The sequence below is a fragment of the Melanostigma gelatinosum genome (assembly GCF_949748355.1).
Source record: "Melanostigma gelatinosum genome assembly, chromosome: 20".
NCBI lineage: Eukaryota > Metazoa > Chordata > Actinopteri > Perciformes > Zoarcidae > Melanostigma > Melanostigma gelatinosum.
Window position 1 is genome coordinate 17,655,734 of NC_136653.1, and position 72,089 is coordinate 17,727,822.

Sequence of the window (72,089 nt, forward strand, 5' to 3'; positions counted from 1 at the left end):
TGTAGTGTATTTAAATAGATTGTTCCTTTTTTATGTATTTTATTTTGGACGTTTTGTCACCGCAGTCGGTGCATTTCCTGTTGCGCTTTTATTCTGAAGGTATAAAAACCGGAAGTAAGAGGCCGCGGGAAAGCCGTTAAAAAGCCGTTAGAAAAGTCACTGAAAGGACGGAAAAAGTAATTTAACAAGGAAGATGGATACGGTTTTATTGTTTTAGCACCCGGCCGATATAGGCACAAGTTCTTACGGTGTGTTCAAGGACTGATTCATTAAAGACCATCAGTTCAAGACTACAGACCATTATTCAGCCGGGATGCTACAGCTTTAGTTACTACTTCAGATTATTGCAAGTTAAGCGACCCACCAGTATATAAAGGCATTCAAATGAGCTCCACCGTAACCTGCTGCAACAATAAATGTCATCAATTATTACAATCAAGTACTAAAATAATGTGCTTTTACGGTACATTAAAGTAATAATCTCCAAGATTTTCATTTGAATAAAACGTCTATAGCAGAATGAGGTAACACAACGAGGAATGAGTCTGTGGCCCAGTGATCAAAGCACATTTCTTTTACAATGGTAGCAGTTGGCAGCAATTGCTCCAAAAGTCCCACACAATATTCTGAACAGTGGAAAAAACAAGCACTTTTCGTGGATTCATTTGCCCGATATGATTACATTCCAGCCTGCTGCAGTGTTCATCATTGATATTGGTCCCATTTCAAAACAATGTTGTCCCCATTATTCACTTTGACACAAAAACTTGGGAAAACAGGGTCCAGGTGGGAAAATACTGCCGTTTCCCTTCAAGTCAAATATCTGAACACATCTTCCACCTCTGATTGTTCGGAATAAATCCACAAAGTGATTGTCAGCGGGGTATAGCTTCTGCTTATTCGTTGGAGTGAAAACACAACAGTCTTGGTTTACATGTTTCTTCACTGACATTATTTCTTTCTCATTTGCACACCAACAAAACAATTTGTCTTTCAATTCCACTGCTGGGCAGGACACTCAAAAATGCTTCTGTTTCCATCAGTAAAGTGCACTCAATACCACATTCTGGAGGTAATTTCCCCAAGGATGTGATTCTCTTTCCCTCTCGCTCTCAAACACACACATCCAGAAGCACACACATGCATGCACACACACTCTACATGCATGCATGCATGCTTATGAGCTTTATTTATCTTCGTGCTGAGCAAACGCCCCGCTGGGTCTCACTTGTTTCTTGTGTCACGATGATGAAAGGCACCTGCTGTTCTCAGCAGAAAGCACTCTGCTGCTGGAATCCTGCCTGCATTATTCACCAGCCGAGTGGTAATTCAGTCACTCCTCGGAGAGTCTCAACTTCTGTGACATGGGCTGGAGGGAACTGCAGTACAGCCAAGTGGATCCATGTGCTTACGTAACCTTTGGGCAAAAACTGTGGATGGTTTTCTAGTCACTTTATGTTCACCTTATAGAACACAACAATTACTCTTCCTCTGCGGTCTAGAGATAAATCGTTTTCAGACTGTATGAAATGTTTTTCCAATCATTTTATTAGGTGCCCTTTAACTTAATTACTTTGTTGTGATGCAGCGCAGAACTCACCATTATAAGATTCACTGTAGGTTTGTTTTTGTCATTTGCGAAAAAAGCATTTTTATGAATGGGTTTTTATGAAGCCAGCAATGTCATTTTAGATTTTCTGGTCTTGTATGGTTGCTGATCTTGCTGGTTTGACCTCGTTACTGTATCTCTTGGCTCTGGAAACACATGTTTGCCAAAGCCACAATAGTTTTGGTTGTTTTTCACTGGTTTAAACTGCGTTAAGCTCTGTTGGAAAATCATGACGTCGAATATTTAGATAGACGGAGAGATACTTAATGAATCCCCGCGGAGAAATTAGCACCTCACAGCAGCAGAACGCGAACGAACCACACGTCCCAAAACAAATGTCAAAGACAATTCACATGAAAGTGATAAAAGTATGGTGCAAGATCAGAGTTTGACTATGTTATACCTACATCTTCAACCTTTCATTATTTCACTGATGAAATGCACTGTGCCGGCGAGCAGCTGACACAAATCAAATGAGCCACGTTTTTGGGGTAATCAACAGGTGCACACTGCGGTTAGCTCACAAGCTAACATGCTAAACATGTTGTGGTCTCCAACAGTGACTTCAGTGAGGTGCGTGAGGACTGATTGGACGAGTTATACTGAGACCAGGGAGACTATTAATGAGTGGTGTAATGGACCACATCTGATCCGTACTTACAGTAAAACAAAACAATCTGTCGTCGCTATCGTCGACAAAAAACGTGATCAGGGCATCTCTAGAAGTTATATTTGCTCCATTGTTTTAGCTGAATAGTTGACTCCAAACCATGATATGACCCGAGCCAAGGGTCTTGTGATGCACCCATACTACTAATAATGTATTAAGAAGTTTTTGAGACTCGATACAGTATTCCAGTATTAATCACGGTTATGTTAAGCTGCGCGTTTGTTTTAGTTCCTACCAGCTTAACTGTCGATGGAGGAAATGTGTGCAGTTGTTTTATTCAAACCGTTTTAATGTTGTGTTATTAACTCTGCATACTGTATTGAGTTTGTGCTTTATCCAACACAAGTATAATGAAGGACTTCTCAAATATCCAGCATTAAATGATTTATTACTTTTTTTATTTGTTTCTTCTGTGTTTTACTGATGTTAGTATGATTTGCTTGCAGTGTTTCTGTATGAACGCACCATACTCTCTCTACATACATACCAATATAAAGTGAGATTAGTATGTCATTGGGACACAGTTGGAGAGTCTACTCAGCCGGCCTTCCTGGTTAGTTTGACTGATAACAAATTGTAGATCGATCAAACAAAGTCAGTGGATGTTTTTTTTATACCTTTTTTGCACTTTACCATTCTACTACCTGCTCATAAGACAGAAATAAGAAAATCATCTTTGAAGTCAAGAGTCACATCTTTTTAAATTCACCCTCTACGAAGCCCTGCGGCCGTATTGTAAAGGACCGGGGATTGAAACAGACTCACACTGTGAATGTTGAGTGACAGACCGCTAGAGCATAGCAAAGAAATAGTGTAAAACTAATGTTCAGAGATGTGCCTCTTTGACATTTAAATAAGGTGTGAAGGACTGAAGAGAGGTTTATCTGTCCCTCTGTCATTGGAGTTTAGAGCTAATAGACATCTCTTTTCTGTTCTTTAACAGTCTAGTGGGATGTGTGCATTACTGACGTGTCCTTTTTAAAGCAAAGTCATACATGTCACATTACACAGTGGATTTTGTGTAAAAATATCCACCTTGTTTCCTGACGTAAAATTTAAAAAATGATATGACAATCGTGTCAAAATATACCCAAACAGCAGCTTCATTCTTCCTTAGTTGACATGCTGTACGTCCATATTGCCGCATCAGCGGTGATGCGTATAACCTGTGTTTTTCTGTTGTGTTTGATGAGATTCTCAGCAGGCTGCAAAAGTCTCTCCCGCCGCCTTCGCACCCACCTTCACTCACTGCTACACATTTTGGTCACAAAAAAAAGTACTTTGTCATTGAAATGTTTGCAAAGAGATGGCTTAAAGGCATGCGCCAGCAGACACCGTTTGCCATGCAGGTGTGGAGATGAGCTAATGTGTTATTCTCAGTCCTCTGAGGCTTGCCTGAGGGAAGAGACGAAATCTGACTTAACTGTCAAAAACAATTCCATGTTTTAAATATCTATCCATCCATCCAGATCAGCATATTTGATAGAAAATGTATTCAGCCAGTGTGAAGGAGACACGGTTTGTGCCCTCGATTGAAGTCGTACTCCGCCCTGGAACTACAACACGCCCTCTCTCGGGCTTTAAACGTGGCTGAGAACAGGTCATAGTTTCATCCTTCACACTGCATGGCCAGCTGTTGTCCTAAATATACATTGGTTTCAAAGGACTACAACATTTACTCGTCTTTACATTGGGAAAAGGGGCAAAACGTCAGTTTATTATTATATGTTTTGGATTAATTCTCTAATTGATCTCATCGACTGATCGATTTAATTGTTTCAGCATGATCTTAAAGCACAGACAGCCAATCGATGCCTGCCTTGATTGCCGATTGACTACCAGCAAGTTGATTCAACATGGATAACGGATTACAGGCGTTACTGATCTTGTTGTCTATGCTAGCGACTGTTGTGCAGTTAAATTGTGCATTTTTAATACTGCTACTGCCTTCATGCGGAGGAGGCAAGCTGTTATTGGAGCGATTAGCAAGCAGCGTGTCCAGCGGCGTTATCAACCCGACGGAGCGGACGTTTAAAGTCCCGGTTTGCAGCTTTGAGGAAGGACGATGGACACAAAATGGAGGACTGTCCTTTTCTCCTCTATGCTTATTTTGTTCTGCACGACTATTATAAAGTTCACAAAGAAACTGTGTGACGAACAAAAGCATGAATGTTCTCCAGTGTGACAGGGACTTCCAGCCCCCCGGCAGAGCTACGAGTGTTCATTTTTAAAGTACATTTGATGTGTAGAGAGGAAGATATTCTGAGCCATTTTAAAACCATTAAAAGCATCAAAACATAAGGCAAAAGAAAAGGAGATTTAAAAACAATTAAAGAAACAGTGTAAGAAATAAAATCCAGTCGTAAAAAGTAAAGGAGATTTAAAACATACATTGAAACAATAATCGATGTCTCCCTGAGACATTGCGCTGCACGCAATCAACCATACACTGCCGCAATTCTGCAATTACTCGCACACAAACCACGTCTGGAAAAGATCTCTGCCGATCTGCGTTTCATAGTGTACGCCTTGTACGAACTCGGTCCCGGAGGAAATGGCGACATATTGTGCACTTTCTAAATTTGAGAAATTACCGTGTGTTCAAAGCTTCAATCGCTCGGCACACGCGCTCTCATCATGACGAAAATAGGAAAAAAAGAAACAAAGTAACCAGAAGTATCCTTGAACACCGAAGAAGTAATGCGTAGGTGCAAAGTTTCTGAGCCGAGTCGATGATGGAAATCCTGAATATTTATGACAAGCAGCAGCAGCAGTTGCAGGGGGATGTGACATTTTTGTGACATTACCTTAAAGTTGAAATTTGTAATCATATCTTCTTCTGCAATGAATAGAAACCGGTAAAGTACAATGTTATGTTGACATTGTTAGACATTAATGTATAAGCACATGGATTACAACACAGCTAACAATAGGAATGCATACTTAGTGCTACTTCCATGCAACCAAGTGCATGATGATATAATATATTTTATAGTGTTTAACAAGTGTGTGTTGGGTCTTTCCGCATATCTTTCCCACAAATCAGTCAACACAGAGGAAGAGATTTCAGTTTATCCTGCCCCAACCTACTTTAATGCTGCTGTCAATATGTTTTTGGGGCCAAATCAGTACGTTGCAACACAAAAGTCTCTCAGCTGACTAGTTACCCAACAATTCTGTAAACTGGAAAGATTTCTCTCTCTGAGTTCCTCTCAGGGGTGGAGTTCAAAAGGGCAGAGATAGTTCAGTGCGATTGTGTTAAAAGTGGAACTTTTACAATAGCATCATCGGTATGTAGCGCTAAACTGAGTCTCCGTGGTGCCTTGTTGCAGTAGCACTCCCCCATCTTGCAGAGAATGAGCAACGTTTTTGCCTGGCCTAGTTCCTCCAGAGGCATGCTAATGGAACTATTTGGCAGCTTGCCTCCGGAGGCAGGAAGGATGGACTTGTTTCACTTGATGTCAGTGTGGGGATCTGGAGGAGAGAAGAGAATTACAGGTTGGCATTGCTTCAATTGGCAGGAAGGGAGCAAAAAGAAATGACACCATGCAATGTTTTCTCGGCCACTAGACAGAGAGCCGAGCGCAGATTATTTGGGGGGGATTGTTTCAGTTCAATTACTTTTGGTCGCTTAAAGTTACACTGCTGTGCAGGACCTGTTAAAAACATTCCCCTCCAGCAAGAAGACATAAATGCCTCAATTTAGATCCAACTCAACCATCTGTGAGCCCAGTCTGTATGTTTTTGCAATAGTACATTTTCAACATACAAACACTGCTGATTTGTACAGTAATGCAAACATTGGGCACTAATATCTCACACATATGGTGCTGGTTTGTTGTTAGTGCCACTTGGTGTCTTCTCTGGCCCAAACAGCTGTGGGTGCTGATTACCAGGGGCGGCCTTGAAATGCCTTGCCAGGACTTTTTGCAGTGTTTTTTTACCAGCTACATGTCAATCCTGCCTCAATTTCAAATGCACATAATTTGCACTTCCCTCCAGTATACTATATTTACTCCAGTGTATGAGGTCCTAAATGAGCCGCGACTAATGGCCGTTCATAAGACTATTGCTGGACACAAGGGTATTTTTTTTTGGCTCAGTAAAGACACCCGCATAACTATGACTGGCTGTGACAGCCATGATGTGAATGTTCATACGTTACCTTTCTGTCTTCCCCACAGCACTGGCATTGTCTGAATTTAGCTGCATATATTTTCATTGAAAGTGCAGCTTCTGGATGAGTGTTTCCAAGTACTATTCTCCACGGTACACGCTTGTAATGGCATTATAATCTCGGAGAATACTGGTAGTGCTCCAATTGCTCTCCTCTTTGGCGTGTCCCAGGGCTGCAAGCATGACAGCGGAGTGAGCTGTGCGCTGATGCTTGGCAGTCCTAGATGCCTGCAGCGCCGCCATCTATCAGGTCAGCTTAGGTGGTTGCCTCTGGTCAGCACTGTGGCGCATACTGACACAAACTGCCCTACCAGGGAACCCAGCGACTTATTACTCTTACAAATGTTAAGTTGTATTAGCCAACAGGGAGCGTTGTCCTGAAATGGCAAGATATATATATATCCTTTTAGAAAAGCGACACGGGGAACGCTGCAATATGTGTCGGTACTCTGGTGAATACGATTGCCACCTTTGTGAAATGAGAGTGCTGCAGAACTGCTTGTGACTCTGGTCCCCTTTTTTTGAAGAGGGTTAACACAATTTGCGTGAACTTCTGACTGACGTAGTATCATGTCATCGAAAAACAGACATCTCCTTTTGAATGTTTGACAATCAATTCCGAACTCTGACTGTCAATGCGCCGGAGTAAAAAAATGCCAAGGTCATTACTAACCGCTGCCACAGCCTGAAGAAAACTAAGCTTTGATATCAGAGGGAGTGGAGATAAGAGCGGAGGATTACTAGCCTGTCGACATGCTGGGGAGGAATCAGACGGCCCAGTGAAGCTGTCTGTGGCATCAAAGGTCGTCCTTATTAAAGATTATTATGAAAAGGCTCGAAGATACTGTCAGATGAGTGGATTACTGTGAAAATATAGTCTAAAATGGCAAGCGGGAAGGTGCGGGAAGGTCAGGTTGGCTGGCTGATCAACCAGGGGGGAGAGGGTTTCATCTCGGGTGCACACAATGCTTCTGTCAAAGGTGCCCAGAAGGTGCTCCTAAGTATATTTGTCACTGATGATTAAGAACCGCCGGGATATGGAGCAGGGGTTTATGAATGCCAATACTGACTGCTTAAGGTGCTTCATCACTGTTTACTTAGAATCCAATTCATTATCGACCTGAAACAGGAAAGTCAGCAAAATTGCCCCCTTCCACAGAAAGTGCTGCATCAGAGAAAGTTTACCAGCCGCACCGATGCCTGCATCCAGAAAATGGCTCTATCATCGAGTATGGATTTAAGATGGACTAAATATAGAGAACCGGCGTAAGTAACATTGCTCAAATCCAAGGCTATACTTCAGCCACATTCAAAGGGATACATTGGTCCTTCTGTGACTTCTAAAATGTTTGTAGAAATCTGGCAGCAAAAGCCCGTTTTATCCGATTTCTTTTTTCCCGGTGAGAATATTTCCTGCAGGTGAATGAAAAGGAGAACGGAGCAAAGTTAATCCGTTATGATGTTAGCCGTTTGAACAAACCATTGATTCAAATCAGAATCCTGACAGTATATTCCCCTCCACCTCCTTAGGATGCTTCCAAAATGCAAAAGAGGACTGGAGGAGTGTTGCATGGTGGCTTTGTAGAGATGATCTGGGCTGTAAAAGGTGATAGAGGATATTCCCCCCCCCCCCCCTCTTCTTCCTGTACGGTGCTGTGCTGCAGCTACAAATTGGAGCACCTGTAATGGGATGCAGAACAGTGACAAATGGCTTCTTTTACAGTACATCGACTCATCCCTCTGACTTTGCCTCTGCCCTTGACATTTACTGTGTGAGACCGAGGTTCACTACAGTTTGACTTATAATGGTAGAGTGTTAAAAATACTTAGCCTATTCCTTTTTCCCTCGACATCTGGCTAAACATCTTGATCAGGAGTGTGCTGACATTCTGCAGTCTCTCCCAATGTGTGTGTCCCTCTCACAGGTACATAACTTCCTGGTTCTTGTTTGGCATCACTGTCATGGCTGCGTGTCTCTGTCACAGTCTCTCCTCGACCTTTTCCTCGTTAGCTGTACTGAACATGTCTCTCAGTGTAATAATGTGATTATAATCAAGTGTGTGTGCATGCAGTGTATCTGGATTCATCTGGATCTGATCGCTGGCTTGTCTTTACATTTACATCTGCTGATAATAAGCTTTCTTGTTATCTTGATTCTGCATGCATTGTGATCATATCTCAATGTGGAAAGAAGGGAGGCGGACCTGTCAACGACAAACGCAACAACCATCTCACATGTCAAGAGATGCAATGCCAATGTGTATGAGATTTGCTTATTTATAACCTTTTGTTGGTGTTTTAATGAATGGAACCACTTCGTTTCATGCATGCGATCATATTGTCTTGGTTTTGGTAAAGTTTGTTTCCTGTTTTGTTTTGAAGTTCCCTGCCTCTTGTGTTCCGTGTTCACTTCACTTCCTGCCTTTGTATGTTTTCCCGCCTTTGTGACTGTCAGTCACCCAACTGATTGAATCCTCCTGTGTCCAATCACCTGCACCTCCCGGTGTATTTAAACCCTGTGTTCCCCTGCCTCTGCGTGGGTTCGTCTGCTCTGCTTCCTGCGATGTGTGTTTGCATTTGGGTCCATCTCGTTACCTTTTTGCCGAAGCGTTACACATGTTCAAAAGATCTATAGTGCATGGTCTAAATGCATGGTGTAAGTAAGTTTAGAGCATGTCCAACTCCACTTGTGCTATGTAAACAGCACATAATCATGCCACATAGTAAGGCGCAAAGGGGTCGTATTTAGTCTCTTAATTAATCATAAGAGTGTTTTGGGCATAACATGAATTATACCAATCACAGTGTCATCTCCCATTCCCTTTAAAAGCCAGATGTGTCTGCATCTGACACATTGCTATTTCACTAGCAAGGACTGCAACATCAAATAAAAGAGTTTTAAAAATGTATTAAAAGAAAACTTGATTGATATGCAAGTCTTGAACTGCGTGCAGCTCATCCTCTTTGCAGTATGCGTGGTGTGGAAGCTCCGATAGGGAATCCGCCCGAGTACCCGGGCACGTCGAACCCCCTCAGGACCCTACGGAGAGGAAGAGAGAGAAGAACGGGGAGGGAGGGAGGCAGGGGGAGCTGAACACGAGGAGTGGGTTGGGCGGGTATTTATGGAAATGCAGGGACGATTGAAGAGCGGTCCTGTTCCGGAAATTCTGCTAAGTAGCTTCATTTAAATGCCGGATTTGGCAAATTTGAGAAGCAAGTTTTTCTGCTGTGAAAATTACATTTTTGAAAGGCTTAACGCCAACAAATATGGATTAAAGCGGAACATTTTCTGAGACAAAAACGTGAATTGTTCACAGGCACCACTGAAATCTAACTCCACAACTAGTGCACCAATAATATAAGTGTAGCCATGTTCTTTATCTGCAATTCTGCAGAAATACAGGGTTCAAACAGAATTAATAGACGTGCAAAAAAACAACAACTAAGCAGCATTCAAATGTGGATTTAGAATTTGAATGTCAACGTTCTGAATGAAGCATCCAACGATTCAATGCTGCCCTAGACTTGTCTTATATTGATGAGTTTCATATTCTCTTTGCAGATTAGGAGGGCACTTTGTTCACTATTCGTCGTTGTCCATTGACGGGGTGGTGCTGAATTAATGTTGCCGTGTCGTGTTGAGAAGGGAGGTCGGGGACCGCTTTGCGGTCCTTTGCTGGTGGAACCTCTGCCAGTGTTGTCTCCCAATTTGACAAGCATTTGAGCGACAACCTGAGGAAGAAAGCGCTGCTGTGTGCAGAACAAGCATGTTAGTACCAGTCAAGTTGTACTCTCCGACTGGAATTGCCATGTAGAATATATACTTTAACCGGGTAATCTTGATTACATTAAGGTCTTAATTGGAGGAAGCTAAACATGATTAACGGAGCTAATTCACTGTTGACTTGTGCGCGCGTACACTTCAGTCTGTTTCTTTTGGTGGTTTGATTCTGTGCTGCAAGCCTCGATTCTGCTTTCGTATTGTAATTTCCTTTATCTTGTAAGCAACAGCCGTTCCTCCCTCAGACTACCTCGAATTGAACGCAGCTGATATGAGTTTATAACAGGCTTGTGGTTCCTGTGAACCACATAAATGCTCTAATCAAGCTATTACCTTAACTGGGGTAAAGTAACGCCAGCATTTACACTGTAATGAAGTCATTTTCTGCTAAAGGGACCGCTTGCTACACAATTGTAAGGAGGATAAGCACTTTTTGACCAACTCTCGGCAGCTCTCCACAGTATTTGCACATTATTCAGCTGTTGAATGATTTTTGTGATACCCTGAGGAGGCCTTGAGGTTGGGTGTCCATGTAGTCCGGACATAAAAGAGCAGCTTCTTCTAATTGTCTCTGTCCCCAGGCCAATTTGGACTTTGGCTGACCTGAAGGAAAACATGGGTTGTCCTTGTAGCAGTTGCTGGATATCGTTGGCTGGAGCACTTTTTTGCTTTGATGAAAAACGAAAAGATCATATTTATGGAGCTAATGGGTCCCTTGAAACTATGGATGTCACGATACTAGAACTTTAGGAGTCGAGACCAATACCAGTGAAATTCCACCATTCTTGGTACTCTATTTGATACCACAGTAAAAAACAAAACAATACATTGTGTACTTCAACATTCCCCGCGCGGTCACAACAACACGCCCTCGCTAGTAGACTTCAGCTTTATAGTTTCATGCTTTGGCTGTCAGGCCCAACAGTACAACAGTTGTAGTTGGATATGAATGTTAATTGTGAGGATTATTTTGTGTTTTCTGTTCTTCTATCTTCAGTAATCCTCAAGATTCACGCTCCCGAAGTGGACTCAAGTACCAGCAGGCCTTGAAAACTTTTTCTTTCTGTCATCTCTCTCTCTCCCCCCATCTCCACATCTCTGCCTCTTTCTCTATTCATACATCTTCCCTCGGTTTGGAGAAATGTATTCCCATGGGGGCTTCTGCTGCTTCAAATGCGCTGACTTCGGCATCTGATCTGAGAACAACTCTTGTGATCAGGATTCACACTTGTCTGGATCGCCTACTGCTTCAGTACCCCTTTCTTTCTACCCCCTCTTATTTATTTATTTCATCACATCTTCTTTCTTCTCTCCCTCAGCATAATTCCCTTTTATTCTCAAGCCGTTCGCCTGCAGTCTGTTCTATCTGCCATTTATTTATTTCTTATTATTACTTCTGAGCTTTATAACATCAGCTTTAAAACTTTTCATGACGGTCCGGTCTTATGAAAAATTATCCAGCTCGAACTTTTCTCTTAGGCTATACTGAATATATGTACAAGTCATCCTACAGCGTAGAAGCAATTTCTCATATTCTCAGTTTTTTTTTTATTGTATCCGTTTGTACAGACAAATAAATAATCATGTTTTGTTCTGTCAAGGGTTTGGGGCCAAACATATTTGAGCTAATCCATTTAGATAATATCCACATTTCCAATAACTTCTGAGCGACACAAGTTGTGTCGCTCCATGTGTCATAAACCAGAGTACAAATGTATCGCAGTCGAATGCCGATATTAAAAGAGTGTTAGATGAACCCACTGAGGATAAAGTGAAAGACATCAGGCCGTGGAACCCTGATCTATTTGGGCATCACGCTGGCTAAGTGGTTGGTCTGTCAGCTCGCATCCAGAAAGACTATTGTACCACGGAGCTTTCTGTGCGCTTATATCGCGTATTTTCCATGTCGCTCCCAGTCTCCAGACTCCGCAGACATACAATTCAGGGCCACTTGAGATCCTTACAGTTAAGAATGGTACTGCTTCTCTGCTCAAGTTGGTTCCCTCCTGTAATCCACTTGATCCCAGGATAGGAACATGGAGATTGAAGAAATACGTCAGCCTCAGTACACCTAAGACTAAACCGTGCATGATGAAACCATCTCCATATCGATGTGCTATCAACCCGAAAATGGTTTCTGTCTCAGGCGAAGATCATACAAACCGTCATACCAGCAAAGTTATCTTACCAACCAAAACCAGATCAATACTTCGTAACAAACGGCACTTCATAAATCTCAGTTCTCATGAATGGGTGTCTGATTAAGCTTCTCTTCTATGAATCTCAGCACATGAATATAATTATTGATGGAGTCAGGTTTTTGTCAGTGCTAAGCTGCTTGTGCTCCGATCCCCCAGATGGAGGGTGGTTCTTACAGTGTATGCTCTGAGAAATCAATAAGGTTTTTGAGTCATGTTACTCTACTCTGTACTGAACATCCAGCAGAGAGGAGTGGGATACTTTCTAAATAGCCTTGAGCTTCAAACAATTACCCGACGGCAGCTGCACAATTAATTCAGCCGACAGAACTTTGAAATTACTGCAAGTTATAATTCGGATAAAGTTTTTTGGAAAACTTTGACTCCTTCCATTCTACACACATCCAATAAGTACATGTTGCTCTGAATTTAGACAAGAGCATTGTCACCCTATTTTCTTTACCTTTTATTAAACACAGTGTATGGAAACGCATATTGGCACCCTTTCCTTTCTGGGCTTGCACATTTGATAAAAATCTCTGAAGTCCCCGCTACGATATTAAGTACAATTTTGCAAAGTCCCCGCGGACCAGGGGTGTCTAAAACAAAACATGAGGGTAAATTATCGAAACTGATGGTGTGTATAGAGAGAAACAGAGATATTGATCAGTTCTACAATTTCATTAACGCTAAAACATATCCTGTTACGGTCCTCGTCCATCTACCTCAAAGATCATCCTGCAGAGTACATTCACAGTAATCAAATGCATTTTTATGGCACAAGCCAATATAATGTCATCCTCCTCTGCCCACAACTGCCACACTCAGTATGTTTACAGTATTTAAACATCAACTCCCTCTTCGGTCTGGACGTGCTCCAGAACAGAACTGAGAATGGGAAGAGAGATGTTTCAGGTTTTATGCCTAAATGAGCTTGTTTTACATAAAAGCCTTTTAGTCCTGCACTTGTAACGCACAGTCATCGTTTGTAAATTGCTCAGTGAGCGCTCTCTCCCCGTCACCCTCACCATCATTTCCCTTTTTAATCTCTATGGTTTTATTAACACGGCCCAGACTGCAATGTTATCCCTTTTTTGTCGTCCGTCCCTTCCTGTTATACTTCGCTTTCAGAGAACACACACAAGCCACAACTCAATTATTTTCATGTACAATTAACTTTTCACAATTACATAGTTTGAAATCTTTACAAACATTAACGTGCTTGTGCTGCTGCTGGTTTTAATTAGGAAGCATTATGTGCCGTCAGACAACCATCCATTTTAAATAGAGACTGTAGTCTTACTCATTACAATAGTGGAGAAACTCAAGTGGTTTTGCTTTCAAACGCTGTCCCCTGCAGTGCTTTATTTTAAACATGGTACTCCGTTGCTACCCAACCAATTTACAGAACCGGTGATGCTCTAATTTTTATGGGTTAGAGACCCAGTGTGATGACACTTTGAGAGCATGTAGTTTCCTTAAACTGATTACACAGGGAGGGAATATTTATATGAGAGATGATGGCTTTTCAGAGAGAGAGAGAGAGAGAGAGAGAGAGAGGTTCGTGGTAGTCATCCATAATCAGGATGAAAAATGCCAACTCACAAGAGAAACTGTGCACGTAGTCCAGCATTGTTGTTTCACTGTTGCTGCTTCACATTAAAAGAGTTAAACTGACCAAAATACGGGCGTTAGTTTGGCTGTGCTGTAAACAGACACACCAGCTGCTCAAGAATTGTGGGAGCCGTTACCCGCTGCTTGCTGTTAATCACGGCAAACACAGTTGTTAACCAGGACTCAATTCTTAAGAATTAAAAGTTTAAATCAAACAATATGTAATGTCCCTTGAGGTGAGGTGTTTTTTCTCAGTTGCGATCATTGCAGCTACATAACGGCTCCGTGGTTGAAGGCCTGAAGGAGCATTTTAACCACACAGGCTGACGGTTGGGGTGTATTTGTTTGGGTGTTGAGTTCAAATATCAACAGTTTTTCTCCCGTATCGCACACTCCACCTCTAAAGACTACAGCTGCTGTTCACCTGCAGGCTCTTATCTTTGCAGCTTGTGTTTTCTTTCGCTGTTGCCTACAGCTGTCCTCTCATTTGTAACTTGAATAAGAGATTACAAGCTTCTGATTAATGAAACAAAGGAGAACATTTCTTACACAACGTGAGACAGGTCTGCATTGTGCTCTTTCCCCAATAAACCACAAAGACGTGTTCAAAGCACAAAGGGCCGTCAGAGGGGGGGGGGGGAAGAAATCGCGACTGTATTTCCTCCCCACAGGCTGTTCAACACAATGTGTAATGGAAGATCAGAGTCTCCGGCCTACCGGCGAATTACTGAAACCTCTGGCTGAACCACACACAAACAAATGCAATTGAAATCGTGTTGTTTCAGAAAAGACTAAATCCATGTTGCGCTGGTCCCAGCCACACTGTATATGACATGATTATAGTCTTTTTATTATTTCAATCCTAAATGTGAAAAAAGATAGAGATTTGAGAGCTTTGAGCAGTTTTGCAGCTTACACAACTGAAAGTCACTGAGGCGTATTCATTCTCAAACCAAGAATTTAGCGGCTTTAGAGCCAAAGATATAGTATTTCGGTATTTCTTTCAATTGAGGGCATTCTTGCAGTGGTGCCCACGTTTTCTTACACCAGTTAAAGTGAAAGAAAATTCTGTCTTTGATGGATTTTAATTCTTTTCAACATCCAAGCAGAGACGTATCTTCTCCTTCAATCTGCCTCAGGTTCTCTGGACGCCATTAATCTCCGACTGAAACACATCGAGAGACCGCAGGAGGATCTTAAAAAGATTGATTTCAAGTTTACTTTAATTTATCAAAAATGAATCTCACCGCTTCCTCAGCTTTGTCAACTCCTCTACCATGTAAACCACGAAAACAAGACTTCACAACATAAAGTACAGAGACATTAGGCTTTTCAAAAAGGGGCCAATCAGCCCTGAATTAGACCGACACAAACAAATACTCGGGGTGCAGATCCACAAAATGCGTGTAAAAGTTTGTTTACAGGGGAAATCATTAGGAGAATATTGTTCCGTCTCAACTTAGTTTGAAGGACTACATGATTTATGTAAAGCAGCAATCACCATGCATTGGAGAGTGCCAAATCCTCGACCGTGGTGGATGTGCCCTTTCATACTAATTCAGAGCCATTCATTACTGGAAAAAACAACAACAACTTGCATCTAAACAAGACAGTGTGTGATTTCCATATGCGACACTTAACCATTTATCATTTAATTGAGATCGGAGTGTTCCTCGTCAGTGGAAATTAATAAAAGGCTCTCAGGAAGCCGGGCAAAGTCAAGAGAATTCCTTTGCATAATCAAATATGCTAATTAGAAGAAAAGTGGAATTAATCCGCTGCCGTAGACCGAGCCCCAGATTAGTGCAGGAGAACAATAGGGTGTGAGATGCCAGAGTGTGCCATTGTACGATTGCTGCTTATTGACAGGAGGCATTTCTGTTCTTGATGCAAATGTTTGCCTCTGAAAAAGTCGTGAAACGCAGTATTTAGACCTGCATTTGAATTTGTTTTATTTATTTTTTTAACCATGTTCCTATAGAAGGTCAGTGTGATTTACATCAGAAGGAAAACAGGACCTTGTTTATCGGTCCTAACTGGCTTTCTGTTCCGACTTAAAGGTCTGGGGATGAAACATCTTTTTTATAACTGCTGTGTCTGCTGATGGTGGACGCAAATAGCGTCTGGGTACTCTTGTGGTATTTGCATATTTAAATGACGTAATATAAAACCTTTTTATGCAAAAGACCCTCATTGGGGAAACAGTCCAATTGTCAAAGAGCAGCGCTAAACGCCACATGAAGTTAAGGTTGTTAGTCTCTTCAGTAGGGCACAAGAAGGATCGATTGTATTCTTTGCCTGTAAAATCTTTCGTGCAATTATTTTGTGATGTGGCAGAGAACGATCACAAGTGATGCACAACTCGTGGATTTATCATTGGCTGTTATTGTGCTTGTTTGTTTGTTCATTAATTAATGGATTGCTTTAAGTCTTTATATTGTTATGGGGTATTCCCTATCATGATTATGTCGCAGGTTTGCTACATTATGTATGCAAGGCCCTTTTACAGGCAAATATACAATTATTGGATTGGATAGTGCTGACTGGGACAGGCTATGTCATGATCGTATTTAGGGACAAACATTGTTATGAGATTCAAGCTATTTATTTATTAATTGGCATCATTCTTTGTATAATAACATCTTAGTTACCAATGGCAGAACTGGTTTCAGGCGCGATACTCATTTTAGAAAATGGAACTTTAAACTGCCCTCAAACTAGATTATTTTATTCCACCTTGGGGATTTTGTAGCCTGAGCATCTGATAAAATAATTTCTGGTAATTGTTTTTATTAAGTGTATTTCTGATAGTTGGTTGCTGGTTGTGTGGTCGTCTGACTGTTAGTGTCTCTTGTGCTCAGGTCTCTCTCTCTAGACGACAGGTTTCAATATTATTACTGTCTATATAAAGAAAACATTTCGTTTTTTTCTGCGTTTTTAACTATACAATTGTTTTATACATGCAGGAAAAGTACAATGCTGCATGCTGAGACAGGAGTGTTTTTAGTGAATGAACTTTGAGCGTCATTCCTGATGCTAAGACACTTGATAAATAAGAGCCCATCCCCAAAGTATAGAAATTACAGTGTTTAAAAACGTATAAATCTGTAAAAACACATTTAATATGTGCAAAATGCTGTAAGACATCACCTCTGTTTATCTAAGAATAAAGGGAAATATCAGCAAACACTTATGAATCAGCTTACTCACACACACACTTATTCGGACAGACATTAATGCAGAGGTCAAATTGATAGTCGTCTAAATTACCAGCGGGTACTCGTTTTTTCTTCTCCAAAAGCTGTTTTCTATTCAGTGTTGGGAGTCATCTCTGTGACGATGTCTTATCAACACGCACAAGTTCCTCGACCTTTGAATGCAGAAAATAACCCAGATACCAGAAGAGAATAATTATGATTAACTGCAGGCATTTCTGTGATTAATGAAAATTACCAGAGAATCCATAATTAATGAGCGAGAAAAGTCATTGCCAAGTCTTGATGTGTGATTAGAAGTGAGAATGGGGCAGTTATCTGTGGATGAATTAACTTTCTGAGAAAACGCAGCTCAGTCATGTAATTCAGCACCTCCTTTTATTTGCATTTGGTGGCAGAGGTGAATATGAGAAAAGTATTTTTAGAGACAGATTTTATACGATTCCACATTAAAAAATGCTAAAAGTATGAGTCCAGTTTAATACATTTAAATAGTGCGTTCATACTGTGGCTGTAATTCACCTGAATAGTGATGAATTTGCAGTGCAACAGTGAGTCCATACGCTGGTCTAAAGACATACAAATCCTCTCACACATGGAGGCGACGGTCAATGGGATTTCTGAGAGCCCTTGACAAAATAAAAACAGACTGTTTCCACTTCTTTCAAGCGATGACCGGCATTGTAATGACTTGGTGATTGTGTGCGACTCCCCTCGTTGCATTTGATTCAACACTCGCCAGTTTTAAACCTTGTCTCCCTGTCAACGGGATCTGTCTTTCCACTCCACGGAGATCCCAGCCAATCAGAGGAACGACGACAGCTCGAACCACAGCGAGGTGAAGAGGCTGAGGCCAGCAGAACTTTGTGATTTGATATTGTTTCCTCTCAGAAGGAACGCTTGGTTGCAGAGACTAACTGTCAGGAATACAAGGTAAGGGGGGGGGGCGCACTGAAGAACTACTTCAGTGAATTAAATGGATTTACGGGGAGCAGGGAGGCCTCGAAGACTGATTTTCAACAAGAAGGAGATGCATGAATGTGGTTAATGGCAAACGGCTGTCGGATCCATTTGTTTTGGATCCTTTCTGTGAAATTAAATCCCCAACTGATTATGAGAGAATGGTATTACATGGGTGAGGAAGCAGGAATAGAATGAAACAATTCCAAATGTAGGGGAGCGCAAGTGTTTTCTCTTACCCATTGGAAATAATGCTCCATGCTGATGCTACTACCTTGTGCGGAATTGGCTCTCGCTGATATAAATCATCCAAGAAATGGTTTTCATGATCGAAGCTAATGTTTGCATTCAGCTGTTGGCTAGTTCGGATATAATCTCTGCTGCTCATTTATGCTTTTCTTGAGTCGAGATTACATTCCTGCGAGATATAATGCACCTGTATTCTGGAGACTTGAATTGAATGTATAAAAAGGCAGTGTAATTACTTTCTTACCACCAAAATCTGTTGTTATTTTGACAAAGCTGCCAATGGACTTGCAATTTTCAAAGAGTGTTCTTCTTGCTTCTTCTGCGGTGCGGCTGGCAGCATCTCAGAGCTCCAAATCCTGGCCAGGAGGCTGCTGTGTACATAGACGGTATTCTGTGCTAATCTGATTAGGATGAGGCGATGGGGATGCCTGGACTATATGTCATCTGAGTACAGCATCGCCGCGATTGATTAACCGAGCAAACATCAGATGGAGACACCAAACATTTACTCAGAAATGTACACACACAACCAGTTATTCTGGGCTATGGCAGATGGTGGTCAGATAGACTCCCGTACGTGTATATGGGTTCCTTTTTCGAAGGGCATTTCCCTGTGTATCGCCTGCCAAACCGGCACTGTCTGTCCACTCTACGAACCGGCTGCTGGTGATAATACATTGGAACAGAGACAGATGCCTCTCATCAAACAACCAGCTCATTCATAATGGGGTGAAAATTAGAACCCTAGACGACCATAACAAGCAATGATTGCAAGGGCGAGTGTTTCAAATCCAAACCAGACCATAAACCTATCAGCGGATTGGCAACGACCGATCAAATTTTGATCAATGACTCCCAGATTTTGGAAACATCCTGCCACCACACCTCATTGATCATGTCAACTTGTTTTCTGATTAAAACCGCGTCACTTTGCAGAGAAGCATCCATCTGTCGCGATGCAGACTGTAATGCTTATTTGTCCATGTGAGCGAGGACTGGGATTACAGAACAGAATAGACAAATAGGAAGTAATCTGTCAAGGGGGTGCAACTAATTCCTGACAGGGGGCCAAATGTCCTGACTGTGAACACGTATGCTCTATGTGTGTAAAAAATAAGGATTCACAAATTACATGGATTCAAAATGGGACAATTTCTGTTAGCTACGCTAGTGGCTTGGCTTTTCGGATGACGGTGGCAGCCGGTTCACCAGTTTGATCCAGACTGAGATATTTCTATTTCTATGTATTGCGATGCAACGTTGGACTGCCATGGCTCCCAGAGGATGGGTCCTACTGACTTTGATCAAATGAGGTCACCATGCAGTTGACATGGTTTTTAGTGAAATACCTTGACAACTACTGGATGCATTGAAATTCAAAGTGGTCCAGTTACTAAAATATCATTGCCGCAAAGTCCAAACCTCATGTCTGCCACTTATACCCTATCCCTACGCCTATTAAATAACATCAACATTCATTTCTATATCATATCAACATGTGTTGTACATTTTCACACATAGCATACATGAGCGTGGAACAGTACTTGGTTTAACTTGCAGCTGTAAGTCGATCCAAACATGGCAGTGCTACTTTGATTAGATCAGGGAAAACAGGCTCAGACACAGTCTGTAGACTGGAAGCAGCAAGGTCAGTTGCACAATGGTCCATGCTGTCATCCCTCACACATCTCTCTTATGCTGTTGTTTTTCTCAGCAGACTGTCTATGCATGGTCAACAATCTTATTTAATTGGCTCAATTCAGTGAAGCAGATTCAGTGGATTAGCTGAAATTCTCCATGAAGTTTTTTATCTATTGTCATAAATGTATGAACCGGGTAGACATTGTTTCTGCTAAACGTTAGCATGTTTTCTTTGTCATTTTGAACATGTTGATGTTTGCATCTAATTCAAAGCACCACTGTGCTGAAATACACAGATCTGCTAGCATGGCTGTAGACTCTTAGTCCTGTTGAATTCATTCTTCAATCATCATTTTAATTGGAGTTAAGCGTTGGAATTCAATCTTCAACCTCTTATCTCGTATATTCCCATTCCATTTGTTACTTCATGTGTTCAAGGTTTGTTTGTGCTGTACATGCTGTTATTTTTAAGTAGCTGTGGTATTTCAGTAAGGCTAGAGGTGTTGGAAGCTGCTCGTGGGAATATGGCTAGGGTCGTGGCGTGGTAAAGAGAAACTGGAGAATGAAGAATAAAGGTTAGGGTGCAAGGAGATCGAGACTCTGCAGGGAATACTGATCTCATGTGAGCATTTAAAACCATTATGGGAAGGCAATATAACACAATTTCAACACCAAGTCTTCAGCTGTATAGGTAACGTGGAGAGTTACTCCTGTACATCTTCCAAGAGCACAGGTACACGGACAGTTTCTATTTGTTTCCCATATTTTGCTGAAAAACGAGGCTATCAAATAAAGTTTGAATGATTGCTGCTGAGGTGGCTGCACTGTAGATAAAGAAGTGGTGGAAAGCGCCACGGTTGAATGGAAGAGTGACTATCAGATAGAGATTCACTTTCTCCTCTAAGGGAGGGGAAGTAGCCATTAGTCAGGGAAGTAATCGAATCAACGTTGTTGTGCACAACAGTGCAGACAGCTGCAACGCATCACTGAGCGCTATTATTCTTAGTCATGTTCTCGTTGAGGCAGAAAACACCGGCTCCCGACCGCCCCAAATCTCCTTTCTCAATGTGTGCAGGTCCTGCAGCGGGAGGCTGGTTACATGCCGTGCCACAGATAGGAGGAGAGGAGGAGGAAGGAGACTCCTCAGGACCAGGGAAGCTGTCCTGACTGTCAATATCATTTCCCGTTAATGCATTTGCAACGGTAATATAAATGTATCAGGGAGCAGTAGATTATCAGCATCCACTCCTGTACTCAAACTTCATTTCCCTGCTGTGCTGGTTTATGTTGCGGTGCTCCTTGCATGTGGTGATAATCTCTGACTGGGCTGCAGGAGAGATAGGCGAGAGATGAAAGAGGAGAAGAGTATGGCGCGACGCTTTGATGGCCGAGTTCACCGAGGTCAGACTGCATCGCACCGCACTTCATACACTTTTGGGGCTACAAAGCTGCAGGGAGGATGAGGATTAGGCAATCAAGTTTAGTGGCATACGGTGCAAATAGTTAATCTGTATTCCTATATTTAGTGGCATACATCATTAGTTATTACAACATTGATTTTTTGTTGCTGTCACGGTTATACGTATGCGAGAGAGAGAAAAATATATCAATGGTAGCATATTGTTTGAAACAAAACCCAAACAATTAATGATGGAGACATTGTTTCAGTCCGTAAAGTATGCATTATTTAACACATTTTCTCTCTCTAGCAGAGCTTTATGGATGCTTTGATGGATGCCCCTCATCACCTACTCGCACCGCCCCGTCTTTATCACAGTTCAAACCCTCACAGGGTCAAGTGATTTATTTTGATAGACAATTCATTTGGAATACATGCTGCTCTTAATCTCCTATGAGCTCCGCAACATCACCGAAAGCACATTTATGGCAACAGTAAATCATCTGGGGCTCTATCATAAAATCATATCCTGTCCATTGATATGGATCCCGGGCCGTGTTAATGGCACGCCAATTTCTCGTCCTTCATCGTGCGACCCTGTCCTGATGAGAAGGTCCTCTGCATCCTGAGCAGCGATGTGACATGTGAATGACAGCAGCTTGCACACATGCAGGGAATTCATGGTCTCTGTGCTACACTACAGGGGAAACCGGGTTCATTTTCTGACACGATAGACATGACTTCTCATTGCTTTCCTTTTCTTACGGAAGCTTTTAAAAGCTATGGATGTGATAGAAAATAATTAGTTTTCACTTCCTTTCCTGAGTTACATACGGTATGTCTGATGAATATGAAGCTACAGCCAGAAGGCAGTTAGCTTAGCATTAAGACTGGAAGCACGGAGAAAGAGCTAGCTGTTTTTTTCTTAGTTTTGTAAAGATTCTACAAACTCAACATTCAACAAATTCAACAAACAATCCATTCATCCACAACTTCTTTGACCAACAACGATGCATTTCTTAAAATGACACTGACTTTTCAAACCATCCGCCTCTGAAAGCTGTGAGGGCTCTGAATTTTTCAACACCTCACTCTGTGCTGCGGTCTGAGTTTTCATTTCCAGACAGGCTTTAGAAACCAGAATGAAGCTTCCAACCTGGAAAAATAAAAACACACAGGGTACCAGAACAACAACAAACCAAACAGAGGACAGACCTGAGGTTTCTCAATCCACCATTTCTTTAGAATGCTGACTGAATTACACTGAAAATCTTACAAGGTTGCGTTTATGGTGATGGCTTAATTGGAAAGTAAGCCTGTGCTCATGTCCTGCAGGGCCTTTTCAGTCAGTTTTCATACAACATTACACTGAGATGCAAAGACAGAAAGTAACAGACGAAAAACATCGGGCGACAAGGCATCGCTTCAAGAGCAGCTATTATTGGGCTACAAAGTAAACTTGAAAGCTCCCTAGAAAGGGAATGTGATCGTGGATAATGCCCCCCTCAGTGATGCAATGGGCTGATTCACAGCATTGTCATTGACAGAAGTGATCAAATCACATTCTTGATGAATGGCCACTTTGCTTCCCCAAGGAGAAAGCAAATCTGTGGCTGATGCATGTGCTGCTCCCGTCGCCAGGGATGAAACGTTGATCTAATTAATGTATTCAAACAGGACAACTGTCTGGGACAATCACCACAAAGACTGCCTTGAAACTAATATCCATCCTGCTAATCAGTGTGATTCAAATGTTCTGTTGTTGGAACCAAGCCTCTGGAAGACAAAGCAAAAAAAAACAATCTTAAATGTATGGCTCTTATATACAGGGTTAGGGTTATGTTTAGTCTTCATGTCATAAAGTACTTGTTACCATGACAGGTATCTGATTTAATGAAACATATTATTTTAAGGGTTGATTGATTTCTCCGCTGTAAAAAAAGAATTAAATTTCAGTTCCAAAGTGACTTTCATAAGTGGATCATGAAAATCAATTGCTGCCTTATCACATTTAAAGCTGGAGCATGTTGGCTCTCAGCACTGGCGGGCCACTTGAGGATTCCTGAACAACCTCGTTACCGTTCACCCGGGAATAGAAGTGGTAATTATTCTTCTACTGTCACTGGAGAATGTCTCCGAGTCACTGGTTCATGGTAAAATTGTTCCCATGAAGTTGCATTTATAGTGAGGGCAAACAGGTAACAGAACACCCGTTGCAGTTATTTTGTGCACCTTTTTTGATGTCAGGTTTTATTTTTTTCGACGAATATGTCACAATGATTCATTTTACATGTTTTATGCTGTGACGATTAGAAGAAGGTGATTGATCCAGCAGAATTAAGAGTCGTTTTTCTGGCTCTGATTTGATCTCCACCAGCTTCTGGGGGAAATATGCAGTTCTTTAGCTGCTAAATGTAGCACAATGTTCACCAGCTACTCGCTTCATTGTTTTTTTGCTGGACGACTGCATGTTATGGCCAAAAACAAAGCTGATGAGAGCGGTGAGAATGAACCAAAACATTAAAGTTGGGGGCTGAAAAACCATCTCCAAATCAAGTATTATCATATTGTATGACCTTCTTGCGGGACCTGAATATAATTCATAAAATTAGATTTTCTGCCATAAAAACACCTCAGATGTTCAACATTCTTCAGGCTCATCCATGGAAAACCAACAGTTGTGCTTTGTTCCGCTGCAGCCTGCTGGAGTTAACACCGGCATAGTAAAAGCCTGAAGACACAGTAATAATGTTGGCGTTTTGAGAAATAACAGCCTCACTATGGATTTTTGTCAGCGCATTCATTGCTCATAAGGGTAAAGCCTTCTTTTGACTCCCAATTCCTTGAATTCTTCCCACATTCCTATGGCAGAGTCTACTAATTAGAGATCACAGCAGCTGAAAGTATCTACAGTGCTGGTCTCTACTCTTGCAACTCTTACGCTGCCATGTATGCTACCCTGAGAATCCCCTCGCTTTAGAGTTTTAAAGAGTGATGGATTATTTTAATATAGTTCGGGCTGCAACTGAAGCTACTTGTAGTCTGGACTAGGTTTTATTACGTGCTTTGCACAGAAGTTGGACTTTCTGAACATGAACTTAAACACATTTTGTTTAATATCTAATTTTCCAGTACCATGTGCTTTAATCCACAAGTCACTCGCCCTTCTTTTTTTTCCAATTCATCCTCAGCAGGTACATTTTGCCGAGCCCTGGCCTCTTCTGACCTCCAGCTCTGCTCCTAATTGAACACCTTGGCTATTTTAAATTATTTTCAGACAATATTGTTCTTTTCAGGCTTAAAAAGCCAAAGATGCCGACTCAGCCCAGGCTTCATGAGAGACTGCAAAACTCTCAGTTCATCTTCAAAGAATCTCATGAGAGATTTTAACTTGGGAGTTCATTCATTTGCGGGTCTTATAGCTAAACATAAACATGACTGCATTTGCCTCTTCTATATGATCATCCACACTACAAACCCTCCCCTTCTTTCTATTGAGCCTTCAGTTCATACATTTATGTTTGCTGCATTTTTCGCTGATAAAATTGCAAGCTGTTAGAAATGCAATCATCCCTCCTTCTCAAACTCTCCCTGACCTTTGCTTTTAAACAGCCTGCACCCTGCTAGCATTCAATTCAGTACTGAGCACCGAACTCAATTCAATCCAAAACAAGTTAATTGTCTGTCACATGGTGATAGGAAATTGTCTTAGGTTAGGGACTCAAACTACATAAAAACAAAAACCCATAAAAGACTCGCATAAAATGACATGCCCATATGTATGAAAAAACAAACCATTCCATAAATATACAGGAGCACGTGTGCAAAGCTGTGTTAAAAAGGAGCGGCAGTGTATGTGGTCTTGTTTTATTAAAATGCATATTGCAGTGGGAATGAAAGAGGTTTTTTTTAGTTCTCTTTTTGACCAGGAGTGCTCTGAAGCGGCTTCCTGATGGGAGTAGCTGAAAGGAGTGGTGGACGGGGTGTGAAAAGGGTCCTTTGTGATGAAGTCTGCCTTTCTTCATACGGCATGACTGTCAAGGTCTGAGCGCTAGGTTTTAGGGGTTACAGTTATTTTAGTTGCATGCTTGATGATTCTAGTTTTTTTTTCTCTGTGAGGAAGTTGTACCAGGATGTAATTGTGTATGTGAGGACTGATGCGATGTGTGAACAGTTTACTGCTGTTCAAATGTCCTGTCTGGTATTAAAACCCTTTCTTACTGATGATCAGTTCCAGAGAGCTCTACTGGAACCAAGGGACCATGGTGTCCAAATGCTGCCCGAATGTGAAAAGGAAGTGACCATCGGTCCAGTGGGCCACCAAGGCCATGCCACCAGCATATTTAACTCCCTGTAATGTCCTCAGACAACCACTGTTCAGTGAAATAAAACATGCTTGTGTTCCGGTAGTCAAGTTTGATCAGCGCAGAGAGTTCATGCATTTGAATTGGTAGAGAGCGCACATTTGAGTGAAAACAGGCAATGGGAGCTTTAACCGAACACAATGGATTTAGCGTTCTTTGTCTTCTACCAATCATCTCTCTGCCACTTTTTCCGACAACTATTGGAAAGTTAGAGTTTGTGTAAGACACATGCTCTTTGATCTGTTTTAGTAGACCTCGGAGTGAATGCTGAGCTTATATACTTTGGGTTGATAGGAAAGAAGGGAGGACCAGATTAAATGGCCTCAGGGTTCAGCCTGAGGGTGCAATGGTGCTCATTGGTCACTGTCATCCACCAAGTCTTCTTTTTCTGCACTGCCTTTTGGTTAGTGCAGCCGGCCTCTGTAAAAGAGCGTAATACTGAAGCTGTGTGATTAATGTGATGCCCCATTATCTTCTGAGATGTTTTTTCCATCAAATCCTTTTTATTTCGCCGTGATTAGCAGACTGCAGTCGATTACAGACAAGAAAATAACCGCTTAACCAAAACAAGGACGGTTTGGTCCTTGGGTGACATTCTACTTAATCATATAGAATAAAAGAGGACGTAACATTGGCAACAACTGTAAGGCTCTTCAGATGGAAAAAAGAGACATAATGTAAAAAAGTGAGCGTGACCATTATCAGCAACAACTTAAAGAGAATGTCAATCTAGAGATTTAAGATGAACAGAAGGCAACACATTTTGGCTCCTTTGTGGTGAAGAGAATCAATTCCCTGTAAGATCCAATTAAAAAAAAGTAAATTCGAGTCAATCCATCACACATTAAATCACCTGCAGGAATTTACTTTGTTCTTTGGAATCGAGAGACATGAACAGGCTTTCATACAAACATCCAATCGGGGATACAGCTGGTTAGAGGAGAAAGGTGTTTTCAATGAACTCGTCGGCAAACTAGTTGTGTGTTGTGAAAGGTCTGAGGGCATCCGAATAGGTATTTAGACTATACACATATGTGGAGCCAGCCACCTTCTCCCCACATTACAGTAATCTGTTTTTAATTAATAGGTACGAAGAAAAATGAACAGAGGGAGCAGTAGAGAGAGACTTACCCATAAGAATGTGTCTGTTTATCTCTGTTAGCCCTCTTCACAACCTGTCTAGGGCATTTCCCTGACTTCTGCCCAGTACTGGGACAGACTCCAGCCCCACAAAACCATGAAAAGGATTAGAGGAACTGAATGTGCTCTCATGTGTGTTTTATAAGTGTGTGTGTGTCACCATTCCACACAGGTCATAACACAGAAGAAATATGATTTCCCTGTAGAGAAAATTAAAATGCACTGTTGTAATCAATCTGAATTAAATTAAACGATAAATTATAATCAAAAAGACGAAAGTAAATATAAATATTATTTCTGGTAAACAAACATTCATCAGGTGAGAGAATGGCTACAGCAGGTTCCACTGCAGGATATGGAAGTCCCCTCTTTGATACGTGGACATCACTCAAGGCAATTTCTTTAAAAAATGAATATATTTTCTATTCTATTCTTTGTTTTTTCAAAATGACCAGAAACAGACGTCCACATATGGTTGGAGTAGAGTGATAGTCCTCTGTTGGTAATGTGGGAATATATGAGTGTGTGTGTGCATAAGCATCTGAGCAAGGTTCAAAAGATCAAAAAGTGACATCAAATACATCGAGTTGCTTTTCTGTCAGGCTCTAAACAGTCCTCTCTCTTAGCATCCCACTGTTATTAAAATCATCCGGAAAGACAGAGAGGAAGGAAATAGGAAAGCCCTATAACTCAAATTGCCACTCAGAGAATGCATCTCAGACTGAACGTGATCAGATAGAGGGAGGACATTACCATTTCTATTACAGCTATTTTGCCTCCAGCAATGCAGTCTGTCTCCGTGGAAATTATCTTTTTTTTTCTTCCACCAGTAAAATATGGGCGCTTTCTCATAGATTTGAAAAGAAAAAAATACCTGGAGTGCATTTCTAATTCATAGAAAATGTGTGCCTTTCCAGAACTTGTTTGCATGCATGTTTGTGTCTTTCCCTCTGTGTAGCCAAGAATAGCATTTGGTGGAGGCAGTGGTCGAGCCAACAGTGACTGGGAGGTCCACCTCCAGTCTTATGCTCCATTAGCAGTCAGTGTGTAATAGCACGGGTGGACATGTGTTCAGTACAGATAACAGAGAAGTGTCTGGGACTGTGACGGAGAGAGACAGCCCTAACAGACTGGCCCTGATGTTCCACCACCAATGACATGTCTGCCTCATTCTCACGCTCTCTCCCTTTAAGAGTCAGCCCTTTCAAATACCTGTAGGTATGACGGAGCAAAAGAGAAATATGGAGAAAGGGCTGAGAGAGCTCTTTGGTATGGAAATGATCTGGTTGTATTGCAATTATTTGACCAGGCTCTGACTAATTGATTCAACAACTCTATGCTGATTTTTTTACCTCATTCAACCCTGAGCAGCTTCTGGGACTGCTGGATTATGCAGTCTGCTCTGAGGCCTTGCTGTTGTTTTATTCACATTGAATCTTATTCATATTATATTTCTGTTGTACCAGTGCTTTCAACAACATGCCCACGTTGATCCACTTAAACAAATACATTTTGAGCTTGATCGTGAAATTAAAATGAAGGTTCGTTGAAGGGACCGACACAAGCAGTTTGCAATTAAGATGGCTTTCCCTTTTCTTTTGCAGCATAAAGTCTTGATAAATCCATGAAGATGCTTTCAATGCAGTATTCAATTTGACATTTCTACCAACAAACATGGAACCACCTACACTGACATGTTCAGTGAATTTACTGAGCGATCAGTGCATCAAAGCTTCAGGTCATCCGGGTGAAAACATGAAATGGCACAGCAGGTATTTTAAAAACGTGTCTTTTACTGGAAATTCAAGCTCCATGGTATGTTAACAATCAAATGACTGCCTGTAATGTCAAATGGATGCTAGAACCATCGATCCAACTGAGAATGAACACCCTGGTCTGCACAGCTTTGCAGCTTTCATCTCATTGTTTGATGGCTCCATGTGGTTGAGTCTCGGTGGCTCTTAATGTGGGCAGCTCCGAGCTCATGAGCTCCCATAACCCTCCTTGCCAAGACACTGCAAAGAGCCAAAGTCAATGTGTAGCTGGTACGATTTGAATATTTCGCAAGCCAAAGATGCAGATATTGTTCTCAGGAGTTGGTGGACCAAACCAGAGATATAAAGTGAGGGAATATTGGACAAAACTAAATAATTGGAATTTCCATGTAATTACTCGTTAATATTTAGCCCACGTGATACACATAAGTGCTCTTAAGCCTTTAACATGCAAGCCTCTAGTGCTACAAGTTATTTGGGGATTTTCAGCAGTGTTGAGGTAAAAAATGGCTTGATGCAGCTTTTATTCCTAATAATTATTTTAATAATTAACTTTTCGAGTAGCGAAGGAATTCATATTATTTCTGCTGTATTAGTTTTAGAAGAGGAAAAACGTGCGGGAGAGAATGCAAGCACCACACAGACTCGCAGAAATCTAGAAGACCGAGCCCCCAACATTTTTGGATTTACTTTGTAAAACATTCTCACTGTGAGGTCCATTCATTAAGTTGAGTGCACAATAAGCTTGTTGGTCAGCAGCATGTTGGCCAACGGCCATCGTCAGCCAGTAACATTTCTGAGCTCCTGTCTTCTCCATCAGTATGACTTTTGTGAACTGAAATACATGTCGTCATAAATCTAAGGTGCAAAGGTATACTGTACAGCAACTAGAAATATACCCTTACATTACAGTAATAATAGGTCTTTATCGGGTCTAATGGCGCTCTCTAAACTCTGCAGGAAGATTAGCCTGCAAAAATGCACTCATTAATGGTACAGTAAATGAGGTTTTGGCCTTTTTGTCTGTATATTAGTACATCTAAAAGCTACAATAGATAACCATTGTTATTTTGGCTGCTGAGTAAAGCAAATCTAATAGGCACTTGCATATTTAACCAGCATTTGGCTGATGGTAGGTGCTAATTTCCAACCCTGAATAGCAGTGGTGTATAAAGTACTCAAAAGCTATACTTGAGTAAAAGTAAAGATACCTTACTGGAAAACTACTCAAGTAAAAGTAAAAAGTCACCTATTAGAATACTACTTGAGTAAAAGTCTTAAAGTATCTGATATTTATTGTACTTAAGTACAAAAGTATCAAAAGTAATTTTCTGATGTTAAATGTACCTCATAACCTGAACATTAAATGAACATCATAACCTGTTCATTGAAAGTAAAAGTACAAGTAAATGCTGTTAATAAAAAAACAAAAGGTCAGAATTTTGAGAATTATGAAGTTTATTCTTTTAAGTGCTGTGGCACCATGGCCAAGGACATGGAGCTGTGTTGAACATAATTGGGTTGGCTGTGATCCATCCAGGAGCAACAATGTTCAACATAACATATTGTACATAAGTATACTTTTGCATCTGCTATACATAATGAAATAATCAAAGGATGTTGAACTCTTTTCTGTGGATCAGGACTTTACATTTAATTAGCTATCTCAAAGGAAACAGGATATTTCTGTACAGGAGTCTTAGCTTCCCCATGTAAGATTTGCACAACCGTTGGGTTTTCCTTTTCTATGGGTACATTTCCAGCAGGCTAGACATTACATACAACATATTTTATGTTTAATGTTACTGTACGTTTCTTTAAACGACATAATACTCATTGCCATGTCCGATTGACTTGAAATTCAACACACATGTCCAGTTCTATCTGCTCGACAAAAAAGTAAATTCGACCCTTTAAACCGCCTCTCGCTCATTCAGTAAATGGACCAAAACATGTTTATTATTCAAATGTTTTGTTGATAATAAATGCAACTTTTATAATTTTGTTCAAAATGATTATTTAAATTCCACACCAGCCTGAGCTTAAATTTGTATTTTTTATTTGCAATTCAAATCATGAAATTATATACATGGTCATATTACAGTCTCAGCTACTAAGCTTCTGCTTTGTTGGAGTCGTGTCTCCTAAAAAATGAAGTTCCCATAAAACCTTTCTCGTTTCGAGGGAAAGGTATTTTCTCCAGGATTACGTTAGTTTTTGATGCATCACAAAGCATTTAAAATCAAATTCCACAGAATTACCTCAACATGTTTTGTTTGAAACGTAATTGAGAATGCAATCAAGTTGTATGGGAGCCTAATTTTGTAAGAGACCGGGTTGACATAAGAAAGGATACAATGTTGAGATGACTTACACTTTCCTTGTTTTACTGGTCCATAGGGAGAAAATGAATCAATTAAAATGCATTGGACAACAAAGTGTAAATACATGATGATGAAATACAGATGTGTTGGTCTCTTACGTAATTCTTCTTGCCAGTGCAACAGGACTTGATGAGGCCTTAGCTAGTGGCTCTGCCAAACAGACTGCAGGCAGTTCTTGTGGGCTTTGATTGTACACTCTGTAATTGTAGATGCTTCAAAAATTAGCCAGCTCCATCCGCTTTGCTTGAAAATCAGAGGTTCAATCTAATTTGTTTTTATATCATTTTCAATCTTAGGCAATTGTTGCTCCCACAGCTGACAAAAACAGCTTTTCACTTTCTAATTCAAAGTATTGGCCACCATGTGTGTACCGCACATCTCTTCTGCTAACTCGGATCTCCAATCTGATGTGTCAGAAAAGACAAAACAGAGAACAGAGTGGGCGTATGGGGGAGCAGAGAAACACAGTAATGGGCTTTTAACTGGCTGAGAAATAAGACCTCAAACTTTAGTTTCTGTCCTCAGACAACTTGGTGGGATCTTTCATCAAATCCTTTTACTTTTTCATTTTTATATATCACAGAATACATTTTTTTGGCAACATTATAACTGTTACCATAAAATTATTAACTGTTTTTACCGTGTTGTACAAGTTGCTCAGTGTTGGGCAAATCTCTAACTCACATAATCCATCTCATCAAAAGTATTAACATACAATAAGAGTTATCTGAATTCAATGTTGGCCAGGTCCCATGGCACTTAATGAAATCCTAATCTGGTATTACATTTGCATATCACATTTTAAACCCTCTGTTTTGAATGACTGAAGTTATAATTAACAGTTGCTGATTTCTACCACTGAAAAAAGGCAGTTGGCGTCGACTTAAAAACGACACGTATGCAAACATTACATGAATGTTTTCTATTGCAATGTCAACGTACTGATGTGAGATAAATGGTTAGATAAAAGATTCATCAGCATGGGAGCTAACATTGAAATGGAGCCAATAATCAGAACACAACTCCAGCCATTCCTCTCGAGCATATCATGAACCCGTCACCGGATACAAATGGTGACATTGTACGTTTCTGCAAACTACGGTATTCCTTCAATGTCCACATTTCTGAACCAAAAACACGTTTCATAATTGAGTTTCATTTGAGTCTTGTATCGTGCTTGCAGAAACGCACAATGCCACGTGGTTAACATCGTGAAACCATTTGTTAGGTGATGGCAACAAAACGACTTGCTTATGGTTGGAAGAAAGATCATGGTTTGTGGTTAAAATAACAACTTGACGGAATAACCGTAACAACGCAAGGACACAAACAACGTCTACTAAGTTAAAGTCCTGTGTTTGTTTGACTCACCACACCCCCTTCTGCTATATTTTCCATTTTTGCCGTTGTCTCGCTGTCATGGTTCCATAAAATGTTCCTGTATTGGTTACAAACAAAACAATATCCCTATTCAGTTATTTTCAAAATCACATGATACACATGAGAACTTCTAAAGGGCTTGCGAGATGATAATTCTCAGTCAAATGGCGCACCAGTTTATCCACTTCTGAACACAAACCAGCTCGCCGAGTGTGAAGATGCTGGATGCCTGTCCTCACAACTGGCATGCATCACCGTGCACATGCCTCGTCCAGATGGAAGGATTTAGACTTATTGGAAAGGAATGAAACTAAATACGGTGAGGATGGTCTTGTCAGTCTTGGTGGAGGGTGATTTCGGAACAGAGAGCGCGATAGCACAGATGGGAGTGATGAGCAGGCGTATGGGATGGGACTCAGACATGTAATAGGTCATTTTCATCCAGATGTGCGCTGTCAGAGGGTTTTTCTTTTCTTGCACATGGAGGGACTGAATGATACCTTCTCGATGTCCAATTAAACCCTGCTCATCAAAAACTCTTCTCACACAATGTTCTTTCTGTCCAACTGTCAACGCATTAGGTGGTAAAATTGCTTCTAGGCGGTCAGGACTACAGTGTGCATGACTCATATTAGCATGCAGTGTTGCACACGGCGCAGCCTCGTCTGATTGTCAAACTAAATTACAGGTGCCGACTACACAGTGAATCATTCATCGCCTCACAATGTCCTCCCCGGTCTCCGACTGCTTCCTCTTTGTTTAGCCGCGGTGCTCCATCGGAGATTCATCCAATCAATGTAATTGCGGGTGATTGTTTGATTCAATCCAGTGCCTCCTCACAATCGTTGCCACGATCAATGGCCATTGCTCCCATCTTCCTGCTGTCACGCTAAAGGATTATCCCGGCATGCTGCAAGAAGAGAAATTATTTTATGTGAAGATGAACTGATTATTTCTGAAACGATTCAGCACTTTTATACCTCTTATGTTCGGCATTATGAATTGACTACATCCCTTAACAATCCCTACATGAAACATTCTGATTAATATTGGAAATCAAGACTTCTTCCTCTTTAATTTCCTCCTTTGTCTTTTCACAGTCTGTGTATCGGCCATGGAATTCACTCTTTGTCTTGTGGAGAAAATTGCATGAAATACCACATTTGTCTCCTTGGTTTTACTGCTTTTTAATGATTCTCCTCCTTATGTATTTCACATTAGGTGACATTAGAGTGCAGGAACAAAGGATTCAACAGCGTTACACTCACATCTGTGTGAGATACGTGTGGCTTTTTCATGATGAGTTTTGTAATAACTCAGGGAAATGAATCACCAGTGGTTGCGCTATTTATGGGCCAGCAATTATGATCAATGAAACTGTGAACTTGTCTGAAATCATGAGACTAGATTTAAGAAAGTGGCGATCAAGCTACATATTTCTAATCCTGAGCTGTGACTCTGAGTCAGATATTTCTACTCTGAAAGAAAAAAACAACTTTGTGTCCGCTACATTGATCATGTGTGATTTATTTGATGCTGTATTTTGAAATCCTCTCGTTCGATTCTTTAATAAAGATGAACGTTGATGCCACAGACAGCTACGCGGGACTCCGTCTGAATTCTCCTCCAGCGCGCTGACAGGCTGCTAATCCCCCCCCCCCCCTTTCATATCAGCTTCTTCTGAAATCACGGCTTAGTCTTCACCAAGCCGGGCCGGTTGATGGTAATGAGCTTGGCATTTCCGGAGCCGCACCGATACGGGTTGTAGTACAACCGAGGAACTTCTTTCCCCAAATATCCATCAGGGATATATTATATTTAAATCACTGGAATCAAACCTCTTCTCTGACACTTTAAAACGACTGAGCAACCAGCAATAAAAACATGAATTATTCTGAGGGGGGGGGGATATGTAATCTCAGAATATAATAGGACTGGCTTTGCCTTCTTTCTCGCCCTCTGAATGCTGCTCTCAGATAATAAAACTCAACATGGACTGTATACGTGCGATTTGTCTCTACATTTTCCCGGGCATGGCAGTGTGTGTCAGCCTGCGCCTCTGCCACGGTGCTGAGCAGTAGCGATGGCCTAAGCTGTGCTGATAGATGGCTTGGCTGCAGGCTGCCAGGCACTGGCGCTCGCCTTGGCTCCCACCAATGCAGGACAACCCTTTCGCCCAGGGGTATGGCTTAGAATGCAGCTATTAGAGCAGTCCGGAAGATTCGGCGAGCTCATTATAGTCAAGTGTCGAGTGCACACACACTGAGGCAGCTCCTTGTATGTGCTCACAAAAACATAGCAGCTACTTAGGATGCAGGTCCATGAGCACGGAGGGCAGGATTCACTGGGGCATCACGAAGAACAAGAGGTGAAAACCAGGAGATTGGGCATTGTGTTGGGAAGAATTTACAGAAAGTTGCTTGTATTTTACACAGGGACCGAGACAAAGCGACACTTACACAGCTTCAGAGCGGCGGCATCGTTACAGAAGAAGCAGATTTACTCCTCAGGCAGGAGGTGCGTTTAGGACTGCAACAGGTGCGCTGTCAGATTCTGTGCCGTTAATTATATTTGCTTGCGTAAGTCGAGCTTTCAATTTTGTTTGCTTATTCTGCATTTACTTAAATTATGTAAAGAAATAGGTTTAGTCAGTGCTGGAATGCGAGGCATTGCTTGAATGGGTTGGTAATGATAGACGCTGCTTACACTCCACTTTTTATTCTTACAATTATTTCTTATACCGCCTTCCAAAATTTGATCTTTTCATATCCAATTAATTAGCACCAATTAAATACATTTCATATGGAATATGATGCCACACGCCTTATGTTACGTAGTTTTTACTTTTAACTTTTTTTTTTATTCTAACAATATCTCCTGGAAACAAAAGCACGATCAACATTTTGTATATATAGGAAATATGGACCTGTTGTGGACAGTGCACTCGAAACATGTTTCACTCTCGACAAATCAAAGGGTAGTGTTGATGCATTGTGGGAAAACGGGTGAAGTCAGGAATCCGCAGTTGAAGTTGATGTGCGTAGATCATTTTCCTGGCTACTCTCCAAACTGTCACTCGGCTCTTTGTTGACCTACCCAGCTGTAATAAGAAACACTCAGCCATGGCCACCCCGTGAGTCCAGTTAGCTTTTTGATTTATTGAAATCCACTGCCGGCCTGTGCTGAGTCACCAGTTCGCTGGTGAAAGCCAGACTGATACTTCACAGTTCCTGTCCCTGCTTTAACTCCACTTCGTATCATCGTACTGTCAGACATCATTCTTTGTCTCTATACTGTGGAAAAGGGTGCAGCCATTAATCCAGCAAAGCCACAATCGACAAGTTGGGCAGCTGATGCACAAGCAGACAATATTTCTCTTATAAATCCACTGCTTTGTCTGGGTTTAAAGAACACAAACCATATATTGATGTATTCCCAATCCAATTAGTTCTGAAGTCGATTTTATTTCCCACCAATATGCTTAATGTACCACCGTTTAGTCATTTCTCATCATCGAGCTTTGGATGACATTAGTCCAGCTGGCTCTGGTCATTCCACAAAGCAAATCACACATTATTAATTCAGGCTTTGGTTAAAATCATCATGAGCCTTTATATCTAAATATATTTGCAAATGTCATTGGAATACAACTAAAAATACACACCGAGCGCAGATGAAAGAAGACCTGCAGCGTAACCCTCTCTCCTATGATTTTCATTTATTTGCAAATTTTCAACAGGGGTTTAAGTTTGAACTCAGTGTTGACTTTCATACGTGAAACCATCACCGTAATGTTCCCCTGACCTGAAACCAAGTCGTCTAGTTATCCACACACAACCATGAACAGCTTGTACAGGCTGTAGTTGCCATGCAGGTGTAATTTGGAAAACAAATGGAACACAATGACTTGAACATTTGGCAATTACAGTACGATCACTGTAAACCTATCAGGGGTGGAATGGTGTGTGTGCCATTCCGTCCTTAACTGTTCATACAGGATGTTCGGTATTCAACGTTGTTGTTTTGTTATTATTTTAGCACAAACCATGATCTCTTTTCTAACCATAACCAGGTAGTTTTGTTGGCTAAACCTAACCAATCATGTCACAACATTAAATAAAAATCAGTTTCATATCAGCAACAGGCCACAGATGTCAAATTAAAACCTAAAAGAAATTTGTTTAGAAAGTGTTTGACTCAATAATAACAACCGACTTTTCAAATATCTGTTAGTTGTGAACATAACAGCTAAATCTAAGAAGAGCTTGATATCACCACAGTCACTCATTTCTGCTCAGTTCCATTTATTTTCTACATTTCCTAAATGTTCCTAAACATTTCCAGATTCATTTGTCCCGTGTTAAATCGTAATAGCTGCAACGGTGAGATTGATGCTTCTATTATGTTATGGCTGGAAGAATAAAAGCATGATTATTTTCATAGCTTATCTTTTCTTTTACGATTCCATTTTCGCCAGAGTGCAAGTCCTGGCAAAGATGAATACGCTTAGAAGCCTTATCAGAGCTTCCTTTCAGCGCTACGAGGCCTTTGTAGAGAAATCTCTCCCTGCACTTCTTCCACTCTCTCCATCTTCCTTCAGCCTGCGTCTCTGGAACATTGATGATAATCGCTGAAACCTTCGACATGTGCCAGCGCCGTCGCAATCTCCGGACATCCTGTTTCTCCATGTTGACCGCATAAAACATCTCTCCGCTGTCCTGTTGCTTACACACGTCGTCAAATAGTTATTAATCGCTCTCAGACGAGACACTTCAAAAGTGCTCATTTGTTAACCTTCATTTGTCACCGACTCCCCGAGCTGATCCGAGGCAATTACTCATTGTTGAAGATGGGGAGATGAGCGGTCCACAAACAAGCAGCTCGGCGTTAAGAAGCTCTTTGTGATTGATAGTGAGTTGTCATTAATGGCAAAATAATAAAGGCGCAGCGCGCCACAGGGATGCCTCAGCCAATGCAATTGAGAAAAGATGAATTAATTACACATCTTCTCATTGAAACAGTCCGTGGACTGCATTGCCTCGACTCACTCATTTTAAGTGCTTCCCCCTTTTTGTCCTTGAGAAAGTTTCAAGCTTTGCCGCCTGCGGTGAATCAGGCCTCGGAGATGATTCTGTTTGACGTTCATTCAGACGTTGTCTTTGGGATCTTCTTCAACCTACGTCAATAGATTCTGTATGCATGGAAACAAAGAAAGGTCAAGGGGGATGCAGAATGAATAAAACTATTATTGGGAAGATGAATCCTTATGTTAAAGTTTAATCATGATGGATTTCTCCTATGAGACAATCGTGATATCCAGTATTCTAAGACAAACAGCCCTCCTGTGTAAGTGGATACTGTCTTTAAACTCTCTCTTTCAATATGACGATGGAAGAAATGAATTTGAGAACAATATGAGGACATCTTCCCCAAAGCCACACATAACAGTGGGACGACCGCTGCCTCAAAGAAAGCCACAAGAATGATCTTTTTCTTTTCTTATTTCACATAATAACTGCGCAAAAGTGTTCCATCATCCACATGTCAGTATGTCTGCCCCATGCTGCATTAGGTGTTGTGATTTTCTCAGGCGGAGAAGCAGTTCATTAAAATCTGAGCTCACACTTCAACATAAAAGAGATATCACCTCGTGTGTTTCACAATGACAATCAGTGAGCCCCAAACGGGTCCCCTGTAGGGCTGCGATGCACGAATGTCAAAACATGTAAAGTGGGTCTTTGAATTTTTGCCAAAGTATCCGACAATACTTCAAAATGCTGGGCAGCAAATTCTCTCTTTTCTTACGAATCTTTTTTACTTGGAAATACAAATATCAGCTTAAAAATGCAAGCAGTCTGTTGGCCAACCTGAATATATTTGTTTTCTCCTAAAATCACTGCTTTAGTGATTTTAAATCATGAGACAAATAATAAAAACATACAACATATAAGGTACATATGTCCAAAACTCCACCTGGACACCACATATATACAATCTTTTATCACGGGGGTCTTTAGGGATTAACTCTGTTTGAAACCAGCCAAGTGGCCATTTGATGAACTGCAGTTTTGGGCATTTCCGTGTTATAATCACACAAAACTGATGCTAGGTGGGTACATATGGTTTGAAGCATTGGACCACTTAGCAAGCTGCATTATTTGACACATTGGTGCGAGAATGTGTTGCACAGACACACAAATGTAGCTGCATTAAATCAAGTTAACAAAACAAGTGAACGAAAACAAAAATACCATCAATAGTTTCGGCATTAATAATGACAATGGTTGTAATAACAACTGGATCTCCTACCCCCCCCCCCCCTCCTCAGTTTCTCTTTCCGCTCCCATCCATTTACCTTAATGGAGGTTAGTTTGTTGCTTACATCCCTTTAGGACTTTCAAGGTTTGCCATTTTATTTTAGATGTTAATCTTTACATCATCCAGTGTGTTTGAAAATGTTTAATTTTAAATATTAAGCTGTGTGCATATTTTACGCTTTGCCAAATAAGATTACAATGTAACTATGTCTGATTTGCTGAAGATTACAGTTCGTACGTTTTTTGTTGTATTCCATGATCCACTTTTGGACTTGATCCCAAAATGAAGCGCTGCAGTTGCTGCTCTTTGCTGAGGGCAGGATTTGTAAATGTGACTTGATGCTGTCAGAAAAAGTCTGTCACGGTCATTCTAGGGTCGCATTTTCATTCTCATCACAGTTCATCGCTGACTCTTCTCATCATTTTCCAAGTGAAAACAAACAAACAATAAGTGGAGAAGCACAACAAAGCATGAAGACATTGCGGAAGCATGTTTCCTTCGCTGATAGACGTAGTGAATCCAGCATCCTGCCAGAGACCCACTAATGAGCTGCCGAGGTTTTAGAAAGCCGAGAATTTCCCGCACGAAATAAAGTCAACGGAAACGACAGCGGGTTTGCACAGAGTTCTAGCGCGTGCCTTTCATTGTTGCATGACAAACAACTGAGGCACAGCAGGGGGTAAAGAAACGGTAATGTGTGTGCCAGGAAGAAGAGCGGCGAGGAATACCAACGAGGAAGATAGCAGCTGGAAGGAAAGGGGTCGAAGGAAATCTGCTTCAATTGTTCTGAGAAAGGTCAGCTGTTGTGATGACAGATTGTTTGACATGCAATGAGAGTGCACGTTATTAATAATCCATACATCTACTGTAGCCTATATAATGAAGAGTCATGAATAGTAATTGTTGACACAAACCACGCTGTGTATGGCTTCATTGGGAACGCATCCGCTCAACCTCAAGCTCTGAATGTTTCCTCCTTTTGATGACTTCTATACCACGATACCGTAAAGGCCTTTGATTCCAACGGTCCCAAAGAGGAACGCCAATTATTTTGACTTCACTTGACATGTAGGTCACACATCTAGTCTCAGAAAAAACACAGCACTTGTTGTGGAGCCACGATGGAAGACGTGAATGATGTGTAGAGTTTGGAAATGGAGTGTTTTAAGATTTAATGTGACATTTGTATTTTAGGTTACATACAGTATACATGAGATGAAGGTTTATTAATGTATTATGATGCTGTCTTTTCTCCCTTTGCTCACCTTTATTTTCATTATTTAATCTTATGTTAAAAAATGTATGTGGGCAGACAGGTGGGTCAAACAAAAGCAGGCGTTTCACTCGAGGGGCAGACGTTGGTATCCCGTGTGAAAACAAGTTTATTTACACTGTACGGCACCGAGTCACATGATGTTACGTCCGTAGCTCGCAATACCTTAGAAGCGTACTTATTTTAAGCCATACGCAATGTTTTTTTGACTTTGCCCGTATTCCAACGTTAAACATGCGTAAACCTACTGTGTTAAGATTCTATGCAAAAGGCTGCCCAAGGAGGAACATATGACAAGAATAGATGAGTTGCTTCTCTTTCAACTGGCTTAGATGATATTTATTTGAGACATAAAAATGTTTTTACTCCCAACAGTTGAAGAAGTTGAGGATGACATCACTACAACTTAAAATCTATTCTCTTCGTGGTGTTCCACAAGGCTCAATTCTCACTCCACTCCTGTTGTCTCCGTGCATGCTCCTCCTCTAACTCAGTGCTTTTCAACCTTTTCTGAGCCGCGGTACATTTTTTACATTAAAAAGATCCCGCGGCACACCGACAACCAAAGAAAGTTACAAAATGACACATTGGATTTACTGTCATTATGCTACAGACGAAAGATAACTTGCCTCTCCCACGCATCATTTAATTTTACCGTCAACAAGGTCATTATTGAGCTACCTACTGCCACCCACTGGCATGGAAGAGTATTTAATTACTTAGCCAGCCACTACATTGCAGCTCAGACGCTCAACAATGCGTACTTATTCAGAAATACGAAAAGAGTGTTTATATGTCATGACCAAAGGAAGTGCATTCGAGTATTTACAAAGACGTTTTGTTGCTTTCTGTTTTCCCATGAATAAAGGAAATGCAATTGTTCATGAATATGTGACGGTCGTTCTTGCTATTGGTGCTCATCCTGGATAGACGCTAATGTTGGTCGAAAGTAATAAACATCTGCCGCATGCTGTGGATGCAGAACGTAGTCTCTTTGGGAAATTGCTGTCTCTAAATGTCATGTTTATTCAGCAAGCATTGCAGTGACACATGAAGGTTCACCATCGGGTCTTCAAGGCAAAGGGATCCTACCTGTGTGTATAAATAACTCATCAGCACCTGTATAATGTTGCACAGGAGCAGTGAGTTTTTCCCTCACGTTTCCTTTACTTCCCCGTCATCTGCTTTTGCAATCAGATTTCATTTTAAAACACACGTGAATGAAATCTGACTCCTTCCGAGTGGCTTGAGAATGAAGCTGAAAGCGATAAATAGATGCAGGCTACATCTCTCGTGTGAGGCATATAGTTTGGAAGCAGAATTAATATTCATGGTGTTCGCGTGTAAGCTACAAATCCCTGTTGAGTAAGTGCAGCGTTCTTGTCACAACCGGCTGTTAATGCGGAGAAAAGAGCCGCAGACAGCCACTGCCTCTGCAAGCGCTAACAATACAAAACTCAAATTATGAGCTGCTATTTATCTATAAACAGTGAGAGTACAGGTCTCCTCAAAGATGTCAGATAATTGTTTTCTAATGCAGACAGTGGGCACAAAGACAAACGACAGGAACACAGACTCGTTGGAAACATTTGTTTCCTCAAATCGACATCATGATTCGTGTGAAAATGACAGCTTACACACACAAAAGTGGAAGAATAGTGGCTGAAATACAACAATATAGGCTTTGAATGTATTAAACTGTATCATGGCTGGTAAAAAACAACATTTCTTTCTGTTAAGCACCGTCATTAATTAAAAGTTACACGCTCGAATGAAAGTTGGTCAAAAAGGTTTTTTTTGTTTAATTGAATTTGCTCTTTTCGGTTTCCTGAGTTAATGGCAGAGCCTGAGGTAACCTTGGCGTAATAATTACATTTATGATGAATAATTGCATGAGTAATTCATTATTGTGTGTTTTTTAAATTGGTTTTCGAGAAATTGCTCCAACAAAATAAAAGTTAAATGAAGAAATGCATCCACGGAAGTTGTTTAACACTGTTCAGGTGGGCGACGTGAACTTTTAACTAATACTGTGTTTGCAAAATGTGGAAAAGGCGAGGTCAAGCCCTTTACTCTGAGGTCGTCTGCTCCTCCATTATGTATGTTTTATATTGTATAATTATTGACCGTGGTCCATTTGAATACTCGATTCTGATTGGTTGGAGGGTGTCCATCAAGCTGCTTCCAAGATTCAAAGTCAAAAACATTGTGTACGGTTGACAACAGTAAATATAATTTATAATTTGATTTATAGCGACAATTAAAGACAAATAAAATGTCCCTTGCTTTGTACAACAGCAGTTTCTTAAAATCAATTCAGCAAGTTCTCATAATTACACCCCATACTTTCTGTAATTGAGCTACTTTATGATCTACTGCTATCCTTACTCCCCCCCCCCTCCCCTCAACAGAGCCTATGATATTGCAATATCTTGAAAGTCTACAGGTTGTGAAATTGAAATCATGTCAGAACAAGCTGATCCGACAGGTCTAAGTTTTCTTGCAGCAGCACGATGAGCAGAGTGCATTTTTAGAGCCAAGAGGCTCGTGGCACACAGCTGGAGCTGGAAGCTCGTCAGCTACAGCTGCAAGCCTCACGAGCCAACGGCACCAGGAAAAAAGCCATTCACTACCACTGCAAGGTTCAATGGGAAGGAACAATAGCAGGCAAGCTCCCGTAGACTCTTTTCTTGCCCTCTGCTTCCAGGAAAATGTGCATAAGAAAGACCTGCATGGCTGCCAAAGTGCTTCTGGCCTCTTTTCACTATCAGCTTCTGCAGAATCTGATTAAGATTGATGTCCACACGGCATCTGCCGCCAACTTCCAAAAGCACCTGTGCTCCAAACTGAAACCAAAAACTCTGTAGTTCGTCTAAATCAAGAGAACATGTAGCCGACACACAATTACCCCCTTATGTTTTGGTCCACCATTTAAATGCCTAACAATATATTCTGTTCCTATAGCCGTACCATAAAATGATCACATTTACTCAGCATCAAGTCTTTTAAGTTAGAAAAATAAGCCAAGCAGTACCAACAGTACCGTAGCTCAGCCCTGTAACAACTGTTACATCACATCCAGTGAAATCCTAACAGTCTGAGATAGGCTTGTTCAGCGTCATGTATGACGGGTTTGCATAATTGATTAGCTGACCCTTACATTTCACCGTGGCTTCGTGAGTACAAAGAACAATCTCATTATGACTCCCTACCTGAGGGCTTGTTTTGCTCATAGATGTCAACCGTGATCTATTGGGCTCCATCGGTGCATCGCCTCGGCAACAACACAGTCACAATATCAATAGAGTGAATTTTGTATAACATTAAAAGAATCAATTTTTTCAGTACCTGCATTTTTATTATCGGTATTACATTAAAAGTAGGGAGTATGATGAGAAGAACTGTAGGCATGTAGTCTGTACTAACTGCCACGTAAACTGATATGCATACCACCAGAGCAAGTGATGCAGTATAACAAGAGATTAATGTGGGAATGCATGCAAGTTCATGGGTCAAACAAACACAGGACTTGCAACCAGGAGGCCAGTGTTCGTGTCCCATTATTTTGACGTTACGTTGGTGATGTTTGTGAGTTTGTCACGTGTTTACCATACTTATGTTATGTTACATTGTTTGTGTTTAACTTAGTTTACAGAATAGTTTAAGCCCAACGATGTGGTTTTGATGCCGGAACCTAACCGCGGCTGTTCTACGGTTAGATGTGGTGTAAAATGACGATGTCAAAAGCCTAAAATGTCTCGTGATGACACGGGGAATGTCCCTAAAATGTCGTGCTATTTATACGTCTTCCCATGAGATCAGGTTGGCGAATAAGATGACACGCCATATTAGATTTGTTGTTAGTAATAGAACCCACAATAACTTGTACAGTGTACGTTTTAAAAAGTGTGACAGGAGCCCTGTGGCTAAAGCAGCCAGTGTACTTTCACACTGAAATGGTGGACAGGCAATTATATTTGCTTTTAACTCTGACGACTGGGGGACAATTCCTGACTCCTGTTTTTTCAGCCGAGTTCATTTGTCATTTTCAACAACACAGAGGCATCAGAGGTGACGAACACTTATGCAGAGGTCTTTAATATATCAAAATCAAACAGTTACAGGCAGACATAGAAATAAGAAACATACAGGTCTTGAATATCAAATCATTCTGCGTACAAGTTGACAATTTCAGGTCATTTTCTTTTTTTCTCCCACTGCTGACAAATAATGTCACTACAGCCATTACATAATCTCACTTTGTGCAGCGTGTTCAGTCATAGCGAGCAGCTTCTTTACTGTTATGGCCACTCAGAAAAGAACAAAGAAGGAGAGGAGGCAGCGATCATGTCCATCATATACATATAGATACAGTTTCTTACCGTATTTTCTCTGAAGTGAATTATTTACATTTTTCATCAAAGTACTGTGTGTTTTTGTCATATTTATGTCGGTGCAGATATCTCTAAATGTGGTTTGAAATCTGTATGTCTCTATCATTAAATATGCATGACTAAATTAGTTCTCTTGTGAAATAAAAAACGTATATAACTTTGGCTGAAAATGTTATATTCATGCAGGACCCCGCTTCTCATAATGTGAAGCTGGCCTTTGAGAACGTTAGCATTCTGAGTATCAAGTCTGGGGGAAATTTGAGAAGCAACCATGCACGAAGACATTTTTGAGGAACACATTAAAAAACAGTGAACTGATATAGTCTTTGGCCACACGCAATTTAGTCCCAACAGTCACAGATGGACCAATTTCATGCTCCCGTGATCGAACAAAGTACTTAAATGGCTCAGCATCTGTGGGAAAAGTCCAGTGATATGTCCAACATCAGGCATCGGGAGCAATCCTGTGTCTCCTTCCACACATATGCTCCTAATGTGCAATGCAGTAGAGAGAGAGAATGGGGCGCATGCAAACAGATTAACTGCCATGTTCTTATGTTAGTTAATTAATCCAGAGGGGCTCAGTGCAGCACAATCAGCCACTCTCAGTCCCACAATGCTGCTGGTCGTGCAGCGGCCAGGAGAGTCCCGCTACTTTGTGGTGTAAAGGTCACCGTGCCTCAGCCTGTGTGGGGGGCCGGTGGCAGTCACACGGACATGAGAATGTCCCCGTGTGCTGTGACAATTACTCTGACGACTGTTAACAAGGTAAGTCCATCAGATGTTTGTGCGTCTGTTGAGAGGGGACCTCTCTCCTCCTTCTGCTTCCTCCCTTTTTGTGTTTCAGTTGAATTGGAGCTGTTTACCTCCCTCTTCCAAAGCCAATTATTGTGTTCATCAGAATGTAACGATGTGAGCTCCTTGTCACCGACCGAGCGCAATTAATTCAATGCGGAGGCGAACATTTTGTTCAAGACTCCTCTTTCTCTGAACTTTAATTGGAAGCGTAACTGCGGCGCGCTGTGAGGAACAAGTTTAGCGCGCGGCGGTGTGTGCGTCCGCACACGTCTGGCTGGACGGCTGTTTGACTGTCTGAACCTTTTGACCTGTCAATTCATACTTTTGTTTACCTCCTGACAAGACATCAAAATGAGCATACTCTGACGGCAGGGAAAACAGTGTGAGTGAACACAGAACGCCTGGTAAGTGGGTCTTATTTCACAGCCAGACGACTCAGCGGAGAGCGCCTCGGTTTGCATGAGAATTACAACAACTGTTGGCTGTTGTATTGATGGGAACGACTTTGACTATTCAACGCCCGTACATAAATAGCAAGCAAGCAAATGAGCAAACAAACAAACAATCTAATGCAGTCCACAGGGGCATAGGTAGAAAAAAGATCTGGGCCTCTCAAAAGGAATATTAATTCCGCACGTTGTTCTTCCTCGTCAAAACATGGCGCCTACATTTCCCGTCTCGACTGGCGACAGTCCGGAAGGAGATGCAGGTGTGTTATGCTAGTAGCGGTTAATGTAGCCTCAAGCCTCGAGCAGAAATGAGGAAGTCTGGTGAACTCCACACCTCTAGATTTCTTTTCATTTTAGAAATTCTCCTCTTGAGCCTCAAATGACATCACTTGAGGCAAGTTATCAGAATTCATGCAGCTCCCTCTGGAGCCACAAAGGGCTCCTTTTTAAACCTTTTTTTCAGATATGCAATCATACTTACAAAGACAGTAAACAGACTTTGATGTGTAAAATTGATGAGAAACACTTAAAACCGGTGCAGTTTGAAGCTGACATACAGAATGTTTACAAAATAAAATGTCCACTTTCCCTCTCACAAATATCAAGCCAGAGATTCCTCAACTAAGCAAAGTCAAAGTCATTCATCCACAGTAAGAATATTAAACGTAAGATGAAATCAGACTCTCTGAGTCTCAGGTTCGTTTTCACATAAAAATGATCTTTGACTTACAGTACAAATCTTGACCTGAAAATATATCCCCTGAGATTTTACTAATCAGCATGATATAACATTACCACCGCCAAGTTACACATAACAGGCTTAACTCTATGCACCTGACTTGAGGAAAAGATTGTGGATTAATGGAGTTCAGAGCTTATGCTTCGTATATCTCCGAATGCTGATGCATCTATCTCAGTTTGTGACTTTGGTGACACTCTTCCACTTTCATTTCTGCACCAGAAAGGCAGTTTGTCTCATTTAAATCGTGTCCTCTGACATCTACTTTATAACTCCGTAGATCCCTTTTTGATAAATGTACAAATGTACATACAGAGCTGCAGCACAACCACAGTATATTGTTATAATGAGAAGCTTTTTTCACAAGTCAGTAAGTCTGGATCTCACTTAAGGTTCGACAGCGGATCAGAGATAGTGGAACACGCTGTCACGTAAAGGATAATTTAGCTCTCAAGTTTCGCTTTGCTTCTCTCTCTGATGGAGTACGCAAAGCCCTTCGTAGTATCCGCACACTGATGACAATCCCAGACAACAATCCAAATTGTGTGTTCTGCTCTGAAAAGGGAGAAAAAGTCGACCGGTAGTTCATTAGCTGAGGAATTGCAATCGACGTACTCCGTCACAATAAAAGCCACCCGTTGTTTCACCAGCCGAACGCTTTAATTGTGAAGCAAGGAAATGTTAGGTTTGCATTAACAGTGATTAAATGCAGCTCTGAAAGAGTTTAAAGAGAGTGAACAGTAACTAGCGAGGCTGATGACAATGAGATGAATTAAAAACGTTTAAAATGTTTGATTTTGGTATGATTTTGTCTATGGCTTCAAACCCAAAGTGTTAGATGCAACCAGAGGCTGATGTTTTCTTAGACCTCTACGGGTCAACCATGAATATTTTCTGCAGGATGATGACTGGTGTTCATGTCAGTAAATCTGCCTTCTGTCCCAACAGGCTGCTGTGGGTCAGTCCGCTCGGACACTGACCCGTTGACAAAGGGACAAAGAGAAGAAGGAAAATGAAGGTGCCGCACAAAGACCTGGGACATTCATTCAATTGAGCCTGGTACCTACAATGCATTGGTTGACATTTCCATAACTGACCCAGCCCACACGAGCACTTGTCCAACCTTTAAAACATGCACGATGTAATAAAGAACTTCCCCGCAATGATTTTACTAAACCTGTATTTTCAGTCATGATATTAGCAAACACAGGCTTTGCAAAAAAAAAGGCTTTCAAGAATATATTTTCATTTTGAACTATTTGATATAATCCTTCCACCTCAAGCTTTAGATTTGTAAATGTAACCCATTTATTGTAATGAGCATTAAATCCCATTACAGTTATGTGTGCAGTGCACACTCCATTTATTTTTGATTAAAATATCCCACACCATTTCTGCAGGCTCCTTGACAAAATGGTAATTAAAGAATACAAATCCTCTCATCGCTTTAATAAAGGAAAAATAATTCAGTCCATAGTTTTTTCTTTGTACTGTCACCGGATCCTGTGCACTACTGCCACACACTGAAGTGGGCTTTAAATCCTAGGACTAGAAAGCTCATCCAATTGAACACGAAATAGCACACAAAAAGGGGGATATGATGTATTCTTCTTTAAATGATGATATCCCCTTCACAGTGGGATATAATTTATCACTGAGAGGGATCATTGGTCCTTCATACAACACCTTAGCATCACAAGAAATATAGAACTCTGCCTCTGATTGGCTCTTTATGGCCAAAGGCAATGGCCGTGCAGGGGCTGCTGATGTATACGAAGAGCCCCACCATGTCAGAAGGTTGATATGATTGATATTTCTTATTTCATATATTCATAACGGCAATGCCTTTTAACCTTGCGAGTCTCTTTCTGATGCCTCGGGATGGCTGATAAAAAGCACGGAGCTGAAACCTGAGTGTGTATACTGCAGCCAAGCTGACAGCATCTCCCGTGTTTACGGTCACACAAATCATGTGGGCTGAGACATAAATTCTTTATTCACCTGTATACCTCCCACGGCATCCGTTAAAGAAAGGTTGATTTTTTGGACTGTTTGTCAATAACGATGTCATGCATTAGTCATAGTTTATTATAGAGTGTGGAATTGGATTAAAAGGAATTAAGCTGGCTGTGGTCTAATTGCATTTTTCGTTTAACCTCTGCTCTGCCAATGTGTTGGCGCCTATCTCTATCTATTTCGCTACTATCCGAGCCTTGTTAAGTTAGACCTCTGCAGCTTTATGAATCACCTCACTGACAGTGAGCTAGGTCATAAACACCCCTAGGCTTCGATAATTATGGCCTGACGTGTCCTGCACGGCAACACGCTGACCGTCAAATTCACGGAGACCAATGTGCTATATGACACTGTTGACTTATAACCCGAAATGAGATTTTTTAATAACAGTGCTGTACAGCATGTTGCCAAAGCGACTCAACAGGCTCCGATGGCTAAATGAAAGAGGAAAACGCAAAAGTTCTTGGACACCCAATGCATTCTTCAGAGCCTGAAGTGTTTCACAATGTGCCTCCCAAAGGCTTGCGTGTGATCTGAAAAGTAAATTAAATTAGACAGTGCTTAAGGTGGAAACAGTGCACCAACCACAGTTATGATGAATGAATGGTGACAGTTGTCTCCAGCGCTGTGTGTTACATGAACTTAGACTGAATTCCGTCTGACAACTGCAGTCAGACGCTAATGCATCAGTAACACATTGTTACTCTCCTGTCTGGCACAATCAGCAATAACCTACATTTTCCAGGTATATTTATCTGACGAATGAGAAAAAGAGAGTTGTTTTTTTTGTTGCAGGAAGTCATGTTGGCGCTAAGAATCAAAACGCCATTAAAACCGACCATGAGTCACCTCGTTGGGTTCTGGGCCATAAATAAATACATACATGCTCTGTCTCTCTGTGTTTCATGCTTGAAGGTTTATTGAGTTCTGGTTAAAGCCATTCAGTTTCAGCACCATGGACAGAGCCGGACCACATTGAGGGTATTACGCTGTCGTTCTTTAGATCTATATAATGCTACGCATGCTTTCCCTTTCAGCACCATGGACAGGTCTAATACTGCTGTTAGTCCTAAATGCAGTAACTTCTCCCAGTTTAAGCACCATGGACATGGCAGGGTGATTTTAAACCCTTGTGATACTGATAAATGTACTACACTCCCTCAGTTTCAGAGCGGGTTGATGTTAAGAATACGATTCTATTGTTTGTTTGTTCTAGATCCCTATAACCCCTATGTTTGAACCATGGACGGCATGTCCAAAATTGTTCACCATTTGATATACAGTTTACTATATAGTGTGTTTTTAATTTCCGAATGTCTAATACAACGTGTGGTTTATACCCTATATAGCACACTTAAAGTATATTATAATGCAGCGTCAGTAATGTACAACCAGTGTTCACAGACCATGAGACAGCTAGCGTTATGCATAATGCAGACATAAAAGAAGCTACATTTAATCAACTCCCAGATGATACAAATGACCTGAGTAGCTTCCAAACTCATTTATTTTATTGTGCCATTCAACACATTATAAAGTCCTCTACATGAAATTATCTATGCCTTGAATAGTGACTACATTTCAGGCACTGCTGACTGTTTGTTGGTGCGAATGGACCGGGCTAGGTGTTGTCAGGAATATGTGTCAGAAATCAGTCACTATTCACTAATTAATCTCGATTTATAGTAGACTCACCACTTTGCAGAAGTGAGGATTAATGGTGGTTAGAGCATGGGTTGACTTCAATGCTCTGCACCATGAACAGGACTGTGGGACATTTCAGTAAAGCTGGTATTCCATTTATTATTTAAACTTTACTAAGAGAGAGCAAAGTGATTGTCCAAAGATTTGATATTTATTGAGGTGATTTCTGGATTGTTTTACAAAACAGTTTCACTGAAGCAATCCCTTTTTAAAAAGAAATGTCCAGCCACGAGCATCTCCTCCATTTTCTTTACGCGATGCATCAAGGGAAGATAGTGTCCACCAACAGCCCATTTTATAAATCAAACGTTTTTAAATTTGCTTTCTGACTTTTTGAGTACACTTGATCTGGATTACTACAATCTGAGAACCTGATTGGAATATGTTAGGAGTATGTAATTGGGACACGTGATTCTAATGTTTCTTTCTAAATGTAACTACACCCCCGACGCTTTGGCACCATGGACAGAGTCAATGATAGTACTAGTTGAATACTTTTGTACTTAATGTGTGGATTCTGTTTCAATATCCAAGGACAGCGATCATTGACGTTATTAGTATGATACTTGTGTTTGCGTGAATTCATTCAGTTTCAGCACCATGGACGGGGCTGGGCTGATTAAAATGACGTTGCTTCTTCGTCATATTTTCCCTGTACTATGAGCTGCGCTGTTATATTGATACGATACTGATGTGTGTTTGTCCTGAATGTGCTGCACACGTTGACCAGCCCCGCTGTAATAACGCGCAACGCCCGTCCCTCCATTCCCCGTCAGAGAGCAGAAACATGCGGCGCGTAACAGCCCGTGCTTCTACACCGGATGGAGTGAAAGCATGTCTGGATCTCGCCGCGGCGCTGACACCGAGTGAGCTCTGCATCTTTAAAACAGAAAAAAAACAAGAAGAAGAAGAAAAAGCCAAAGAAAAACACACAACCAGCTCAGTCATAACTGTGGGATGATAAGGACTACCTCTTTTTACTTTTGGAGAGAGCCAAGCCGTTAGGAGAGCATTCAGCATCAGCTGTTCAACACTGGTCTCTCATTGCTGGAAGTCGGGGCTGAATGAGTCACATGACAGAACTGGAGGCAGAGATCTAGAGAAAAGGCACGGCATTACGGCTTGCACCGCCATACTGTATTTTGAGCCATATCACATTTTTATTGCAACATTTTACTCCCGCTCGGTGAGTACATTTTCAATGGCTTTTTTGTAAGCATTTTTTGTCTTTTTAATTGCCCCCTTTTTTTGTTTTTCCTCCTTTTGCTGGTGTTTGAATTGAGCGTTGACATGGTGGTTTTGAGCGTTTTTCACGTCCAGGCTTCAAGTTTTTAGCATGCAGTTATTCTGATCGCGAGTGCCAAGAGGGTAATCGGTGCGGTGTCGGTCTTGCGAACGCCTTTACTTGCTTGCAGTTTTAACGTGATACTTTTCTTGCAGCTGAGCTCTCAGGTTTGTTGTTTTTGTGTTTCTTTCTTTTTTTCGATTTCATTATACTTTTGCTGGTGGCAGTGGCAAGTATTTTTTTTGGATGTTATCGTTTTTTGACTAGATGATGCTGGGTGGACGAGGGGAGTTTTGATTCTTGGGGGAGATCAATGCGTTTTTGTTTTCTGTACCAACGAGGATGAACAGACATTTCCCCTCTGCAGGTATATATCATATGAGTGGATAAGTGACACGTTTCTGTATTTACAATAAAGAATAAGGTGACAGACACATGCACCTGTGGCTGACGTGTTATTTTGTAAGGCTGGCCAAATAGCTCATTAGAGAAGCATTCTTTAGCAATGTTATCTGAAGGTTACCTGATCTGTCCGTAATGCTTCTTTAAAAAAAAACAAAAAAAACGTGATGCGATCAACAATTCAAGAACGAGGATTGGAAATGACACACAGGTCGTTTGATCACAATGTGCTCTTTGTGTTGAGTTCAACAATCTTCAAGCCGTCTCAGCTGAGGAGTAAATGTAAGTAGCTACATGCAGGTCCCTGGGAAGGATGCACTGCAACCACTGTAACAATCGAACATAAAGTATCTCAACTCCATCCATATGTCCACTTGGAGGGGCAGAAATAACAATTTCCTTTTTTGCTGCAGCGGGCTTCAAACTGCTGTCGGCTATGCGACCAAGATGGGACGAATAATTAGGATAGCCACAGTTTACATGACAGTATGTCAAGTACAACGCTACACTTAAGTGCCCTCCTTATTGCTGGACAAACTCAAATCGGCTTTTGTAGGCCTTGATTCATAAATACTTCTGGATTTGTCAAATCAGATTTTGCAGGGAATGAATAGGGCCACTGACAGGACTAGAAGAGGATTTAAGGTGAATTAATCCTCCAAGAGGCCGGTTTAACTTCAGAGTATTGCTGCGCTGCAGGAAACACAAACATGAGTAAACAGTTGTGCCATGGGTTGCATTGTGTTTTGTGTTCTGAGGGCTGCTGTGTGTATTTTATTTTACCGGAGTAATTTGAACCTTCTATCAGTTTGGTCTTTGAGGAGATCACAGTCAGAAAGTACTGCTCCACAAACCTCATCTGACTTCTTCTGCACTATTCCAGGACTTCTCTACATCTCTGTTATTTTAAGTGCTGGCGTCAGTGATGGCTTCCTAACATCTCATGCATTCGCTTCATTCTGCTCCACATGTTTTCTCTTTAACAGACCACAGGTTTCGTCAGTGCAATATTGTAGGTCTATAAAATATATGAGCGTGGGCCATTAAGTCTGGGTAAAGACCGTTAAGTCCCAGAGTCATTAAACAAGCTGACATTTTAGATCAGAATCAGTAGAGTTTAATGTGGTGAAATGATGAATATTGAATGCAGAACTAGGTGGGTAAACTTTTAATAAGGCAAAGTGATCGGAGCAATTAAGAGAAAACATTTCATCATGTATTGAAAAGCTGTTATCACGTATTGATTTTCCTGTCACCTGTCCAATCTGTGCAGCTCATAAAGCGGAGGAAGATAAAGAGCCAGTGGGAGGTTTTAATGGTTTTTTTAGGTTGCGAGACAATTTAGAAACAGTATGCATAGTCCGGGTCACTGCAGCCAGTGTTTGCTTGCATCACAGAGCTGTCATCAAACAGACTCAAGGTGTGAATTCATCAGCGTTAGTTCCTGAGAGGAAGGGGGGAAACAAATCAATCCAACAGTTTGATTCTGCTGCAGTGATTCAATACAGTCATAATTTTGCCCAACACAAAAAAAGCTCTGCAAATCGTAGAACTGATTCAGTCGTCAGTAATTAAACACATTCAAGTCTTACTCGACAGTAAGTCACTAAGTGAAAGAATGACTTCCACTATCCTCCAAAATACAGCCTCTCATTGCGTCCAAATAATATTGTCAACACACTTTCCTCTTGTTTATCTCTGCAGAAGGAAGCACAGACACCTGCTAAATTCTGCTTAAGGCTTTGACAACACATTTTCTCATCTGTCTAAATAGTAGCATGTTATTCACATCGATTCAAACATTTCAGATGTTGCCTTTGTAAAAGCTTCATCTGTTGCATCACGACACATCGACATTTCTTCACGCCCCTATTTGAGAGGTGTTTCTGCCACTCCGCCACAGTGTGAGCTCCCGGACGTGTCTCCTGCAAAGCATTATGATAGCTTCTATTACGTCCTGCGGTGTTGTGTCTCCCCTCCGGGCAGGTTTCCTGTTATCTAGGCCAAGCCAGACCTGCACAGGAGACTTACAGAGGAATAAGATGGCTCATGAATGGATATATTTCTGCCTCCATGAATAAAACATCACGCAAAGAGCAAATTGTAAACACTAAGCATGTCCTCAACTATCGGCTCGTATGAGCGTCTGCATGTTTGTTGGTCTGGATGTCACAGTGAAACAACAGCGTAAGTTTCAGCGTGACAGAATTGTACAAATGGATGCATCATTTATACGCTGTGCAATGCATCATTCGTGTGGTGTAACTATTGTGGGATGTTGTGTTCAGAAGCACGTGGTATGAACATTATAATCCATAGAGTTAAATGTTGTGAGCCTAGATGCATCTTCTGTTATATTTGTAACACGCTTTGCCTCAGCCAGTACTTAACAATCAACATGTGGACTATTAGGGCTGAAGAATACGTAGACAAGTATTCAACTTTAAAGGGTACATTTTCACCAATGCACAATCAGTGCTGATGGTGAATCTAGTCCACTTGAGAAATAAATTCCCCAGCGCGTTCTGGATTGAGAAAGCGACTGTTTCCTGTTGCGGAGCTGTGACGGCTGTGCCTAAGTGTGCCAGTGTGCAGTTTTTGGGATAAATCCTTAATTCAATCTCCTAAGTCTACACTGTAAAAATCCTCGTCCATAACATCCTCTGCACTCATATTTTGCCATTTTTCGCTGTTGGAAACGTAACACAAGCGAAGAGAACGAGGATGTTTTTGAGCGGCGTGGCGCAGCACTCTGTAGTTCTTCCTTCTCTCCAACGACGTCAGATTACCTCACTGGAGGCACTTTTCATACTCTATTCCTGACAGATACATAGAAAGGAGGTTACAAATCTGTGAATTTTCCCTATTTTTATAGATAATCTCTTGAGATGTTGGAAGAGAGTCTGAAAGAAGTTATGTAGCAGCAGTGAGGCTTTAGTGGGTTTATTGGCCTTCTTGTTTCATATGTACACAAAGTTCAAAGTTTCATTAGAAATGCTCTTTTATGACCGAACATCAATCGAATGGCTGGTAGCTGCAAACTCAATCATACTTTTTTTTTCTGACTTGACAGAGAAGGTCTCATTCAGTTTCAGTGAACACAGATTCCTCAATCCATTTCTCATTTATAACTCGTAAGTAGGAGAGTTGTTTTGGCATCAGAAGGGAGGAGGAAGAGGCTCTTCAATCAAAAACAAAAGAAAATGAAAAACAAACGATATTTTTTGGGGGCATTTCATACATTTAAATCAGTCTAGAATATAATTGCTTTCACTAATAATAGAAGATAAAAATAGATAAATAAAGAGTCAAATTGCTGCATTATTAATGCACTGTTGCTACATAACGCACATGAAGCCTCCTTGATGCTGAGGCCTATGCTGGTAAATGTTTTTTTTGCAATTTCAGGAGGAAGTCAAATCAAATCACATTTATTCACAGAGCAGATTGAAACACAACAAACGTTGAACAAAGTGCTCCACAAAGAGCAAACAAATAAATAAAACGAAAACAAAAGACATGAATAAGAGAAGGTAGGTAAATTAATAAAAGCAAAAGCATGTTGAAGAAAAGAGATGGGTCTGTAGGCGGTTTAAACGTGTCAAAGGAGGGGATGGATCGTTAGTGGCGCCTTAATAGAAGACTATTAATTACAAAGATCTTCAATCTTACATTTTCTGTTTTTGTTTTTGTTTTACTAAAGCCAAATAACGGTCAAAATCAGTGGCAAAAAATAAGAAATGAGTCACTGCTTCGACAAAAATTCCTCAAATTAGCATTTAAACACTTGTATCAACTCTGAGCTTCTTTTATTGTCGGCATATCTACATGACCTGGGGTTTCAAACCAAAGTTGGCATGTTCATCGTGTTTCACTCTCTCCTCTCACCGCTTACCTCCGGCATGACTCACTCTACGGAAACAAGTGCCAAGTACTTTACTGTCCCTTTCTGAGCTGTTAGCTTGATAAGTGGGGGGATCTTACACTCATATTGTGGGTAATTAAACCCACATCTGAAGAAAAGGGTCAGGCTGAATGACTTCCCAGTGTCTATTATGGGAGCCATTTGAGTTATGGTGCGTCTCTTAAACGGACCTTCTGTACCGACACGATGAGACCTGATTGTAAAGTTTCATTTTAGTTTCAGTCCATATATTCGGCCCCGAGTCTTGATAAGACGGGAAAAAAAGACATTCAGGGAAGTTAGAAGAGAAACTAACTCCTTCGGCCTTTGATTAGAATTTAGAAAACAAAAGTGAGAGTTGGTGTGGGTGTGTGTGTGTGTGTGCATTTGTTTGTGTTAAATGAGTAATTGACAGTCGTTTAAAAATGGCAGATTAAGCAGCAATCACGTCCATTTTCCCTCATCAAGAGCTCACAGAGGAATCACTTTTATTCTAATTTTAGAAGGACTTCGGCTTCCTGCAGGCTGATAAGGAGTATAACCTAAACTCACAAAGATGCATGAATCACTTCACAGGAGAAGTCGTCAGTAAAGGAAGCAGAGTTAAGGCCGTTTTACTACTTTGTCAGCTCAGTATGCAGATATCGATCCACCCGACCTGTTTCAGGGCTTCTTATCATATTCAATATGATTTCATAATCACACTGTTCATCATTCAGCAGCAGCATCACATGGGATCAAAACATCCAGAATTAGTTTTCAGGTTACATATAGATTCAGCGTTGCTGCCCCCGATACATATTTTTATTGTTTTTCTTCTTAGACGGGAATAAATCAAAATTCACATCATGACTGTTTCTGCAGCAGCATCTTCTCGCTCTTATTCAACCATACTTTTAGAAAGTGGTGAATCTCACTGTTTGTACACACGTTTGTTTCATCACACTATACTGTTTTGGCATATTAATGCGTGTTTCTCACATCCGTCAGTGGAGCATCATCATTAAAGTTCAACCCTCAGGCAGGAAGATGAGCGCGCACTAAAGATGACTCGACAATTTCCTGCTCGCGTTTGTCTTTTCTGAAAATAATAGAAAGTCTCAGCTCGGATATATATTTAGAATTATGGAAATGTGGCTGAAATGTTCTGGCAGAATGCAACAATGTTGCTCTATGAAGCATCATGAATATAAAACACACACAAACTCACACATATATCCATCAAAATAGAGGCAAATCAACCTTCAAAAGCAGATTGAATAGTATTTGTTCTTTTCTTTTCAGACAGAGCGTGTTTATTTTCTGCTATGAAAAGAAAACATCACCATAGTTGCCCGATGCCTGTTAGCATCAGATTGGTTTACTAAAATGCTTTTAAGGACATACTGAGAACTTAAAATATCTTCTTCAAAACTCCTTAGAATTGCTCCCCACCAGGGTAAAAAATAAACCTTACTGAAACAAAAAACCACCAAAAATAGAACATAACAAAGCAAATAATTGGAAAAGAGCACCATCAAACAAAGGGCATCATAAAATGCTAAAAGCAGCTTTCAAAAGACAATTAAGATAAAACATACAAAGTAACACAGAGCAGGTCTTACAGGTCAATTCACAGAGTTTAAAACTCTTATTGCACTCGGAATAAAATACTTAAAAAGCCTTCTTGGTTGCCAAAGGCACACTTAATTAATCTAACATTGAGATGCAGAGGCGAGTAGCACAGGCAATTTAAAAATGACCCGGCCATGAATATAATAAGTGTACATCATCATGCATGGGGAACATTTAATTAGAGGAATCTTTTTTTGTTTGCTACTAGATAAGTAGTAGAGCGTAGCATCTTTGTGTGAATCATTTCATGGCTTTAGTGAGGAGCAAGCTGTAACCCTCCGGGTCAGAAGAGTGAAGACAATGAGGAAGTGTCTTAAACCTGCATTCTTTCTAATGTCCAGCAGGGTGAAAACGTAGTCTATGAGTTCTCTCTTGATTTATTCCCTCAGTAAACATTGAAAACATGAGTTTATGCTCTCAATCGCCAGTTTCAAGTCTTCTTCAGTGCAGCATGATGTTCATTATGTAACTTATGGTCCATTTAGAGTCAAATAGACCATAAAGCGGCGGATGCTTTAGGGCGGGGCTACCTGTGATTGACAGGTCGCTACCACAGCTTTGTCTGGTCTGTGAGTTAGAACTTTAACTCTTTCAGTGTGCTTTCAGTTTATCAAAGTAATTGACAAATTTTGGTCGCTCTAAAAATGTTTTATTCAGCGTTCGGTTGTATTTAGTTTCCCTCTTCTGGTTGCAAAAAGCCAAGATGGCGACGGCCAAAATGCAGAGCTTAAGGCCTTGAAACAGCAGTCCACAAACCAATGGGTGACGACACGGTGACGACGTCCACTCCTTATATACAGTCAATGGTGAGGAGACAAAGTTCAAGAAAAACAGACGGCAATGAGATCAAGACTTCTCAGGCACACATCTGATCCGTCTAAGTGGCTGTGTGGTGTCATGCAGAGAAGAGTAAACAAACAAACCTGAAATATAAAGAGGCAGAGGAGAGGCGTGAGGCCTTCCAGAGCAGGTGGCGGATCCCTCCAGATGCTGCGGAGAAGCAGCGAGGCAGATAATGTCCTGCCTAGATTTCCTCAGGGACCCCGGTTACAGCGGAGCGTCCTCATCTGGGTCAGCTCCAGGCTGGTTCTGCAGGGATCAGCTGTTCTCGCTGTCGTCCTGCTAGTCTCAGCCGTCTCTCACCTGCTTGTGACCGGTTGTGTCACAACCACAACCACAGTCTCAACAGACGTGATGTGCTGTACCTCACGTGTATTGACGGCCTTGTTTGCCAGCTTATTGACGGTGTGGATATCGTTTTGACTACATCTGCATCAAGAGACTTTTCATGAGCGAGGATGGATTACTGAACAGACCAACAGGCCCCGCTGACCCTTTAGACCCTGCTGACCCTGCTGACCCCTGGACCAGAGCCCTGTTTTAAGTGACTGTTTGTAAGTCAATCAAACCAGATGCAAAAGAACAGCAAAGAGATTCAAAATGACTTCAGAGAGATGCAAATCAACTACAAAAAGACACAAAACAACCACAAATGCATCACAGAGACACAAGAACACTGTATGAAATACAAATGGAGTACAAAGAGACACCAAATGATCGCAAAGTGGCACAAGATAACTGTTCAGAAATACAAACGGACTTCAAAGAGACACAAAACAACCACAACGAGAAACAAAACCACTACAAAGAGACACAAGACACAAACTGAATACAGAGACGCAGAAATGAACATAAACAGATGCAAAGCAACCATAAAAACAGGCAAAGACACACTAGATTACCATAAAGAGAGACAAAACAACCAAAAGGACACAAACTGATGGCAAAGAAATGCAAAAAGACAAAATAATGACGTTAAGACACAAATCCAAGTTATTTGAAATGCATTTTCCTCTGAATCGGTGTGGCTGCATGGCTTGTATTTGCGTGTCTTCCGGTTGTTTTGCTATATGAAGGAGGGGTGGGAGGTCTTTCACTCATTATCTGTCCATGTTCATGAGGCAGTTTGAAACAGGAGTCAGGGGTTTAAAAACATTGAAGTTTAAATGCGTTAATAGAGTCACATCACGTCTGCACACGAATGAAGGTTCAGCAGCCCGGACAGTCGTCACTTCACACAAAACGCTGCCGAAGGCTTGAGAAAAGTCAAATATGTGACGTTGATTTCCTGTGTCTGCACACAGAGCGCTCGCTTGTTACTGCCGATGTTAAAGAGACAGTTTGGATTTCAATGCTAAGTTCAATTCGTCTTTTTCTGAAAGGAGGAAACGCATCTGACACAAATATTTACATTCTTACAACTGAGGGGGTGAGACGGTTCTCATTAATGCAGCGCGGCGTTTTTAAGGTGATTTAAGCTGATAAAGTTTTTACATTAAACTAAAAGGAAATGACAGAGTCTTCGAAACATATTCAGACCCTATCCCCCTTCACACAATCTAGTGTGTTATATATTTCATTTAAAATGCATTTAATATATATTTTCTGCCAAACAATTCCACATAGAATCATTTCTAAGAGTTTTAGACTTTTTTATTGAAGAAGTACAGACTCTGTGCTATAGCACTCCCAAGTGAACGCAGGTGCACCCTGTTTGTAATAACGTCATCATTGTAAAATAGTATAAATATATAGATATTAATACAGATATCATTTCTGATCGATGCAGCATTGAATCGTCATCATACAGACGATGTTGACAAAGAAACAGACTCATAAGATAAATGTGAATTGTGCAAATTCACAAAAGCAAAATACGGCTTATGTGTTGTGTACTCAGTAATAGGGAGAAATTCTATATATTTAGAAATATCCACAGTTGATATTTCAAACAGATGTTCCCAGAAAACAGAGGAGAAAAAAAAAGAGGAAAGATATTTCAACACAGAGGCATATTGACTCACATACTCACTGGGATCATGACCTCAATTTTCGGCATCTGCCACTGGGAAAGCACAGGTGCACTCAAGGAGAGACGGCTAGCTAGCTGGCTAGCTGTTGAGTTTGTGTACCCCCGAGGGCAAAAAACATGTCCGCCAAGCAAACCTTTTATGTTTCTCTCAACAAACGGATCACTCGGGGGTAGCGAGGGACTGTTGGTTCCACTCCACATTCAAACTCTGATTGAGCCTGACAGGGAAGCCTTAATTGACCACCGCACATGGACAGACTTGGGGTTTAAATGTGTTCTGCAGAAGTTTTACTGACTAGGAGAAGGTACGGCTTCATCACAGGGTCCTCAGCTCCTGGTTTATCTGTTTGGGACACGAAAGTGAACCCAACCCTCGTGATAACCCCGATTGTGTGTGTTGTGTGCGTGCACACGTCCCTGCAAATTCTGCATCGCAAACAGGATCGCACGCTCGACGGATTGAGATTAAAAATGGCAAATGTCTGTCTGATTACACTCTAAAGGGCCAGAAAGGCCCTCTGAGCTAAATCGGAGCTTAAAAAAAAGCACAAAACATCTGTCCCGCTAAAATGTAGCCCTACTCACCCGTGTGTTTGTGTAAAAATGGAACTCCCGTCATTTAATTCCCCACTTAGCCTCAGAAAGCAATCTTCTCCTGAAACATTAACAGCCTGTTGACATCTCGCAGTGAGCCACAGTCAATCAGGTGAAGTGTGTAAATAAGGCTTCATTCTTCACATTGATTTTTCCTCCAGGTTTTCGACATCAGAGGAAATCATGGAGCTCGTTGCCGAGTGTTCTCGCAGATACCGGCGGCTATTGCAGCCGTTACGTCTGTTTACATCTACTTTCTCTGATAAACATCGTGAGCCTGAACTCAACACTGTGCAGAGACACGGTTTGTGTTTTTGCCTCATTTAATGGGGAAAAAGAAACATTCCATCTAGTACACAGCACCCGAATCATTCAAGTAGCCCGGACCGGCTATATTAGAGGACATCGATTTTACGTACTCGTGAATTCCCCTGCCTCTTAATAGTAGTGTGTTCCTCCAAATTATGTTTTTTACTGCCCAGTTAGTGTTCACGCTACATTGCAGATTCCAATCATGTGAATATACAGGGTAGCACATGTTTTAAAGAAACACATACATTTTCAGCCTGTGTCACACAGAGCAGTGGTTCTCAACCTTTGTGACACCTTTCCTATCAATCATCTGAAGACATCCTGAAATATTTCTTGTGACCAATTTGGCGGGTCTAAATCCAGAGGTTTGGAACCACTGCATTAATAAACACAGACATGAAAAGTTCATTCATCCAGAGGGCAAACACACAATTTTTGCAACTTGCCAGATGCTTTGATGAACTCATAATGTAATCGTTTTATGTTTTTTGTAAATTGTAGCTTGTTGTATAGTTATAAATGTACAGTCATTTTTAGGAGTCAATGATGCTTAAATACGTAGCTGGAGTAAGCAGCTGGTTAGCTGAGCTTAGCACAAAGGCTGGAAACAGCTCGCCTGGCTCTTTCCAAAAGGTCAAAAAAAGAAAGAAAAAATCCAATTACTACAACCCGTTCTTACTCTGAACTCATCAAATACTGACGGTTGGTCGGCGTCTGGTACCGCTGCACCCGGGTTTCAACTACCTCCAATGTAAACCCACCTGTGTCATTATTAATAAACAGGACTTTCATCCAGGAGACTGCGGTTCATGTCCCGGACAAATCGAAAAGCAAACATTGACATTTTGTCAGGTCAGTCTTTAGTGTCGTTAGTGAGTCGTTGGTCAGTCAAGTGAACATAAAAGTGGTATAAAAGTTTAATTTCCTAAACTTCCTGTGAAGATGGAAGTTTATTTTTGAAAGACACTGTGTATGTAACGAGAGGAAACTGACTCGTCCTAAGAGGGGAACCTAGAACGTCATAGTTTGCAGCGTAGGGTCACTGACCAAGTGTCGTTATCCGACGAGTTGGGAGTGAGAATGTGAGAATCTAAAGCTCATGAATTAAAACACGGAACGTCTAATTGTTTCCTCGGACGAACCTGAAATATTAAAACATTGATTTGGGGGTTTTTTTTGGAGGTTATGTGCAGGACTTGGCAGATGCAGTGACTTTATGCTAAGCTAACCGGCTGCTGGATAGAGCCTTATCTTTAATAACTTGATATGAGAGCGGTATCAAACTTTTTTTCCTCTGAAACAAGTGAAACTGCACTCGACTTGAGCTGCACAAAAATAGTTGCAAAACCAAAACACCTGCCAGCTCAGATTTCTTCATACGTTGTCCCCAATCTTTGACACGACAACAGTCCAGATTTGTGACCAGATAAACAAAACACAAGAGAGATTTGTTACTTCTATTATTTCTTCTTTTTTTTTTAAGCCATGGGGAACCAACTGCAAGGAAAATCCATGTCTGTCAGTTTCTGACAAGTCAGTGGTTGACAGTGAATATATTTGTCAGGGGAAGACGTAAAGCTGTTGCGAGCCACAGGAGCTCCACATCTCTGTAATGCAGGTAGAGCCGCAGTCTGTTTGCCCTGCAACCTTCCTACGCCATGAATGAGCCAAGACATCTGCTGAAGTCTCCTCTTATTCCGCCATTCTCTAAAAGACACCTGTCAGCGACATCAGCGGGGAGCACAAACATAATTAAGTAATCAAGTCGACACATTACATATGTAAATGGCATTAATTGCAGACATGGGTTTGAAATATTCATTCAAATTAGTCACATCATTTAGGCAGGGATCTCTTCCCAGCGAGTGTAATCATTGAACTAATTTGGTCAGTCAATGCAAGTTGAAACAATTTGAGAAGCAATTTCAGTTTCCAATTAAGTCTTGATAAGGAAACGAAAGAGATATCGGATGTAAATGTGTGAAGCAACAGTCAGACAATCGACACGGACTGACGAAAACGAATCGAAAGACTGGGAGAGAAATTTCAACTTGAACCTCGGCAGTTATTATTTTTCAAGATGTTCGGGTCAGAATGCGTGTTTGTGCCAAGGTGACAGTCTGTATGGACTTTGGAAGTATCTCTGTGACACTACTCAGTGCTGTATAGTGTCGGATGAAAGCCGAGTCCTCTTTCACATTCCTGACACAAAACAAACCACTCAGGAGAATTCAAAACCAGCCGAGTCCAAGTGTTCAGAAACATGCAAAACAAACACTTGATCAGTTTGATTCTGTGATAACACCTTTGGCTAAATCAGAAGTGCGACAATAAATAAACAAATCCAAAGAAAAACATGTATTACATTGTCAAACAAACAGTAGGCACAAAGCTTTGGGTTTGAGAAAGCTAAATTCATACCGGATTTCAAAATAAGAGGACGATTGTCTTCTCTTTTTTCACTACGCATATGGACAGCATGCACTGAGGACGTAAACAAATATGAAAACATGATTTGTACACGAGCAGATAATGCACATGAAAATCGCCCCGATGTCTTTTGTCGTAAGAGTGACGTTGCATTCAAATTGAAACACTTCGGGATACGTGTTGTCCATCACGGATAAATGTCCATGAACATGTTGAGAAGTTATGGAAGATTCAGTTTGGACTAATCTTTGGATTAATTGAGGTAAATGATTAAAATAGTGTTACTGTGTTTGCAGATAAATGCATGTGAGGAGTGTGAATGGCAGTATGAAACAATTGAACACAGAAAATGACGTAATGCAGACAACTTCCAAGTCCAGGCCCCTCACACTGAGGCTATACATCTTAATCCAGTTTTCTTTGGTGATATATTGTTCCGTTTTGCCCCAGTGAGACTGCGTGATGAAACATTCCCTCAGTGCTCTTTTGCTCTTGGTTCCTTCATCTTTTCCTACACATTACCTCCATTCTCACTTCCCACAGCGCCGCCCATCTCTCCATCCCCAGAGATTCCAACAGAGGCCTCCCGAACGACAGGTGCCTTTTCCATTCATTCAGTAATTACATTCCACTGATAGATCTTTGCAGGCTGATTATTTATCTGTCTCTCTCTCTCGCTCTATTTATCTATTGGCAAGCCACTTCCTCCGTGTTAGCTCTGATCCGGGCACATTCACAGATAAGTCTCACATCCAGTAACGCCATCCTGACGGCGTTAAACAAAGACGAGAGTTGAAAGGGATTGACCTGCCAGGATCAGGTTAATGTTAGCTTCAATTCATGCGGTGAAAAAAATTATAATTACTTTATTCAATTCAATTTATTTTTGTACAGCCCAAAATCACAAATTACAAATTTGCCTCAGAGGGCTTTACAATATGTTCACATCTGATCATCCTTTGACAGGATGGACAGAAGTGCAATGATGTCATGTGTAGAACAGGATAGTGAATTACAACACATTCAATGTAATTACAGCACATGCAATGTATGACACAACCACGACAGGAGGCAACACCTGGTCCAGGTAAACCCGGATACACAGGAACCTGTGAGGCGAGAAAGCACAGAGACTCTGGTGAAGAAGCAGGTCAAAGTAAAGCCATCTAAACATATATCAGGGTTTACAGCTGTTTCTAAGGTTACTCTATTTGTGGAAAGATCGGTCGAGGGCAGGAGATTATTACTGTTCTCTCTAATAATCATAATCTTATCATTGAAGAAGTTCATGAAGTCATTGCTACTGAGGTCTATAGGGATACTCGGCACAACAGAGCTGTGGCTCTCTGTCAGCCTGGCTACAGTGCTGAAGAGGAACCTGGGGTTGTTCTCATGTTTCTCTATTAACGATGAGTAATAAGCTGCTCTGGCATTACGGAGGGCCTTCTTATATGTCTTAAGACTGTCTCGCCAGAGTAACCGAGATTCTTCCAAGTTAGTGGAACGCCATGTTCTTTCAAGTTTTCGCGATGTTTGCTTTGATTTGCGGGTTTCAGGGTTATACCATGGAGCGAATCTCCTTTGTTTTACCAACTTCACTATAGTGAGTGGGTTTCTGTACATTCTGACAGAAACCAATCGAATCTAATAATGAAATAAATGCAGTACTGAGGCTGTTCTCGACATCCACATGAATATTAAAGTCACCTACAATAATTACTTTGTCTGTTTTAAGGACTAGACTTGATAAAAAGTGAAAACATTCCGATAAAAATTCCGAATACGGACCTGGGGCCCGGTACACTGTAACAAATATAACTGGCTGTATCGTTTTCCAGGTTGGGTGTGAAAGACTAAGAACCAAGCTTTCAAATGAGTTATAGTCTAGTTTAGGTTTAGGGTTTAATAATAGGCTAGAGTCAAAGATGGCTGCTACTCCACCTCCTCGAGGAATGTGAGTATTGATATGACTTGGAGGAGTGGATTCATTTAGGCTGACATATTCATCATTACTCAGCCAGGTTTCAGTAAGACAAAATAAATCAATATGATGATCTGATATCAGCTCATTTACTAGTAGAGCTTTAGATGACAAAGATCTGATATTTAAGATTTCACAACTGAAATCCAAAGGGTTTAACTGCATTCGACACAATGAATTTATTAGAGCCGTACAATATGGGAAGAGTAGAAACAGTAGCATATGGAGGAGACTTGTTGGCGAGCTGAAGCAATTAATCAATTCATGTAGCCCATAAAATCACAATACAGCATGTTTACTGTGAAAACAAAAAGTTAGTTCCTACAGAAATGGGAACAAATGCCTTGAGGCTTTGTTTCTCGCCTTTGTTTTGTGTTTAAATCACAGCATCACCAGCTGGTACTGCAGATGGGCAAAGCAGCAATTTAACTCAATTCAATGCAAGCACACGAGAAACTGTAGCGTCTCTCGTCGCTGCCTGTTTTGCGCACTCTCTGGCTTCAGCTGTCTCATCTATTTCCCCCTCTTCTCTGTGGAGAAGCCAGTCTCGCAGGCCGCTCTTTGATTTTGACACACAGATTTGCCAACATCGGCCTTCGGGTGAGATTGTTCGCCTCCGGTGGCAAAGAGGAGAACGGTGAGGTGCTACAGGAGGTGTTGGAGAATTTAGAAATGGCTTGAGATGCTACCAAAGCAAAGTGTAGCGACAGGAGTTAAAGGCAGGCAGGGAGGTTTGTACATATTTTGTATGTAAAGCAGAAAAGGGGAACAACAACCACAAAGCAGCCAGGATGGTTTGCGCACTTTCCAGCTCATCTAGATTATTATTGTTGCCGAGAGGCATCCCAAGCGTGAAAAGACTCGTTTCTTTCTGGTCCAGCAAACAACGGGACAAGCAGGTAAATCTGCATGTGGGTTACTTTAATTTAATTCCTGTGGGTGCTGCTGCTGCTCCAAGTTAAACCACAGTAGGCTAACACAAACGTGCCAAATGATTTGGGTCCTTCGAAGACGCTTTACAAATAAAATGGCAAAAATTCAGCATTTTTCTTTTCTCGATTTCTTTATTTACATATGTAGTGATTCCAAAAGTAACTAAATTACGTTACCTTAATATTCTGATACTTGTAACAGGTTATGGCGGAGCTATTATATATATATATATATATATATATATATATATATATATATATATATATATATATATATATATATATATATATATATATATATATATATATATATATATATATATATATATGTGCGTGTTTGTTGCCATAGTTGTATTGCGTTCCTTCTGCTGATATTTCTTTGCATCTAATGAGTACTGGCTCACACGTGTCCCCGTCCGGCCACTTGGAATAAAGTGCATGAGTGGGAGGAAGGGGAGATCACTTTGATAATACTGACAAAAGCCTGTTAGTGCAGCAGCAACAAAAACGCTTCAAACACAACGACACTGACTGAGTTGTTTTAATCAATTTTAATTCAGAGGCGCAACAGGACATCGCCACGCTGGCAGCTGATGGAAAGCTGTGGCGTGTGCTCGGAAAAAGGAGCAGAAAGTGTGACCCTGAGGACTGCATTAGTGCAGGCTGCAGTACAGTATAGACATGTGATAAATGTGTGCCTGGCCCTGTAAAAGATACGTCATACGTCCAGATGAATGGCAGACTTCAAGTAACTGAAAAGGAGTTTCAGATTAAACCTGTTATCACTCCTGCACTGCAACTTGTCCACTCCTATAGCTTTACAATAAAGGATATTTTGGGGAATACATTGTTCTTGCTGAGTTAGATGAGAAGATGCCCTTCTCGTGTTTGTACACTAAATTTGAAGATGAAGTACTGCATGGTTAGCCTCGCACTGGTTCCCTTGACAAAAAGCCAATTGGGATTTTTTTATTGGAATTTGGATTATTGCAGAAAATAAACTCTGTTGCAAACTAACGTTTATGACACAAACACATTTTATTCAGCAAGATAATCTTTAAAAAGCTAACATTGAGCAATACATGAACCACACCATGGTTGCATGAGCGCAAGTATAAACACAAGGAGGCTGTGAAGGCGGACGAGTCAGCGTGATGACATTTTGTAGTCTCTTTTTGCCCCTTGTTAGCAAACCGCCTTTTCTAAGACACTCAAATGCTTCAAAATTCAAAAGAGGGCTATTTACTGACATTTTATGTTGTAGAACAAAATCTTAAAATATCTTAAGCTGGTGTGAACCACAGAGCTCATTTCAGGCATCTAACACAAAGGAAAATTCAAAAAAACAATTGACTGCTAACTCATTTCCGGGGTTTAGTACTCAGTCCTGCAGCGGTCTATGCTAGCATACAGTTAGCTTAGCTGACAGCTAGCCATTCTCTCGCCAACGTTATAAAAGGCAGTCGACTAAAAGTAGTTCGATTTTTATACTTATGGACGGAACCAAGCTAGCTGTATCCCCTTGTTTCCACTATTTGTGCTAAGCTAAGCTAACTGTCTCTGGTGAGGATGATGACGAGGAAGGTTTAACACACAACTTATTATATATTTGTTAAAAAAATGAATCGATGTCCTCGCATGTTAGGAAAAGTATAAGCATAGTTTCTTTTGGCTGTGAAAAGCAGTGAAGTGAAAAAACGGAAATGCAAATGAGACCGTGGGAGAAAGGTTGAAAGAGTGATTCTTCTCTGATTTTTCTTTTGTGAACAATTCCTCTAAGATGTGGTCATAAAATGAATTAGCTGGAAAGCCTTTAAACAGAGGGTTTAAAGGCTGGAGTGCACTCTGAAGGACTAATTCAGATGAACTGGAGGGTCATTACATTTTTTGAGTGGCGTGTGGAAACTAAATAGACATTTTACCCATGCAGGGCAGTGTTATACAGCCAAGAGCAGGTCCAAAAATGTGCCAGAGGGGTTGCTGGGAATGGCCCTGCTAAACCTCTCAGTCTCAAATATTGAAATACAATATACAATTCAAATTCATGTTTTATTTGGACTTCATGTTGGAGTATTTTCTTTTTCCTAAATATTTTATTCACTGTTATTTATTTACGTTTCTTTTGACCACCCTAAAACCTTATAAATTAAAGTTAAAGGGGTATTGTATATTAATATATGGGTCATGTATAATATAATTTGATTGTTGTGTGTTCATGTCCTGCAGACAAATGTACCAGCCACCAATACTGCAGAAGGGTTGTAGTCAGGGTTTTAAAAAAAACTCTAATGTGAAACCCCAACACTTCCACCCGCAGAAAAAGTCATATCCGTTTGCTGTCTATAGCTGCTTTAGTGAAGGAACAAAGTCATTGACAAACATATTTATCAAAAAATGTTGTTAAAAAAAAATTAACATCCGAACATCCCCCAATGAAACATGTTCATTTGATTAAAATACGAGTCAGCTATTAGGAAGAAGTGTAGCTGGTACACAACACAGGGCAGAGAACTACTTCTGCTTCATTGAGTCATGATATACGGTCCACGAACTGATCCACACTCAACTGCAGCAGCTTGCAACAAGACACTGAATGTCAGGACATTATTATATCGATGTCCCATTGAGTACAGTCTTAAATTCATTCTTCAAAGCAAAGCTATGAGGTGAATTGACACTTTCTTTTATGTTCTCCATATCTTTCACTGGCCCACGGTGGGACAAATAAATGGAAAAAGTTGCCCACTCAACATCTGTAACCAGACCTGCAAAACCATGTTTGTGCTCTACACAAAGAGCTTTACTCTGTTTTATGACGTTCTCTTACAAGAGACATGCATTCGGTGTCATTGTGCATGCAGTGCTGCATACTTTACAGTCCTGGTCAGTTCTGCAGTTCCTCATTTCCCAGACAAACCGTCTCTGAAGCGAGGTAGAAATGCGAAACGTTTTTCAAGCGGCGCTGAATCATGCTGTCTCAAATGGGAAATCAACGCGTTAGAATCAACAGAAATACTCCTTGTAAACTCTCAAGATGCTTTTCCACGGCCTTGTTGTGCTTTCAAGTCTCTTCTCCCGCTTTGGGATAAATTTGAGTGTCAAAGAATGTCAATAAACTTTGCCGGGTTTGGGACATCAGCCTGGAAAGGTCAGCAGAAATTAGGAGAGTAGGAGTGAAACGTAACCTTTCCCTGGGTTGACTGACAGGACGACAGAAGTGGCTTGATTGCAGCCATTGTGTAACTCTTGATGATAATTACACATCATGTTGTTTTGCCCGGCTTCGTAAATAATTCATGAGCTCCTATCATGGATTTAGAAACATGAGATTTTTTACGATTGCAGAAAATAATATACCGGAGACTGGGTGTAGCTGTGGTTCTTTTACAATGACTTCTTCTCGGATCTTTCTGCCTTCACGCTTCCCCTTAGCTGTTGTTGCCTGTTCTTTGTTGAACATGGAGATTCCACTCAACCGCTCTTTATAAGAACTTCTCTGCACTGCGGTAACTTATCTCCCTCCAGTCGCTCTCAGCTGACCTAACTTTCCCTGTGCACCTCCTCACCTGTTCCCACTTGCCCTCATCAGCCCCCCACGCACCTGACCTTCTCCCCCCACTTCCTCCTCCTTATTTTCCCTGATCAGACATATGTCACTTCCTTTCCACTGGGACTCTGCCAGACAGTCCGAGTTGCTGACTTAAACATGTGAGAGGGGAGCTATGTAACATCTGGTTGTAAATTCTGTCTCGGAGGACGGTAAAAAATGAAAACATTAAAATTTTGGACAGCAACGCCCTGTTACCGTTGTCAGTATTCTCTGCCAGTCTCAACCTAATTTTACCAACCTGCTCTGGTCCACTATGATATCCGGTTGACCTGAATCCATGTGAATGTAGCTTTAGTCATGGAAAAAAATGGCATTGATGAACATATTTTGTCATAATTTGAATGAAATCAACACTGGCTTATCTAGTTCACCCCATGAAACAGATCATTGGATTAGAATGAGCCAGCTTGCAGCACAACTGTGCATATACGTATGCTAGCCTCTGTCTTCTGAAATGTGTTACCTAAGACCTGTTGCCTGTCTGTCCTTTAAATGTCTGCAGGCCGTCTTTGAATGTGTTTGTTTGCCTGTCTGGACTGCCTTTCCCAGCTCAGATCGTTGCCCGGCTCTTGTTTTTATGAACTTTGTGTCTTGGTCTGGTCAATAAATCCTGCTCTGCCAGCATTTGGGTCCTAACCAGCTATTTCTGACCATTGGCTAGCAGCCTCACTGTGACAACAAGTCCACAGCAAGTAACATAAAACTACAACATGTTGCCTTTACATTTCGGTGACAAATGCAGGTTAAACAAATGAGTCGGAACTTTTTAATTAGTGGTGCAAGAAGGCATTTTTGATCATACATATATATATATACACTGCATAATAAACATGACCCAGCGGCACAAACCAGCAGACTTCAGCACTTATATTGATTACCGGCAGGGAGATAAAGAATGTAGCATCTGGAGACGCAGTTGGGTTTTGATGAACATACCCCCTTTGGACACTCGGTTGTAAATTCAGCTGAACATTAACATTCTCTCCATTTTTTTTTCTGATACACTGTACAGCATAATAGTGGCGTCTTCACAAAACATCCCCAGGCAGGTGCTCATCCATTTTCAATTCAAACCATTCACACTTCTTTTGAAATAGCTAAAATGTTCAGCAACCTTGTTTCTCACTGGAGAACGCCTGGAATAGTGCCAATTTAACAGACGTTTGAGTCTAAATGTTTGCAATGACCATTTTTTTTCTTATCCATTTCATGTGCCTGTAAGGGGAGTAAAGTACTTTAATTTCCAGAAACTGCCCACCTTTCAAACTCAGGATCAAATCACATAGTCCAATAATAAGCCATGACCACAGCTTCCAGACAGCCTAAGAACTGCTGCCACGTCACGTATTGTTACTTGAATACTCAAACAAACAAAACATTTTGTATACTGGTTTCCAACATTTACTGTCTACATCTGAGCTACATATTCAGTGTTGGTATATGAAACTACATTTGGTCTGAGAATTAGCTCATTGTACTTCTACGATACAGCTTTTAAATGTGTGTACTCCTGGTGTTAACATACACATGATGTGATGTTTACATGGAATACAGAGTAACCTGGTTCTTAATCATCTTCTCAGACTTGACTGTCATGTTTTTTTCTACTTACATGTTGGTTTGAAGACAAGAGGAATCTTGATTGTGAGGTGTTTAGCAGGCTCTCTGACACACACACACACACACACACACACACACACACACACACACACACACACACACACACAGCTGCGTTCCAGTACATACTACCATACTATTCAATATGCCCCGATACATAGTATGTCAGATGCAGTTTGCCAAAAATACCAGGATGTCCCACTCCAGCCATTTTGCAATAATGTTTTTCTAGCTATTCTGAAGCACAATTCTCTGATCAAGAGGGTCAAACAGGATGAACAAAAAAGGCT